Genomic DNA, 72,089 nt, shown 5'->3' on the forward strand with positions numbered 1-72,089 from the left:
CGTGGCTTCTGCGTCCGCAGTCCAGGCCGTCTAGACCTGTAATGATCGCTTCTTGACTGACGTTATCAAATGCCCCCTTGATATCATATGGCCATCATAGCATTTTCATTATTTCAGTGTACGTTGCGAAGCACATAGTTTTTATTTAGAGGAGCACGTCCAACATGGAGAGTTCCTCTCTGAAGCCGGACATGGTATAGGGAAAGCGGTCGTTATCGCTCTTGTAATTTAGCAGCCTAAGCGTCACCACCCGCACAAGAAGCTGGTCAAGGCACGACGTGAGCGACATGGGCTTGAGAGTTTCAATTTGGGGCTTTCTGCAAGGTTTAGGTATCATAATATCTTCTTCGTATTTCCGGTCTTCGATAACCGTCTCTACCTCCCAGTGCTTGTTCAGAAAGGTTACGAGATCTTGTATGAGGTCGTCGCTCAGGTTGGGGATCAGAGCGTTGTCAACTCTGCCTACTCCTACTGACGTGTTTCTGATCGTAATCCTTAAGGCCGCGTAAACTTCTACGATTATTGGGCGGTCGGGTTTATCGTTTCGGCTGTGCCACACGTTCCTTGGTATCATGAGGGGTCGTGATTACTGAAAAATGTTTCTCGGGCCTTCTCTATAGACAATGCCCGGACCCTCAAAAGAGTGGAGGAACCTGTGAATACCTTTGTTTGTTTTCAGATTTGATTTTGGTATAATCGATTAGAGCTGTTAGGAGATCCAGGCTCACGCCGTGCCTAAGGTCCCCTTAAGCGAGTCACTGAATTGTTCTCAAAAGGATGTTGACTTCCTAAGCTCTCACCACGACAATGTTCTAAAGGCATTTTACAATAGATATTAAGGATTTGTACTTATCTCTTCCACACAAAGAACTGATGCCACTATCGACACTTTCGGTGCCGTTAATTTTCAGAATGATAACGAGCTATCTGTAAGCGATGTTTTCTTATTTTGAACTTTTATCTTAAGTCATCATTTTTCACTCTGAACCAGCATACCTACGTCCAAAAGCAAGATACTTGCATTGGCTCCTGGGTCGCATCTATCCCAAGTGAGGTTTTACTTGCCCAGCATGACCGAATTTTTAATGAAAGGACTCTTGAGATGAGCTTGTTAGCAAATATTCCAGTACATCGACGATTAGCTCGTGGTTTTAGGATGTAACAGTAGTTTTTTACCACTCAGCGGTATCCCACGTTCTTTCCGTATTTAAACAATCCGTGCCCTTCACTTTGACGCATACAACCCTGAATGACCTATCAATTCGATTTTTTGACCTTCGCCTTCTATTTTCGGATGCGCACACCTGCTGGGCTTATCCTCTTCGAGGCAAAAAATCAATCCTTCCCTTCGCGTCTGCATATACAAAACTTGTTAAACGAGCATAGTAGAAATGTGCTTTAAAAAGCACTTCAAAAGTCATGTGAACACATATTTCAGCAATAATTTAGCCAACAGAGTGAGCGCCTTTTAAGAACAGGCTAACATTTTCAAATTTCCGTCACTGGCTCCATTATCAAGAAGCACAAAAAACAAGACGTCCAGCAGCGTCCAGCAGCGGGCGTAAAAATGTTGCAATGCCCTGTATCGAAGATATCAGCCATCGTTTTAAGAAGGTCACACACCGCGCAGGCGATGACGTAATCTTCTCTGCTCGCACTAGATAATCCGCGCTCTATCCAAAAGCGAACAATCATACGGTCCCGCGTGGGTGTGGGAAGACACATTCTTTTCAATACGTACCCTGTGAAACTGAAGTTGTCTACTATGTGCCAGTATTAGGCGGGAATAGATATGTTGGGCAAAACAGAAGGTGTATTACCATAATGCTTAAATAACATGAAAACAGTATGGGCAATGTGGGAATCACCGGCAACTTCACAAAGCTTTGCGAGAATAATGACCATATATGGATAGCCCTCGTTAAAGCTGCACTCCTGAACTCAACCGGTGTGTCAAAGGCAGATGACGAAACAGGCTGTCTAGATAAATTACAGAAGCACTCCTGATTCAACACATAAAAGATGAATGCGTAATAACGCCCATCTCCTTGTCAAAAAAAGAACTTGATTTCCTGGACGGCGCGGCAGTTTTATAATCACTTCCAAATGTCCAATCAAGGCTTTTCAATCACTGACCAATGTGTTTTGATCATCTTTTAACCCCCTTATTTCTGGTTTTATTTTCTCTATTGTTATGATGATTGTATCATCCTTTTACGGTCATGTTTGCTCGTTTTTAATGTTTTATCCTTCTTACATGCCTTTCCATAACCTCGACCCTTTACAAATTTCGCTCTTCTCGCTTTGAGCCTAATATCGTGTCCTGTTTCCTAATCTACTTTTGTATTCTTGACTTGAATACACTGGCCACCGGCGTTCGCGCACCGTTCCACGTTATTCCTCTTTCCACGTTTTCTATTTAAACGTACTACTTCGAGATGAAATTTTTATTTTGCGCCCCTGTGTGTCTCTTTCTTAATGAGTTGTGTTAATTGGGCTTCTCGTACAGTCATACCACAGTATATGACAAACGTTTGCTTTTTGCTAAGAGTTGCGTGCTTTCAATTTTGTGTGCTGCTGAAATATAAAATCAATAACACTTGTGAGACTGGCTACATAGATTATCACATACTTTAGGTTGCAGTAAATGATCTTTATTAAACTTAACAAATCTTGCTTGCACGTGAAGCCTTCTGCATTAGTATCCCAGAAGCTTTTTAAGGTATCGGAGTCAAACAATGAAGATTACGGACTCTCTTAGCGCTCGGGACACCGGAGGCAGTACGCATATTGCATTTCGCTCCGAAAAAGAGGATGCAGTCTTGGAAGTCTCCGTCACTCAGGGACAAACCATAGGCCTCCAGGAGAGCACAGTATGGTTTGGCTGCAAAATGAAATTAGCACACAGTTTTGGTTACAATATTGGGGCATATCCTCGCTGCCGCCGTTTTTTCACCGCGCATACACAGGTACGCACATGTTCAAAACATAAATGAATCGTATGACCCATAGATTGTGTTTCTTTTAGTTTTGCTTTATTATAGGAAATAGACACATTAGGAGCGACACCAGGCGAGGAATAAAGGGCCATTGAGTTTTTCCCCTCTTTTAATAGGTTACACAGTGCACATGTGATGACGTGTGCTTCTCTGATTTTTATGCAGGGAAATAATCAGCTCTCCTTATTCACTGTCGTGGTTTTCAAGAGCGACAATGATCGTATAATGCCTACTTGTAGCATGACAGCGCTGCACGACCTACGCTGGTTTAAATGAAGCAAGTAAAGTGAAGTTAGTGGCCTTTTTTTTTTGAATATCTGCTGCATTCCAAAAAAGCGGCCTAAAGAAAGGCCCATTGACTGAAATTAAGATTTTGGGTCCCTGGCCACTGCGATTGTCTGCGGTGAAGGCCTCCCAGGTACAGCTCCGCTTTATGAAAAGCACAGGCTTAATCGAAACACCATGAGTTCGCTGTTATGTTCTGTGATATGACTGTGACGTTATGCGATGTGGCATGTCTGTGATATGACTGAACTAACTTCACCCATCCCTCTCTCACAACGTTTATATCCACTCACCCCCATCCCCCAGTGCAGGATAGCAAACCGGTTTCTTTTACGGGTAAACCTCCCTGCCCTTTCCTCCTCTTGTTTCTCCTTTCTCTTTGCTTACCTCAACATACATATACCTCACATTCACAATCATCATACAAACCTCTTTTCTCTGCTTGGTTTCATTGGTTGTTGCCTCCCTTTGTATATATCTCATATCAAGCTCCAGATTGCTCCTACGTTTATTTCCTAACTAGCTTAACGACATCCAATATGGGAGGTTTATGTAATCAGTACCGTAATAGCTTTATCACTCAACTCCAAACCACCTCCTTAAATCGGCAAAAGAGATGTGAAGGCATTAAGAAAACGATAAACTTAGGAATAAAACGGATTTTCATTTTATCTTCAACTGAGAAAAAATTAAAACAAAAAGCTGAAAAATTTTCAAATACAATTTGAAGGCTTTATGAATGCTTTCGATCAGTATAGCTTAGTTTTCTGCTTCGGAAACCCTATACATCCTTCCTCGCCGAGAAGGCATATTGAGAGAGAGAGCGATTTCCTTCTCCCGTTGTGTTATCCGGTTTAACGCTCCAAATCTACATCGGGATGAGGGAATCCATAGTTGAGGGCAACTAACTTTGCCTAGAGGCTACTCTTTAACGTACACCGAGTACCTAAGCATGCCAGAGACTTTTTCTCCTTTACAATGAAATGCGGCCGCCGCCGCCGGGATTCAGTCTAAGGAACCCGCTTTAGTAGTCGACCATCTATGTCACCGTCTCCTAAAATAGCGTCTTTCAGGCTATGATTAGGCTCACTTCAGCTCACACGAATGTGCAAGGTTGAACACAGGTTTAATTTATTCCTTACCTGACAAGTTTGGTCGAGCGAAATGACTTAACGCTGCCTACACTCGATGAATGTGGCACAAAATCTAAAAGACATTTGCCCCCATAAGCTGCTTGATCTGCATGCAAGCCTTCACCGGGCAATATTGCTAGTTATATGGGTTTTCAGGAAGGCTATGATTTAATTATATCAGAGAGATATTCGCTGTTCTTTGTAATGAACCTTGCGGGAAAAAATTCAAAATCTTAAACATAGTGAAGGCGTTTTACCCCGTGTTACTTTGACAAAGAGAGAAGTTATTTTTGAACGATTAGAGCGGTACGGTGTAGCAAACAATGTGGCAGGATATTCTGTGTGTGAAACGGCCACTAGTGAATGAAGCAAGTAGCATAGAAGTACTGTAAATTTGAGCATGGGTTTCTCAATGTGACTCGTTTGACATGGTATCTACTGTCGTGTGTTATTCAGGCGACATCAAGAAAATGAGGCAAATGCGAAGCAGTCATGAACTCAAACAATTGCTCGATATTTTGCAGATAGAACAGCATGCACTCATACCTAAGTGGATTACGGTGTTCTGTCTTTTCTCCACAATCTGGAGCTACAAAGCCAACATTGAAGCTGCCTCTGCTCAAGCTTTTCGATATCTTCAAAGAGGAGCTTTGCTCATTTCGACTTGCTCGCTAATGGGGATAACGTAGAAGAGACGCTGACAACTGAGTCGTTTTGGATGTTTTGTAAAATATAGTTCGACTAGCAATATCCGTGATGAGATTCTTATGAATTCATTACACCTTCGCCAAATTCGTAATACTGACCCCTAAAAACAGGCAAGAATTGAACAATGTGTTGCAGGTTGCTGATGAAAAGCGTAAACTGACTGAAACGTGCTGAAGCGACAAGATAATGGACTTATAGTACCTAAAAACACCAGCAATATTGGAACCTTGGGGTAACAATGCCGATGACAAAAAATGACGAGTCTCGGAGTACACTGAAGACAATCCTTATTGGGCTCACTTGTGCCCGCAAAAGAACTAAGCACTCCGCTGGGGCGGTCGTCGAAACAAAAACGTCAGTTTCTCTTTTCTGCGCTCAATTTAAACGCGGCGAAGAATCATCTAGATAAAAATGCGAACGGCATAACCTGGAACATTGTGGAAATACAAGCGCGTGGCTGAAATCTTTCGAGATACATCTCGAATCAGCTGCCGCAACAAAGGAACTGATGAACCGGGTCTCGCGACAACGATTATGGACAAGCAAAGAATACAGAACTGATTCTTACGCATGAATTATAGTGACAAGGCCACATGCCGGCGGCTGCCGAAAAAAAAAATATTTGAATGGTTCGTGGCATTACTCCCCACTTAAAAAACATCGTCTCGATCTTTCAGAATAAACACACATGAGTTAACATAAACATCACGAATTAAGCATGAAAAGCCTTTAGCGCGCGAAAAATGACTTAAGGCGTACAACAGGCATAATTTCCCGGTGCGCGCGTCGCCGCTGAGATGCTGTCGCGCCGTCGGGAATGACATCATAGTCCAGTTGTCCTACTCGGCGAAGCACCTTGTACGGGCCGAAGTATCGGCGTAAAAACTTTGCACGAGCCCGCGCCGGTGAATCGGGGTCCAAACACAGACTTGATTTCCCGGCTTGTAATCTGCGTGGCGCCGACGTAAGTTGTATCGCCTGGTGTCGGCTCGCTGCTGGTATGTAATCCGTAACCATGCGAGTAGTCGGGCTTCTGCACGCTGCAGGTAGGCGGCGATGTCGAGGTTGCGTTCTTCTGCGACGTTCGTCAGCGGCGCGTCAAGCGCTGTCGTGGGCTCCTTGCCGTACGCATTAAAGGTCCACGGAAACGGCCCCCAAGAAACCACTGATAAACGTGTTCAGTGTGTAGAACACATCCTTTTGAGCATTAACGCAAAGTATAACTCCTTGGAACAAAGCCAGCGATTTATTATTAATTTTTAAAAACAGCGTTTTTTGAAATTCGCGGGCACAGGGAATGTCGCTTGGCGGTGTCGCATGGAACTATTTCCTAATCCCGTGACGTCACGGGTCGGTTGACTGGCAAGGCTTGCTAGAAGCTGCCATTCGCTGCGGTCACTGCAACCATGACGTCACGAACACACTTCCGGTAGCTGCAAAAGTCGTCTGCTCGTGCGCTGCTCGAACTCTGTGCGGGCTGTTACAGCTCGCCGCCATTATCGGTTAGGTGGCCATTGCCCATAAGTGCAACAACCGAAGCGACGCATGGATCGGCAGAACGAAGCTGCATTTACAAATATCTTATTTATATAACGTGGTTTCAGGAGTATCGGAGTGTCGTCCGACGAGGCGTCAACAGCACGGTCAAGCACCGCACGATGGCAGCACCTCCTTGACCGCCGTAAACATCGCCACTGTGGCCCCTCCTCCCGCATACCGCTCGCGAACCACACGGCGGATCGTTAGCACCGATGTCCGAAATAAAGTGTGCTAAAATTTGTTGGCGTCTGGAATATTGAGCCGAATATCAAGTATGAAGCCCTCGTGAGGATCGCTGACCAGCAGCATATTGCTGGTAAGAGCGATAGCCGTGATACAAGCTAGTTTCTGCTCAAGCCAGCTGCCGCTGGTGCATTTCGGCTGATCCGATCTGCTCGTACTAGCTCTGCGATTAATGCGTCGGCAGAGTTAATCCTATAATTATTTTACTATGGCAGGATAGGAATCACTATAAGGCAGTTTCATAAGTAGACGATTTACGACAGCGTTGATCATGTTCCAAAGCGTCGACCGCCGCGGCTTCGAAGCGAAACAATAGGCCTAGCGACGACTAGGGACGGTCACGCACGGCGCCGGCGTTCGCCGCGCTCGCACGTTCCACCCCCGCGGTAATTGTGTAACGTACCTCAGCCTGCTCGCGGCATCCCGTGCTGCAAGCGTTGCAAACTCGTGTACTTTCATAGCTAAGGCCGCGAATTATTTGGCGTTCTGCTCAGCAACAAGCCGTTCAAACGATACTGTAGGCACGACAAGGCTTCAGTACGCAGTCGCTGCGCTGTCGACCGTAATCTATACATCGATCTTTAAACGTGATACAGTGGGCAAATGAATAACTTTGTGAAGCAGACCCGCTCGTACGTTTCGCGCACTCGGGCGCCGACGAGTAGCTTCCGTCAACAGACGCCGTTATAACCTCGGTTAACGACGCAAACCGAGGTCGTCAAGCTCGGTTTGCGGTAACCGCGGTTAGTGGTGCAACCATGGTTTGGTCCGCCGTGTAACATAGGATAACCACGGGTTCGTTGTTACACTAACCGTCGCTGCGCGAACTGACGAACTCCTCAGGCGTGTGCAAGCGAGGACGGGTTGGCAGAGTACGCCAGCGAGCGAGCGCGAGGCAACCGGAAGTTCGTCGAAGTGACGTATGTCTAGGCGGAGCTTTGAACTTGCTTGTATTCTTTGTTTTTTTATGGCTCCCTTCGGCGTACGAGTTGAGAAGAAAAATTGGAAGGGTCATTTTTAATCGCCGATATCTCTGATGTTGCAGAAGCTAGATCGAAAATTTTTGCGGGAGAATGATGGGTGGTTCAATAACTATCAGTGTTATGGCGTTGTTTACCCTTCTCGGTGACCCCTTTCTGGGGACCTTTAAGTGAAAACGCGCTGGGAGTGCCAGCGCCGCAAGACGCCCCCGATCAGACCAGCTCAGCTACTGATCCTGCACCCGACCAAACCTTTTCAACATTTTCTGATTGATCTGCTCCGCTTCGTTCCAAATTCATCAATCGGTAACAAGTGGATAATTGTTGCCACTGACTACCTTAACCCCTACGCCAAGATGAAAGCCCTGCCTAATGGCATCATGCCAGAAGTCGCCAAATTGCTTTTAGAATACACTATCTTGCGACTCGCCGCCCCAGCAGTGCCCATCACAAACAGGGAAGGGCATTTACGGCAGAGTTGGCGCATGCCATCCTTGAATACAGTCATGCAAGCCATTGACAAAGAACTGCGTACCGATCCTAGACAAATGGCCTTGCGGAACACCTGGAATATTTGTCTGGGATCGGTACGTAGTTCTTCGTCGATGGCTTGCATGACTGTATTCAAGGATGGCATGCGCCAGCTCTGCCGTAAATGCCCTTCCTCTGTTTGTGATGGGCACTGCTGGGGCGGCGAGTCGCAAGATAATGTATTCTAAAAGCAATTTGGCGACTTCTGGCATGATGCCATTAGGCAGGGCTTTCATCTTGGCGTAGCGGTTAAGGTAGTCAGTGGTAACAATTATCCACCTGTTACCCATTGATCAATTTGGAAAGAAGCGGAGCAGGTCAATCAGAAAATGTTGAAAAGGTTTGGTCGGGTGCGGGACCAGTAGCTGAGCTGGTCTGATCGGCGGCGCCTTGCGTCGCTCGCACTCCCAGCGCCTTTTCACTTAATGTCAGACGTCGGCAGGCAATCGCGACCAATAATACTTCTGCTGGATTAGCTGCAACCTGCGCGTAAAGCCATGATGCTCTGCAGTCGGCTCAATGTGCACATATGAAGAATTTCCTACTGAGGCTTTTAGGCACAAGAAGAAGCTTCGCGGTCTTGTTAGGAGCGATGTTTTTCACGAAGTCATTGCTTAAGGCGAATGACGATAACTGACTCCTAACACAGGAGGGGAAGCTGTTTTTTCTTCCAAGTAATCGGCTAGTTCTTTCAACTCTGAGTCTGATCGCTGGTGTTCTGCGATACTGATGGCTCTTACCGGTCCCGGAGAAGCGTCGTGGCCATCTTCTATCCGGGGAGCGTCGACACGAGCTCGGGATAAGCAGTCTGCGTCAAAATGCGTTCGGCCAGACTCCCAAACTACCGCCACATCAAATTCTTGAAGAAGTAGGCTCCTCCTTGCAATGCGGCCAGAGGGGGATCGCGTACCACTTTGAACGGTGACTTATAGGTACGGGTGAAACTTTGACGTAGCCCAGATGATCGCGAGGAACTCCTTATCGGTCGTTGAGTAATTGGCTTCGGCATTTCAGAGCGACCTGCGAGCCTGGGCAATAACGTTTCCTGCCCGGCGCTCTTCTGTCCGAGAACGGCTCCTATAGGCTAACGCTGCTTGCGTCGGTGTTAATTTTGGTCTCGGCGCATTCTGACGAACAAGTTTCTGACGAATCAGCGATTGTCAGCGCAGAGCCCAAGGAATCTGCGCACAGCTTTCTTGCCGGGAGGCGGTGAAAACTGGGCAATCGAAGCGTTTTTCTCTGTGCCCGGACAAACACCATCGTCGATAATGTTGTGACCTAGAAACTGCGATTTCGCGCCGGCAAAATGGCATCTCTCTGGCATCGATGCTAGCATTGACAATAGCATCCAGCACATAGGAAGACTTTTCATGTGGTCGTGAAAACTAGAATAAAAGACAACAACGTCGTCTACGTATACCAAAAAAGTCTGCAACTTCAAGCCAGCCAGTACGGTGACCATTACCCGTTGGAATGTGGCTGCTGCAGAGCAAAGGTTGAACGGCATTACAGGTCGTCTGGTGTGATGAATGCTGTCTTCTCGCGGTCTCTTTCCTTGACCTCAATTTGTCAATACCCTACCTTAAAGTCCACGAGGAGACATAGTTAGCATTGCAAAGATGGCTCAATGTGCCATCGAGGCGAGGGAACCGATAGACATCCTTTGTTGTAACGTTGTTGGACCGGTGATAATCGACACGGAGGCGAAGTGTGCCGTCTTCTTTGCCAAAACAACTTGCGCCGCCCAGGGGCTCTTTTAGGCTGGATCACGTCATCAAGAAGCATTTAATCAACTTGATTGCGCGTGCGCTGACGTTCTCGTGGCGATAGACGGCAAGTGGTTTGACGAAGCTGTCGCGCGTGTTCGTCCGTAATGATGCGGTGCTTTGCCAATGGAGTTTACCGCACCTTCAACGATGAAGTAAACCTGTTGCTTTAGCTTTTAAGAATAGTGCGAATATGGTCTTGTTCGTTTCGGGGTAGTGCTGCGTCGATGTCGAAAGTGGGCTTCTTTAGGCGGTTGTGTGCATCCTCTTACATTGGCTGAGGAGGGCGAAGACATTCAGAATATCTACTAGCTCGTAGAGGAAAGCGATCGTCGTGCCCTTATTGAAAGGCCGTTATTATTTCGCGAAATTTGTTACCAGTACCTGACGTTGTCCTCTGCGAAAGTTGGCGATGTGTATTGCGATGGCAAGACAGCGTTCCAAGAGCAACTGGGTGTTTCCTTCAAAGACGCCTTCGGCGATTTCAATGTTTGGACTACCTAATGAGACTGCGACGCCTGATCGGAACGGTACTGCCAATTCTCGGTCGAGGATCTTAAGAGCTACGTGTTGCATCCGAAGCCTTCATGGAAGGTATGTATTTTTCCGTGGAGAGCTTAATGATATTGGAGCGGAGGTAGATGATTTCCCTAGGTTCATCTAGAAAGTCTGTGCCCAAAATCATTTCGAGCGAACAGGGCTGTAACAACACGAACCTCGTGGGGTAAGTACGCCCACTTACTGCCACTCTTGCGGTGTATCGCCCGGATGGCGTAGTAAAGTTACCACCAGCGGTGCGAATCAGATGGCCATCCTAAGCGGTCGTTACTTTCCTGAGCTGGAAGGCAAATGGTCTACTTATGACTGAATAGTCAGCTGCTGTGTCTGCTAGCGTGATTACTTAGCGACTCTCGACAGCAACCTAAAAGTCGCTTGTTCGCCTCCTCGCATTGCACTTCGGCCTTGGTGTACGATCTGAGCTCCATTGTTTACTAAGGCCACGATCGGGTCACACCATTCTCACTTCGCTGTGCGGCGGCGTAGGCTTGCGCTCCGATTGTGCTGTCATCGATGTTGTCGTCATACGTAGAGGCAGTGTTCCTTTAGAGCCTGGTCGCATGATCGTCGGATAGTCTTTGTAGGTTGCGTCGTCTTAAAAGCGTTGTCGTCGTCTCTCGTCGGCGTCGGTGGAGGATCTTTGGATTTTAGCCGTTGAGCAACCGCACCGCCTTTAGTTCCCCTACGGGAGCTAGGGACCATCCTCAAACGTAACTGCGGCCCAGCGACGCAAATCGGGCTCTGCATGGCGGTGGGGTGTGGTACCGACGGTTTGGTTACTCTGCCGTGCTCAAGTAGCCGTTGATTTCCTCGGTTGTTCACCAGGACGGAACCGTGGAGCGTCGATGGCAAAGACACGCAAGCCGAGACGTCTGTACGGGCAGTAGCGAAAAATGTGGCCGGCCCTACCGCAATGAAACATAGTGCATGGATGTTTTAACTGCTAAACGCGTCGCATTTGTTGGGGCCTTGGCATTGGTTGCAGGCTTGGCGGGCGGGCGGGGGAGAAGGGCCGTCATTCGGAAACAGGATGAAAGCGACAAGGGCTTGCGTCGCATGTCGTAGAGACGAGCTACGCAGCGCGTCGGCGTAGCTCACGGCCGGTAGTTACTCAGGAGCGGCCGCCTGGGTTGAAGTACCAAGGACCTGCTGTACCTCCTCGCTGATGATGTCCGTAAGATTGCTACTTGAGGCTGTTTAGTTGGTGATAGCCGGCAATGCTCGTCACAGACGGCTTCGCGTATAAGGTCTCTGAAGCTGTCTCCGCTCGCGGATGTGTTTGTGCATTGGCTTGCGCAGGCCGGTTGGGATAGTCAGTCATACTGGTATATCCGAGTGTCCATTGTCGTCAATATGATTGAGACTTCACATGCAAATTATGCACGGGTTTTGGCGGATTTCTGACAAGGCTTTCGAAAATTGACTCTAGCGTCTCTCATCAAAAATTTCACCTCCTCTCCTTCGGCCATGTTAGTGTCGGCACGGCGAAAGAGGCGCTTCATCTCAAACTCAGTCTTGAATGTGTAGATTGCTTCAAAGAAGCCACAAATTTTTTTGAACCAAATTCTGGCAGATCGCGTTCAAGAACAAAGTGGACTTGCCTTCGCTTCGCTTCGTCGTTCCAGCCATTGAACGTTGCCACATGTTCAAACAGGTCAAGTCAGTCTTCCGCATTCTGGGTAGGTAGTCTTTAAATGATCGGCGACTCCTGGAACCGCACGAAGACAACCGATTCTGTTGACTGGGCCATTGTCTTTATTGGGGCCTTCTTGCGTGGTCGTACAAGGTCCGGCAGCAGACTTGCGCTTGGGTTGGAGCCCATGAAGTCGTCGCCTTGCTCAGGGACCCGCACGTTGGTCCCCTAGGGTCACGGGAACCATGCTGAGGTCTTCGCTTGAAGAGGTAGGCGGCAGCTAGAAGGGCAGCACTTCCACCAGATGTAACGTGGTGGTGACAAGGCCGATGCTAAGAAATGAAGAGTCTGGGAGTAGACTGAAGAAACTTATGGGCTGACTTGCGCCCCAAAAAACTAAGCAATAGGTGGCGACATACCAACAATCGTGCCCCACCATCGTCACACAAAACATGTTCGTTTCACTCGTCAGAGCTAAATTTAAAAACGATGCAGAAACATCTAGACAAAACCGCGAACGAAAAATAACATATAACCTGAAACATTGCAGAAATACAAGCAGATGGCTGGAATCCTTCGAGATACATCTGGAATCATCTGCGCCACAAATGAAATTATAAAGCTGCGACTCGCGACAACTATCATTAACAAGCAAAGAATACAGAACTGATTCGTTCACTAGAATATCAGAATGATAAGGATGCATGCTGGCGGTTGTCTTTCGCCGTAATATACAAGCAGCTACTGTGCTGCTCCAACCAAATTGCAAATGTCACATCCTTTGGATCTCCACAGATGACCTAACCTTGCGTGTGAATGAGCTCACAAATCTGAAATCATTATAATAATTTTACATTTACTGAGTAAATTCACAGAAATATAAATTTCAAAATTTCCCATTTTTAATGGAAAACTTGAAACAAACTGTTTTTCAAGGCAATCAAAATTCCTGGTAAACTTAATGAAAGAATGATCTTGCAAGCTTCCGTGATCGTATGCTTAGCAGACGATACCAACCATCAGTCATTATGACGCAGTTCTTTCTCAGTGATACCACGACCACGTTTATTTCGTACGTGTAATTCGGTAGATAACAGAATCGCGAATCACTCGAAGCTTTTTATGAGCAGAGCGTGACATGCTTGAATGCGTAGCTTTAGACAGATCTTGATTGGGCAGGGTTTGCTTCCTTTTATTCGCTCTTTGCGAAGTTCTTCCAGTTCATTGCTTCGAAAGCAGACGAAAACATTATAAAACGTATTAACAAGCTTTATCTTCTTTAGCATGCGGCGGTAGTTTTCGTGGCTTGCAGGCTTTCGTGCTGAAAATACCGCGAACAGATGAAGAAGTCCTTGCGCTGGACATTGGAGAAACTTTGAACCCGTCCGTGTGGCTGTTTAGAGGAGTTCAAGACAAGAAAGCGATGACCGAAATTTCAAAAATCTTTCAGCTGCTTAGAAACGAGGAATTGAGCTCATGCCACAGTGTTGCGGGAGATACAGGTTTTAAGAATACGAAAAGTACTTCGGATGCACACGGAATCTATGTCAGTATGGCCGCCAGCGCGGCGCTACTTTCACGAGATGGGCGAAGCTTCGGGCGAAGCTTCGCCCGGAGCGGTGGGCGAACTTCTGGGCTGTCCGAGAGAAATATCACGCCACACTCTTATGAAAAGCAGTAAGGGACTACCCTCAACTGACAATTGCACATGCCAAGTGAAGACTACATTCCCAACGACGGAACACACTTACAGCTACTGTGCCTTCGACTACCGACGTGCGACAGCGCTCTAGTTTCGACAAACACCTCATATGCTGAGAGCAAAGATCGGCGCAATCCAGTCTCCCAGACTCATTTTAAAGCCTGGAAATGTCTTTTGCCAACCAAAACCTGCTGTTTCTTGGCCGTCTCTTTTGTTAAACTTTTTGTTGAGTCCGTTGGACCATTCTGACATGAACATAATTCAGCACAAAAGAAGGGGCGCAAAGGCGAAAAGAAGTGACAGGAAAGAGCGCTCTTTCCTGCCACTTCTTTTTCGCCTTTAAGCTACTTCGTTTACGCCAATTATTTTCATCTCATTTGAAAATAGGTGCACGTCCCGACTGGGAGAAGAAAGCCGCTATCATCTAGTTCACGCAAACAAACAAGCACGCTTTTCGAAGATTACTAGGATTGTATACCAATTATAGCCAGATTGTCTCAATTGTCCCGCATCTCCGAATCCACAGACCCAGAGGAGGTGTCAAGCGCGCTATTTTATTAGGCGAGGCCGCAGCCTGAAGCTTTCAATGAAATTCAGTGTTGCATATGATGCCCCTACCTTTGGTCACTTCGAAGAAGACGATAGATATTGATCTAGAATCAAGCTGGAATGATCCTTGGCATTTGCTCATTCGTAAAAATGGTCCGATTGAAGTAATTGGTCATGCTAGTAAAAAGCCGAAGCTCATTTCTGGACGAACAAAATCGAGTCCCTCATATATACTTTGGCCCGCTTTGGTCGGCCACTCACAATAGCAACTGATCATGCGTTGTGGGGCTTTTACAGTTTTAGAGATCCCTCGAACTGCTTTGCTTGATGAAGCCTGCGTTTGCAAGAACTGGGCATCCTGGGCAACAGGTGTGCGCAGAGGTTCCGACTCATTTTGATTATCATACTGCCCCGTTAACTCACCTATAAAAAAAGAAGGCGACAACGAATTCTCAGGGCCGGTAAAAGCAGATGCTTCGTACAACAGCAGCGCACGGGCCCTGATTTGCAACATTTAGTCTGTTACCTGGAAGGGGAGAAGCGTTCACGTCCTATCGTGTTAGAGCGTCATTTGCATATTTTGCCCTACATGATATGTCCTCGTGTAAAAACGCATCGCACAAGACATGTCTACACATCTTCATGCAACGAAAATGCTCACACAATAAATTCTGCAGGTTTTTGACTATGAGCCGAGAGCTGTGCAATTCAGCTTTGAAGTCCGTTGCGGAGAATCCAGGAGTACGATTGGTTGTCTTATAGTGCGGCATTGCTCTTAACGTGACAACGTGCCTTGTCAGAGAATATTTCTCAGCCTGTTGTGCTAGTATATTCTTCTGTGAATGAACAGATGATGGCCTCTCAAAAGCTGTGCGTGCTAGTGCTCTTCATATGCGTAAATTTTTTGTTAAGCAGAATTATTACTTTAGTTTGTGTCGCCATTAGCCCGTTTGGCAAAAATTAATTGAATTCTGCTCTTTAACCCAAAGCTTTTCTTGGGAGTCATCAGGCGAGAATTCAAAGACGTTTACGTGCTTACTACTGTCAACTGCTGGCAAAGACCACTTTACCCTTAGAAAGAGAGCCCTAAAGGTTTTATGCATACCTTCCTCCCCAGCCGGTTCCTTTATTTTTCTAGTAAAAGCTGGAACTTTGTTTTGTGGAATCTGCACAACAAGACATTTATGCTTGGACGAAAAGAGTAATATATAAGGGTCACCTGTTTGGAAAGAAGTGCGAAAGAAAAAAATAACAATTTATTTACGTACCGCTAATTTATTTCAGTATCGAAATGCAACATGTGAATTTTAGATCATTATCCTCGCGAGCATATAGGTCAGTGCAATTACTATTCTGACAATGCTGCCACTCCATCACGACATATTTTCAATGACAATCAGTGCGTGCACTAGGAATTCATGGCAAATCGTGTTTTCCTTAAGATACGCCATGCGCTAATCAGAAAATTATGCTGTAGCCATTTATTTAAATACATGTGAGAGGTCTTTGGAAGACCTTTAAGAAAGGTATTCATGCGACGTGCTGCACAATTATGCAGAGTAAATGATAAAAATTCAGTTTTTTAGGGTGACACCTTCTATAATAAAACGAAAGATTCAATTTTAATATCGAGTGAACGTTTTTTGTCCAGCTAAACCAGAATGAGACGTTTCTTGGCACTAGTGATCCTTCATGAATGCAAAAACAAGCGGCACGGTTTACTTTATTAATTCTCTAGACGTCAAGATAACAATGAATAAATTAGAGGAACTATGACGAACACCTAATCATAGAAAGCCTAGTTTCGCATTCATGATAGACATACTCACAGTATTAATTAGCACTCATAGCTAAGCATTTGTACTAATTTCTTATCATTTGTAGTCATTGAATCGTCGTTTGACATATTGGTGGTTTCGTAGTTCTTAGCAATTATGATGAGTCATGCCTAGTCATTGTAGTTATTACCACGCATCACAAAGCATTTTTACTCATTTCGAACCAGCTGCGTTCATTACAAGTCGTAGTTTGACATGGTTGACATTAGAAGTGATTTTCAGTCATTGTTGCTCATCATTACTAATCACTAGCAATGGTTAATAACTATATCGATGTCTGTTTATAACTTTTATTCTTACCTATCGCCATCAATAGTTTTGATTTTTGAACTACCTCCTCACATGTCCCGCTATTTGCGAGTGTCGCCTTGATGCGACGCACAGATTTTTCTCCACGAGCTGAGAGAGGATTTCTCCGTACAAAATTGAGAATCAATAGATGGGCTTCACCTTCTCCTATCCTGGGGGCCGCGGTGCGCATGCGTGCTTTTTCGATGTTTTTTTATAGACCTTAGTATCAGCACAATCCTTGTTTCTGTAATTAATCGCAGTGATCGAATTTTAATTTTCAGTTTTAGAGAACTCACTGGACAAGCATTGACAAAGCGCTCACCTTGTGCATCATTACGAACATACAGAGTAGTCGCCAGTTGAATAAACATGACGTATTGTAACTAAGTTAGGGCTTAACATTCCGAGGCAGCACACGAGCTATGAGGGCTGTGGTAGTGGAGGGTTTTGAATAGTTAGGGCAACCTCTGCAGAATTCAAGAACAACTTCATTTCGGAACCAACTTGTTTTCCTGTAACGTATTTTTACTTCAGCCTTTATTGGGGCGAACATTGTGGGAAGACGATGACGACACTAACAGGGTAAATGCGCGTTTGGAATACATCCTTGTTTCTTCCGCGTTTAGCTCTTTTTTCTCTGCGGCGTGTAAGTTCAGATCCAAATAAATATGTAAGTTTGTTGCTTAAATCTCCAAGCGTGAAAAGATGATGGAAGCGCTTAGAAACCTGGAATGATCAGGAAGCAGTAAATACAAAAAACTGTCACTGAACCGTTCTTGTCTGAAACAATTTTCTTTTACATAATACGAAACGTATAATAAAGATCGGAACAAATATTAAGTATCACGTGTACAACATGGCGGATAGTGACATGCCACCTTTTAGTTGAAGCTGATGTTCGGTTGATACAGGTTTGGACGGCACGTATCCGAACAGAATCATAACACGTAATGGTTCTACAATTGGCAGAACATAAATATATCTCAGTCATTTTAGGATTCACCCTTATTCGCACTGGAAGTCTAATAGGAAGTTATAAAAAGCACCCATGCACTTTGAAATGTCCTGTCATATCATTAGGAGCGGTAGCTTTTATGACAGACGCAAGGTGCTAATTGATACTGTTAGGTACACAGCCATTTTGACACCGAAAGGTTTGTTGCAACCAATAACCAGAATTTCGTAATATACCTCAGCAGTACTGCTGAAAAAGAGCACCATGCTGTGTTTCGTGTCTAGTCCAGTTTGCTTCTGCATTTGTCAGCAATCAATATAAATGTCTTTTTGACAGTATTTACCGGGCCGTGAGCGTGACAATCAAAGGATATGTTCCAATTATTTTATTCAGTGTACCACCTCATTACCATAAAACACGCTTTTTTCTGCTAAGTTTAAACTGTGGGGGGTAATGCTTATTAAATCTGTATTCCAAAACCCTGTTTCTTTTTCATACTGCACTAAGTATAACGGCTAAGGGTATAGGCTGAACTGTCATGAAATCGGGCGGAGCTGATTCCGGAATTTCTTCTATCCCCAGTGGCCCTCGTGTCTGGGTAAACAAAGCCGATCAGCGCTGACAACACATGCCATTATAATATACCAAGACAGCATGTGGTTTGTGATATTAAAAGTCCCTCGGGAGAAAACAAGGCTCAAACAAAGAGAAATTCAGAAACTTGATCAGCTCTTTCTGGTATTTATGCAAACCCGTGCAAGCTTTCGCAGAAATAGATTCTGGTTGTCCTTCAGCTCGGTTCACAATAGCACCCAGGAATTCTCGAACGCCAAATACTGTGGAGGCCAATAAGCAATACTGTATCATAAGGCACTGTACCGTGGTTTCTACAGAGAGAAATCGCACTCCATACGGTTCCAGTCGAAGGTCTTATTTGTTCTTTGCAAAACGCCTTCAAGTACGTTCCTTCGCAACAATACAAGTATGATTCATCAATTGTCTCAACTGCTTGAAAATCAGACAAACTGCACCTCAAGGCTGGGGCAGTGCTTTTCTTTCTGAGAAATGCTTTCCCGGTCAAAGTTTCATCGTGTAACTTAATAAAAAAGCTTTTTCCCAGCTGGTACCTGCATTTGTTTTACCCGTTTTAAAATGTTACTGTCCCGACCTCCACTGTACATGACCCTGTACATGGGATAAGGAAGAACGTCCCATAAATCATAACAGAGTTTTTACATTTCCTATCAATATGTTCTGCTGTTAAAAACGTGTAGATATAAACCGAACACTTATTACCATCTTCCTGAAATCTGCAAAAATTTGCCTTACTGTGCTATTTCTAAAAAGCCATTCCGGTAACGCTTAATCCAGCCTTCAGTCACATATTGTATGCGCGAATGGGTCAATTAGGTCGCGAAACAAAGAAACCTGTTAACGATTCACCCCAGAGAAAGTGGCCGAGCCCAATCTGTCAATCATTTACCCTTTAAAATAGGTTTCTCCTGTTGCATCGTTCCCAGCCAGAAGACCAGAAAAAGACAGCTAAAATCCAGTGCAATATCTGCACATTAAATAGTTAACAGTACTTGCATTATGTACCACAGTGTATTTACAAATATCAAGTTTCAGACTATAGCCCTGGCAAGAGAGAAAATGGTTCCCTCTCGCTATAACATTTAGAGGGGAACACCTTGGTATTTGACTGAGGCTGACACCTAAGACAGGTTCGCAAATTTACCCGTAGTCGCTGAATATCCTTAATGTCAGGAATCAATGCATTTTGCCCAGTTTACTCGAATTCCTCTCGATTATCATAATACCGTAACACAGTCGATAGCCATGCATTCATAGTTAACAGTAAACTCTGCTTCTTCCTCCGCATAAACCCGCAACTCAATTGCTTTCTGTTGTTTGTAACCTATATCCTCGAACACGTTGTTTTGTGCTACGTTTAATAGTGTAATTCAGTGCATCTACAAAACAAAAAAGGCCTAGGGTGCAGCCCTGGCGTACTGAACGCTGGATGTCTATGGGGGCCCTAAACACTTGTTTACAATTATTCTTATTGTGCAGTTGTGTTGCGTCATGGACGTTCCCTCCCTGATACTTGAATTAATATTCACATGACCCAGAGTTAAAATCGACTTAAGGCGTGACGCGATCAAATGCTTTTTCCATGTTTAACAGAAGGATGAAAATCGAACTGTCTGTGGCATCACAACATTCATGCAAACATTTTGCTCCCTGTATATTGCATGTATTGAAGTGAGCTTTGTTGCCAGATGTTATATGGGAACTTAGGTTTGAAGTATTGCCAATTGCAACATGCCTGATAGTACATTCATAATAATTTTGTATTCGACATTTTTAAGAAATAGAGGTATCTATGTTGTCACTTGTCTTAAAATTTTCCCTGTCTTCAGTTTTCAAAATAGGGGAGTGTGTGATAAAACAAAAAAGGAGCCGATGATTTAAAATAATGCGCCTCCATAAAGAATGCTGTTATCAAAGCGAAATGCCTTTTCTTTAATCCTTTATAGAAGGCCGTATTTTACCAGTCTGGCCTAGCTACATTCCAAAATTAAAATTGGCTAAAATTGGCCCCTCTAATCTCTGTTTCAGTTCCATATATATTCTTCGCATTGCTCTAAGAAATGTATTCCTAAATGTGTCCTTGCAGATATCGTGTAATGCCAAAAGCTCGCTGTAGTAATCTAATAATGCCTGTATTATGTGCTCTTCGTCATTTTAATTTGTCAATGCGATTTTACTCTGCCCCTCTATTTTATTCCTCATGCTCGTTTCCTTGTTCCACCGATAACTGCTCCTCACAACTCGCGCGCACCAGAGCCCGCGATAAAGTTCTTGTTTATAATATCGAGCATTTAGCTAACTGTCATTTGTCGTCCCTCCACTTGCTATGTGCTTTACTTTCCTTGTCCGTTAGTTTCTTCAGTAGTTTAATTTAGTTCCATTCGTAATTTCTTCTCCTTGTCTCATGCAGCTAAGATTTTCGATTGCTTTCATTTTGATTTGCTGCTTGAGATACCTTCAACTGCTCCAATTATTTTCTACAGCGTTTCCCGTTATCTTGACCACATTTTCTTTATAGCAGCAGCAAATCTGTAACATTTCAGCATCTTATCGGTAAATTTCCACAAATATTAGTTGAATGGATTTGCGCCCTTTTCGCTGTTTCCGACCTACACTGCACTAAAATGTCGCCAAGGTGGTCGTAAATAAAAAGAAATATAGCCAGCCTGAGCAGCTGCTGTCCAGGCGTAGTAGGTGCTCGCAGACTACTTACCGACTGCTGCTGATCGGACTGTTTAGATTTCTCATCTAGCATACTTTGGTGTTTCGCCCTTAGCACATTCTTCTCGGGAAGGTGTGGCCATAGTTTACCGATAACCCTGAAAACATCTTGAATATTTTTTCTGCCTATCATGAGATGTCACCAATGTACCGCTTCTTAATAATGCCTCGCTTTCTTGCAGCCAAATCTAATATCATTCTAACTTACTAGTGCTAAGAGTTTTGTCATCGTGTTCCAACGCATGTACTTTTGCTTACATACAAATATATTCTAAGTAATAATGCTTGTCATTACACATGCTTTTATCTCCACAAGCTGCCAGCGGAGCAGAGAAGCAAAGAATACATTTCCGACTAAGCGTTGCGTACAATTAAACACTCAAGGAAACCATTCAATATGCACATATTGAAATATGTGATATTTCGATCAAAGGGGTGTGTTTGGATTTTGCTGGAGCATATTTTTGTTGACACTAGCGAAATGCTAAGATGCATAGCAGATCGTTATGTCCGGCTTGAGCTACATATCGGAAATTACCTGTCCGGTATAAGCTCCATACTGGACTGGGCCATCCGAATTTACATGCAGAAAGAATATATTGTTCAGTAGACCTGCATACCTGACATGGCCTGTCCGGTACAAGCTCCATATCGAACTGGTCTTTCTGGTTCGAGCGTTATATTGGGTCAGTAAACACGTATCTAAACTTCATACAAAACTGGTTACATCGTTAAGAGATTGATACTGTTTAATACAGGAGCAGTAAAAACCGGTTAGGTGTGATACGGGAGTTTCAGTAGATGTACCTTGTATTTTCAGGCGGACATCATTGCCTGTCAGTTACTTTAGGCGACTGGCCATACACGTGTGCGCATCATGTTACGCGAAATTTATTATGAAAACAAGACCTAATATTGAGTTTGCCCTTGAATAAGGGGATTTTTAATGGCTACGATTGCCCCTAAAGCAAATTTGATGATTTATCAGCTTTGATGTGTATTTATTACTAGCAATCAAAGCTATAATAATTTACCCGCGGTTGTAGGAGTTTTAATGAGCGCACTTTAGAGCTACAATTGAACAACACGAAAAAAAACGCATAAAAGTGCAATATTCTCGCGTTCCTCGCAGAAAGTGAGTGGTGCAGATCGTAAATCTTATACACTTGGAAAAATAAACGCACAGTTGAAAAACACTGAAACAGCAAGCTACACACAGGGCGACGCAGGACACTGCTATACGTATCATAGAAAATTAAGGGCAAAAGAGGCGCTAGGTTCACTTTTTTATTTTGTTGCTGTTGGAATTTATTCATTATTCAGACTAGGAGAGTGTAGAAGAAGGAGGGCAGATACCAGGACGTCTCTACAGTGCGTTTAATACCCGGCTGTCCACACGATTCTCAACATGCCAACATGGCACTCAGTCTCTACTTCGCGCGCTCCCGCTTCCAATCCTCGTCTTTCTTCTACTTGCTGATTCCAGCTCGAATCTGCAACACGCTCTGCGCCCTGAGGTGAGAGGTAGCTCAAATACAACCTGCAGAACAAGATGGATTCGTACGGGTGGCCAGACACGACCTCCAATCACATACCGTAGCCTGCATTCGTTTCAGCTAAACGCCCAACAACAGACTACATTGATTCTTCGGGAGAGTGCATGACCAGAGTACACAATGAAAATCAATATTTTGGTTCGTGTAGGAGTAAGTATGCACTGTGCCAACTCCCCTCCTGGTATCAGCTATAACCTAACTTGATCTGCGTCCAGGTGACGTCCTACTTTGTCAGAAATGGCAACTCAGCCCTCAGTCGCTGGAAGTTAATAGCTCAGCGCTAAGTTTCATACGCACTTCCTTGACGTCAGCGCTGGCACAACTCACACACAAAGACACACACTCTACCACAACACAGCACAACACTGACACATAGTTTCCACCGTATTCTTTTCCTGCGCAGGAGCCTTTCTTTCTTCCTGTCTTTGTAAACAAGGGCCGCCAAGTTTCCTGGCTCTTTCGCACTGTACAAGCGCTTGCTGCATTGCACGACTAAATTATCGCGATTGTGTGAAAGCATCGCAGACGACCTGATCGGTTCTAGCTTTCGCAGCTTTCTTTAAGTCAACAGGGGTCGGCATGCCACCTGAAATCACTGTTGTGGCATCTTCCTTTCGCTTATACTTTCCAAAAGCCGCACTATAAAGTTCTTTGCGGGAGACTGAGCACTTTCATCTTCCTCTGTTGACGGTTTCTGTAGGCCATGATTGAGGTCATTCTCGTTACATCCTATGAGCTCCTTGAAATTCTTGTACCTCTCCAAGCCGATAAAGTCAATTACATTCAATGATCGCTCCATAGGTATATCTTGAGGCACCAGTTCGCAGTATTCTTTCTTTGGCGGCCCAAAAACAATCTTGCTTGTAAACTGACCAAAATCCTCTGTCCGCCTTTGTATGCGTGTAATTGACTCGATGTTTTCATTACTCCTGGAGAACTCTACTTGGATTGGCCCTTTATTGTAATGCGCTTCTACCAAAGGTGTGTTCCACAGTACTGCAGCCGCTCTTAGGTCCCTCACGGTATCCCTATGGGCACACTTAAAGTTATTATTCTGATCCATGACTGAACGATGTCTTGATGTAATCAGGTTCCCCCAATAATGCCTTTGGAGCTGACTCGGCAAAGTGGATGTCAGGCATCGATGTGGCCGCGGTGGTAAATTGGATTTGTTTTTCTTTAAGCTCAGTCACAGAATCAACGGTTCAGTCCAAATGTGATTCAGCTAAATTCTCCTGTAAAACGGCTCTCTTTGTAGACCGATGGCTGTCGGCATCATGAGCAGGCGCCTGAAGGGTCTCGATGTGGTGACAGAGAAGCGTCATTGTCTGCGCGGCAGTTTTCTGAGACTAGATAGGTTTTATGCGCACAAAAAAGACGACACAAAAAGACAAGGGAGACAGGACGGAGCGCAACATTCAACTGTTTTAGTCCGGAAATGTGCACGACATTTATACCAAAGAAATTATCATTGCATAATCATCAGTGCCATGTGCGAGCCCAGGAAAAGCACAAAGGAGGGTACAGGTTACTCACCTCTTATCTAATTTATCTAAAAAGACAAATTCTTTATCATACATTGTCACAGATGGTGCGCTTATACGTGAACTTCCGCTTTTGCTAATATGGTAGGCCTCAGCCAATTCTCGCGCAAGCGTGTCAGTGCTCCTGCACAAGATGCCGGTGCCTTGTAGCATTGCATCACACAGTTTTTCTGCTTTCTGTTTTTGGTCATTATCTTTTCCACACTCACTGATGTGCGCCGGCAGGTGCGACCCGGTACCGTTCCTCAAAGACAAATTGTGCTCCCTTAACCGGTCATTAACACATCGGCCCGACTGCCCAATGTACACCTTCCCACACTTCAACGGAATCCTGTACACCACCCCTTTTTCACACATCACAAACTTATTAACATGTTTGATTTTGCAGTCTGAGTTACGGCTACCATCTTGCAAAACCAGACGACACAAAGAAGAGAGTTTCCTTGGGGCCGAAAAAACCACGGGTACTTTAAACTTGTTAGCCACGCGTTTGAGGTTATGAGCCACTTTATGCTGATACGGAATGACTACCGGTTTCACTTTCCTCTGTGCAACTGCAATCGTTGTCTGGTCCTTATTCCTTTCTTGTTTAACCTTCTTGAGAAGAGCTTCAGCTACTGAACTCACTATTATCTGAGGAAAGCCTGCCTGTTTCAGCTTCGCTATCTGATCGTGAAAGCTTTCCTGTGCCATGTGACAACAGGACTTCATTAGGGATGACTGAAGGCACAACAAAGCGATAGCACGTTTAACCGTTTTTGATTGCTTGGAATCAAAAGGCAACAGTTTCTTTTGTGCATGCGGTTGATACTTCCAGCAAAAGCATCCGTCCTTAAGGATTATATTCAAGTCTAAAAATTGCAAATGTGTACATTTCCGGAATAAAACAGTTGAAAGTTGCGCTCCGTCCTGTCTCCCTTGTCTTTTTGTGCGCATAAAACCTATCTGAGTATGAACCAACTAGCCCCACAACGTATATTTCTGAGACTAGTGCAGCGGCGGCATCTTCTGCACAAGCGTCACCTTTAAAAGCGTGCAGCTTCTCGTTCTGTACGCGCAAGTCGCCACTGAATACTTCTAGCCTGACTTGAATGAGCTTTAGCGCAAGAACATTTACTGCTTTTGAATTCAAAAGTTCTCTTGCCTGATGTAAAAGCCGGTTCAGAAAAACTCGTTGGATATCGCGTTTCCTTCTGATGCTGTCCATGGTGTCTCGATCTCTCAGTGTCGCCCTCTTCTCTCTGACCGGTGGTATTCGATGGCGGAGCTCCTGGTATCTTCCTGGAGTATCGTTAGCGGAGCTCCTGGTATCTTCGTGGAGGGTCATTAGCGTTCCTTTCGCAATCTCCAGGAAGGGTCATTGGAGGAGCTCACATTACCCTCCCGGGTTTCGGCACCATAAATTGTAAAAGAAGGAGGGCAGACACCAGGACGCCTCTACACTGCGTTTAATACCTGGCTGTCCTCACGATTCACAATATGCCAACATGGCGCTCAGTCTCTATTTTACGCATTCCCGCTTCCAGTCCTTGTCTCCCTTCTGCTTGCTGATTCCAGCGCGAATCTCCAACAGATAGCGATATCGGTAATGCACAAAGAAAGAACGAGCGAGTTTTTTATTTTCTTGATTTCATGACGCTGTGGGGAGTTTATATTGCAAACTGTCACTGATGGTTGAGGTGGCAATGACCATTGAGCATAAGGCTTAAAAGCGACTGAGGACAGTGAGGAAGATTGAGTAAACTGGCATATGATTCCAGCAAAAACAATGTGCTGTAAGCTCGACTGAAAACAGAGCAGACGCAGTGCGGCGCTCGAGCACGCCTGTAGCTGTATTTTTGTCTGTGTGTGTGTGTGATTGTACGTGTCTGTGTGCGTGTATACTATTTTAAGCCTGGGGTTAAGCCTGCAGTGTGCTTTAGAAAGTTGCTTGCAACGCTATCTCAATGATTGTGACAGTCTACTTTGACTTCAAGGTGCTGAGGTGGTCCCTGTAGCCACGGCTTCGATTTTATGAAGAAAAATTTGAATGTCCATTCAATTCCTTGGAATAAAAGGTGCTCCAGCTAAGAGGAAAAAGAAGATTCGAATTCTTGTGCAAAAACGTCTGTGATATAGGGAACAATTTCAATATGACAGGCAAAAACCTGTGATCCAACCGCTATATAAAAATTATTTACCTGCTTTTTAAAGCTTACCAATTTTTGTTTCCAGCCACGAAAGCGAGCTGTCTTGCACTCCTACTATATAGAACTTGTCGAGCAACAATAAATTTGCAGATACCCCCATTTGAGCAGTGGTGCACAGTCTGTTAGAAAGGTTTGAAGAGATATTTATCAGTGATGGCTTTTTGAGATAAAGTTTCTCAACTTGCATAAGAGGCAAAATGCAAATAGATTAATGTCTTATGATAGCTAAACGTCTTATGATGAGCAACATTTTGTAAAAACAATATATCGGGAGGAGGTACCTTGAAACATTTTTCTAGCTCAGTCGCCTATTTTCTGTCAATACCCAGCAAACTCCGAGATGATTCCCGCTACAAAAATTTGCAAATAAATGTCCCAGTTTCTGGGCAGTATAGATATTGCCAATCTTTTCTCCACCGTGTCTGGGGTCTATTCATTATCCTATTTTTGCTACCGTTACGTTTCGGCACCGTATTGCGGAATTGGCGACGCGGCTGGAACGGACCTAAGGTCGTTCTCCAAGCGGCGGACAATTTGATGCTCTTAAAGACTGTGCAGACCGACTTCCATGATAGCTGCGGCTGGCCTGCATAGACCTGCAAGGAGATGTTGGTTAGAGATGCGTCTTCACATCTGTGCTTATGTGCGTCTGTGCGTCAGTGAAAGCCCGGACTGCATGCAACTAGGGCACTTTCTCAGCTGAATGCACATTTTGCGGCCGGAAAGCAGACCTTTACGGTGTGATATGCGTGGGCTAGTCAAAAAAAGAAACCGAGCCATACGTCGTAAAGAAAAGCCAAAATCTGCGGATTGGGAGGTGTTCCCGTCCACTTCTTACCTTGCGCACAAAGGACATTGCTTGCGAGAACTCTGGCAGCGGCATTCAACAGAGGAATATCGGTATGCACATCCTATTATTCTCGCCTTTAACCCATAACCGATTTTTACAAGCAAATGTGTTATAACACTTTTTGGTCTAACGAAAATTCAGAAGTAGCGTACATTGCGGCCTAACGTAGAATGTATGCGTTCGTATACAGTTTCTGCCTGGTAAGACTGTCAGGTTCGAAAAAGAACAGATGCCAAATGTCAGTACACGTGTTTTCCCGAGTCGCGATCATTTCACTCGTGGCCTCACTCACGTGTTTCTGAAGCAAACTCACGCTCTAAAGCATCTTTGCACACCACACGGAGTGCACTTTGCACTTCCTTGTATGTGGCGTACCCCTTTTGCACTCCTTTGTATTGCTTAACTTACACCAACCATGCAGCTGCGATTACTTCTCCTGTTTCGTTTTATAAGTGGCCAAGCTATCTCGCGAATAAAAATTTTCGCATGTTGTTGAAAGCTGATGAAGAAGTAGATGGTCTTCCCCACTAAATACGAACACAATCAGTCTGGAACATTTAGCACGATCCGCAGGAGATGATCGCCACATAGATATTTCAAAAAGGGAGTAATTACTCATTGCATCCACCCAAGCGAAGCCATACGGCTATAAAGGAAAGCTATACAGCTTCCTCAGAAATTTCGTAGTTAAATAAAAATTCTTCCTGATCCGGGAATCGAACCCGGCACCGCCGCCTTTCCGGGGCAGTCGCTCTACCGACTGAGCTAACCAGGACGGTCAGCAGATCAGATGGTAGTGCGAGAACGAATTGATCTATAACTCGAAGTGGGAATGGTGTTGGTCAAATATTTAGGGGAATCCCCCAAGGTGGAGTTGAATTGTAATAAGGGAGTAATTACTCATTGCATCCACCCAAGCGCAGCCATACGGCTACAAAGAAAAGCTATACAGCTTTCTCAGAACCTTCGTAGTTAAAGAAAAATTCGTCCTGATCCGGGAATCGAACCCGGCACCACCTCCGTAAAGACTGACCAACACCATTCCCACTTCGAGTTATAGAACAATTCGCTCTCGCCCTACCATCTGATCTGCTGACCGTCCTGGTTAGCTCAGTCGGTAGAGCGACTGCCCCGGAAAGGCGGTGGTGCCGGGTTCGATTTTCGGATCAGGACGAATTTTTCTTTAACTACGAAGTTTCTGAGAAAGCTTTATAGCTTTTCTTTGTAGCCGTATGACTGTGCTTGGGTGGATGCAATGAGTAATTACTCCCTTATTACAATTCAACTCCATCTTTGGGGATTCCCCTAAATATTTGACCAATAGATATTTCAATAAAAATTGCTAAATGTCTGCTTTACTTGTCTTACACGTATAGTAATATATATTCTGAATGTCAATTAATTTAGTAGCTCCAGAATAGAATAGAAAGCGAAATTTTTGATCAAGCGAAGGAGCGTAGAAAGTGTATGAACTTGCCAAAATGTTTCACACAGATTGTAAAATACAATCAGTATAAATATATGAGCGCTTTCTATTCACAAAACTTCAAATTTTTTACGGGCATTATATCTGCTCAGCACTTAGGCTAGCTATAGTCCTGCAAGAGGCTCTTAGACATAACATCTCTCTCCCAGATGTTGCATAATGCTCGCAAGCCCGAAAAATAGTTTTGATCTTGCCAAGAAGGGACCATCGGAAAGCACCTAAAGGTCGTAGCAAAGACGAGGCGACGTCTCACATGACCCGAAAGGCGTGTAATCATGCATCACACGAAAACGGCCAGAGCAGCAGGCGGAAGACAGGTGAAACGCGTGCTCTCAGCAGTTGTCTCGACGGAGAATTTCTTCGGCCGTAGCGAGCGCTGCGGCTATGCTCTCGGAATCACATAGGTAAACGGACCCGAAGAAGCACATTTTTGACATAGGGATCTTGTCTAACCAAACTCGGAGCACTAGGAAGAGAGTCGTCGCCCTCAGCCATTACGAGCAGGTTTTCGGGGGCTGTGTACCCGGCTCAGCGCGTAAGTTAAGAACAGCGGTGAGCTGATAGACATTTACCGCTTAAATGTGTGAAGTGACAGAAAACACAGCACCTAGGCCTGAATGCTCAGTCGACAGGCTTTCCATTGTATTGTTGTTCTATCCCATCGCAATGACATAAATTAGACTGAAAACCTGTTCTCACTTGCAACGCAGAGCCACTGTACTGGGCGAGAAAGTGTGCGCTCATATTTTGGTTTATATACGAGCAACTGCGTACGTCACCTTATTGCAGGAATAACTTGCGTACGACACGTAGCTTACGAAGCTGGCAGTGGACAGCGCGATAAAATAGCTGTTTAACGCATATGCTGTGAGGCAGCGGTGGCAGTTTTGGGAAGCCGAATGCAGTTGCTGTCATGTCCAGCGCGCTTTATTGTGGGCTCATTCATGTTCCCGAATATAAGTAGTCGTTCTGGTATTCATAGAAGATCGTACGTGAGTACGTAACGTGGCAGGGCGACGATGGCAATGTGTCTTATTTGCTTCGGGAGTTATGAAACATATATTTTCTGTCTCCGAATCTGACATTTTGCGCTCGCGCGAAATGTATTTCTCCCAATTTGTAAGAATGCGCCTAACGCATAGTTCCTATTGCTCCGCATTCTTTAGTATTTGCTTATAGCCAGAACTGCAGATGGGCTTGACGGCAACCACCGGAAATTCTTGAACTAAACCATCCCGCTTGGCAGGAACGCAATATCGCAAGCTGACGAACCTTATCGGGACCTCCGTAGCCCAGACCGTATCTGGTTTGCTGTGGAAATCCTCCTTAAACCTTAAGATGTGCAGCGCACGCGGCAAAATCGCTTTGTGCTTCCTCTTTTCAATCTTTCAATCCTCTCTTCAGCTCTTAACACTCGTAATGATTTGAATGAAATAAAATTATTTCATTTAAGCCGCATGATAAGGTGACGATAAAGATTACGCCATTAGGTCACGTGGCAAAATGTTCGCAGAAGTGATATGATTCAAATTCTCGTGCTTGTCACGATGACTTGGAGCAGTGTAGTAACTATAATTATTGTAACGTTGAAAAATTCCGCAAACATGCGTCCAGTCGTACAAAGAAGCCTCTAGTCCTGCAACAGCGGCAGCAGCAACACTAATTCTTTCGCGCGTCTCAAATGCAGGTTGCGCAGTGCTCTCTAAGTTTTTCTCCTTCACCTAGTTGTTGAACGCAATCTTCTTGCCTTCACTGTTATCAGTGCAATTGCATTTTTTACCGTTTCATGTAGGTGATGGTAAATGACTTTTTCAAAGAGAAGTTTACCAGAGGATTGAGCATCTCGCTATCGCCTACAGTATCGTCACTTTAGCTTTCCACTATATTTGCTCGATAAATCATCTATGCTAAAAATTTATTTTGTAAACGCTAACCTTCCATTTTAGTTAATTATTGAAAGAAATAAAGTAGGCCATAGTTCTCAGCCTTTTTTGAGCTGAGCATAAAATTCTTTTCCGAATTCGGTCAGAGGCGTGGCGCTGGGAAATATTGACACATGCCATTCATAGACGACGAAGATTTGAACCGGCGATTCGGAGAAGACGACGAAGCGAAACGGTGCTCCGCTTTCGTGCTGCCCTGACTGGCTGTTGGTGTCCTTCGGTGTCAGAGTGCCAGAGCGCCTTCTGTGTAACGTTACGTTACAAATCTGGTGGAGGAATTGCCAGGTATCGATCCAGTTCTGCAGAATCAACCTGCCAATACGGAGCTTACCCCCGTACATCAACGCCTCGGCCGCCGCCTACGTGGAGAGCCCCCTGAATTCGGACCCCTTCCGGCTGCTACCAGGACGACGCATCCTCAGACGGCCGTCGAACCTGCTGCAATGACATCTGAGAGCAGGCTTCCCACCCACATCCTGTGCCATCAGCCGCGAACACCCCCCTCCTTTCATGGCGACGTGTTCGAGGACGCCGAGGACTGGCTTGAGAACTACGAGCGAGTTGCTCGTTACAACGGGTGGACTGATGAGCGCAAGCTCCACAACTTGTACTTCGCCCTTGAAGAGTCTGCACGGACATGGTTTGAAAACCATGAGGCTGCCTTCCCATCCTGGGCAGCCTTCTGTCGTGATTTCAAAGCCACCTTTCCTAGCGCCGACCGCCGGGAGCGAGCAGAAGCTGCGCTACACTCGCGCAATCAGCGCCCGAACGAGAGCGTGAGTATGTTCTTTGAGGACATGACACGCCTTTTTAAGCGTGCAGACCCACAAATGCCTGAAGATAAGAAACTGCGTCACCTGATGCGGGGCGTTAAACAAGAACTCTTCGCCGGACTGGTGCGCAGTCCACCGCGCACTGTGGCGGAGTTTCTCAGCGAGGCAGCGACCATGGAGACAACGCTGCAACACCGAGCCCGTCAGTACAACCGTGACGTGAACATCATTGGGTCCGACGCACCTCCTGTGCATATCGGCAGCGACATGGACGCACTACGAAATCTCATCCGTTCTGTCGTGCGGGAGGAACTGCAAGCGCTCCGGATGCCTTGCAACACAACAGCTTTTCCTTCACTGGCTGAAGTCGTCCGGGACGAGGTGCGTATGGCAGCTCAGCAAGTTGCTGACGTTCCCCAGCAGCACGTTCCCCACCAGACGATCGACGCGAGGCCCACCTATGCGTCCGTCTTACGTAGGGCTCCCCCGCCGGATCATAGTATCAACGCCGCAGCTCCAGCAATGGAGCCGTAGGGTCCTCGCATGGAGGGACTCGCATGGAGCCGCATGGGGCCTCACTACTCCCCTCCGCCAATATACCAGCGACCCCGTCAAGTATGGCGGCCCCGGGACCGTCGCCCCCTGTGCTATCATTGCGGGGAAGCCAGTCACCTTTACCAGGCGTGCCCGTACCGCCGCGTCAACATGCGGGGTTTCGCCTCGGAGGAACTCCACCCTCGGAATGACGAACGGCCTACTGAGATTGCAAGCGACCTTGCAGCGCGACAGTATCCCGTAACGTCCGGTTACCAAGAGCGTCGGTCTACGTCCCCGACGAGCTACCGCTCAACAAGTCCCCACTCTTCCCGACGCCGCTCCTCTCCCAGCCCTAGCCGGGAAAACTAATACCAGCGGCCTTCGGAGGCAGGGTCGCTGATGTCGGGAAATGTGAAGATCCTCCGTCATCGTCAGGCCGACCCGACGAGATTTCGCTTGTGTCAGGTAGCGACAGCATTCGGCATACTACCTCCGATTTATGTGTAACGATTGATGGAGTGGATGTCACCGCGTTACTCGACACTGGTGCCGATTATTCAGTAATGAGCCGTGGTCTCGCCCGAGAATTGAAGAAAGTTTTGACACATTGGTCCGGCCCGAAAATTCGCACGGCGGGAAGCCACTTGATCGAACCTGCAGGCAAGTGCACAGCGCGGATCGGCATCCGTGGTTTTGTGTATGTCGGAGAATTTATCGTGCTTCCTGAGTGTTCGAAAGACTTGATCCTCGGTCTAGACTTCCTGCAGACCAACGGCGCTGTCATTGACCTGAAAGAAGCGCGTGTTTCCTTTTCGACGAAACGAGCCGTGGCGCGCACTGAAAACGAAGATCCGGGTCTGAACGTTTTGCGTATAGTCGACGATGACGTGAGGGTTCCGGCACGTTCTAGTGTGTTGGTTCTTGTAAAGCATGACTTATTCCACGATTACGAGGGCATCGCGGATGGGCACCTTCCGCTACTACTCGAGAAGGAATTAGCCGTTGCTCGAGGACCCGTACAACTCCAGAACAGTTGTGCTACTGTCCTCCTGACAAATTTTGCTAAGGAGATGCGGCATCTCGCCAAGGACACGGCTGTTGCCGTCCTTCACGATGTTACTGCCTTGCCTCATTTATGCATCACCGGAGCGAACCCTAAAGAGGAGGCCGCACCTTGTCATGCTCTGCAGACCGTTAAAATTAACCCCGACTTGAGGCCCGATCAGAGGAATCTTCTTTCGGCTCTTCTGAGCGATTTCGCAGACTGCTTCGCCACAGGCTCTAAGGTTGGTCGTACTCCTGTCGCCAAGCACCGAATCATCACCGATGAGACCACGTTACCAATATGCCAGCGCCCGTACCGGGTTTCTCCTAAAGAACGTGACGCCATTAAAATGCAAGTGGATGAAATGCTTGCGAACGACGTGATCCAGCCTTCGACGAGCCCATGGGCATCGCCAGTGGTCCTTGTCAAAAAGAAAGATGGCACCTTGAGATTCTGTGTCGATTACCGAAAGTTAAATAACGTGACTAAAAAGGACGTCTATCCGCTGCCCAGGATTGATGATGCCCTCGACCGACTACGCGACGCCAGGTACTTCTCCTCATTAGACCTCAAAAGCGGATACTGGCAAATTGAGGTGGATCAGAGAGACCGAGAGAAGACTGCATTTGTGACGCCCGACGGCCTATACGAGTTTAAGGTGCTTCCGTTTGGTCTTTGCTCTGCACCGGCCACGTTCCAACGTATGATGGACACGGTTTTATCAGGTCTAAAGTGGCAGTCGTGCTTGGTGTACTTAGATGATGTCGTTATTTTCTCGCCTACTTTCGAGCAACACTTGGACCGGTTGCGCATCGTGCTTCAAGCACTCAAAGGCGCGCAACTAACGATCAAGCCTGAGAAATGCCACTTTGCTTTCAAGGAACTACGCTTTCTCGGCCATGTTGTCAGTGCACAGGGCGTTCTCCCTGATCCCGAAAAGACTACCGCAGTGTCAAATTTTCCACGCCCCACCGACAAAAAGGCACTTCGACGATTTCTAGGTCTTTGTTCTTACTACCGACGCTTCGTCCAAGATTTTTCTAAGATAGCTGAACCACTGATAGCACTAACCAGAGAAGACATACCCTTCCTGTGGGGAGACGATCAAGAACAAGCCTTCCAGGAGCTTAGAAGCCGCCTACACAGACCCCCAATACTCGCCCATTTCGATGAAGACGCCGCAACCGACGTACATACTGATGCCAGCAACGTTGGCCTCGGCGCGATACTCATTCAGTGGCAAGGCGGAATCGAACGGGTTATCGCCTACGCGAGCCGAACACTCTCACGATCAGAGGCGAACTATTCGACAACAGAGAAGGAGTGCCTTGCGGTAATCTGGGCCATCAGCAAGTTTCGACCATATTTGTATGGACGACCCTTCCGTATTGTCAGCGACCATCATTCCTTGTGCTGGCTGGCAAGCCTTAAAGACCCATCTGGACGCTTAGCTCGTTGGAGCCTCCGTCTTCAAGAGTATGACGTCACTGTTGTATATAAGTCGGGACATAAACACCAAGATGCGGATTGTTTGTCACGCGCGCCATTGGACTCCACTGCAGTGGAAAACGCCGACGATTTTCCCTTTATTGGGGCCATTACCCAATCACATATGGCTGACCTTCAACGCAAGGACCCGGAGCTGGCGCCGCTCATCGATTATCTGGAAGGACACGGTGGTAGAGTACCGCTTGTTTTTCGTCGTGGCTTGCAGTCATACGCTTTACGAAGTGGAGTTCTCTACAAGCGCAATTTTGAAAGATCCAAAGAGACATTTCTACTCGTAGTGCCTACGCACCTACGACCTGACATCTTAAGCGCTTGTCACGACGAACCGTCTTCCGGCCACTTGGGAGTTAGTCGTACGCTTGCAAGAATTCGGGAGAAATACTATTGGCCGAAATTATTACCTTCAGTACGATCTTACGTAAAAACCTGCCGTGATTGTCAACGGCGAAAGACTCCACCCGTGAAACCAGCTGGATTTCTTCAGCCGATCGCTCCACCGAAAACTCCTTTCCAACAAGTGGGGATGGATCTTCTTGGTCCTTTCCCGAAGTCAAGTAATGGAAAGCGTTGGATTGTTGTCGCGACAGACTACTTGACCCGATATGCTGAGACCGCGTCGCTCACAAATGGAACTGCCACCGAAGTCGCAGAGTTTTTTGTCCACGACATAGTGTTGCGTCATGGCGCTCCGGCTGTTATCATTACCGATCGCGGGGCAGCTTTTACGGCCCGCCTGACTAAGGCTGTACTGAACCTTACACACACTAGCCATAGACGGGCCACGGCATACCACCCACAAACTAATGGCTTGGTGTAAAGGCTAAACAAAACTCTGGCTGACATGCTGTCTATGTACGTGGATATAGAGCATAAGACCTGGGATCAAATCCTCCCATATGCCACGTTCGCATATAATACGGCACTTCAGGAGACGACGCGGCTCACACCCTTCGAGCTTGTCTTCGGCCGTCGAGTGACCACTCCACTGGATACAATGCTGCCCGTATACACCGACGACGAAGATGAGCTTGACATGGACATCGCTGGTTTTACCCAGCGTGCGGAAGAAGCACGGCAGCTGGCAAGGCAGCGCATATACCTACAACAGCAACTAGACGCTGACCGTTACAACAAGGGACGGCGCTTCGCTGCCTACGAGCCTGGAGACTATGTCTGGATTTGGACGCCCGTTCGTCATCGTGGGCTGTCTGAAAAATTGCTGCGCCGGTACTTCGGCCCATATCGTATCCTCCGCCGCCTCAGCGACATTACTTACGAAGTTGAATCCGCGACCCAAGATCCCTCAAGCCGCAGACGACGCAAGTTCACTGATGTTGTACACGTCGTCCGGATGAAACCCTACCACGATCGCCCCGCTGACTATTCTTGAGACTGATGGTGCCCCGTTTTGTGTTGTGGTATCCCACACCAACCTAGCATAAATCAAGCAGCATTTGCAGCATCGAGGCGATGCTGCCAAGAAGGGGGGCAATGACACATGCCATTCATAGACGACGAAGATTTGAACCGGCGATTCGGAGAAGACGACGAAGCGAAACGGTGCTCCGCTTTCGTGCTGCCCTGACTGGCTGTTGGTGTCCTTCGGTGTCAGAGTGCCAGAGCGCCTTCTGTGTAACGTTACGTTACAATATTAAGCTAGGATAAGTGCTAGGATAAGCGGCGCTTGAAGTTGTGGCAAAGCGCGCCGGTTAGAATGTGGGGACGCGATGTCCATTGTGGCTTTTTTAGCTGTTAGCTACTCAACTTGTAAGCTTACTGGCTCTTACATACGTCTATAAATCGGCCATATAAAGTTCTTATGGTGTTCGCAAATTTCTCCGCCTACAAATAACTTCATTAACTATACCTACAAGCAGCATATCTACCTCCTGGAAGACTCCCGATCTAACACCACGATTGATTCTATTAAGGATGCCAATCTCGAATTCTTATTCCAAAGAGAATCTGATGCAATGACATTTCTTTTCAAGTATCGATCGCCACCTGCCCATCTAGTAAGATCAGAGAGTGTATATTTTATATGTAACGCTGCTCTTTCTATATTAACCATGAAATAAAATTATTTAATAAGCTAAATGGAATAGAACATGACAATTGGTGAGGCCCTATGTTTGGAAGACTAGACACGCCGATGAAAAGCACTCGCACGACAGTATGATGCCTTGTATTTGCTTCATAATCGGGGACGTGGAGTTCATCATTTTCCGTTTCAAAACAGAGTTCCCTACAAACTTCATTCCCGCTGGTGATAATTTGAAACCTTTAAAAACAAACGGCTTTACAACTTGAGGTGCCGTTCTCAATCTTTAAGCGGGCTCTCGTGGGGAAACCAGTGAGGTACCGAGGCTACGCTGGCTCCATAACACCCAGAAATGTGGCGTAACAAACACAATCACATGCGCCACATTTCTGGGTACTATGCAGCACCAACTTGCCCCTCAAGCTGTTAATTTGGCTCCATAACCTTTGTCGGCACACGATTTTCCGTTCTGTGTATCCCGAAAGGAGGTAAACATTTATTTAATGAAATATAATTTAGGTACTCGCAGGAGGACCCCTTAGTACTGAGCCCTCTGGCTGTTCCTTCTAGCTTAGCCTGCTCGACCAGCTGTAACTGATGTGCGGGTTGTGTGGCTAGAAGAGCGGCCTCCCTGGAGGAGGGGGTTGGGTGTTTTATGGGAGGAACGCGGATGGGATGTTAGCATTCCCATTAAGGCCCGTTTACACTAGGCCGACGCGACGCCGATGCCGATGCGCCGCCGACGTCGGTGGTCGGCGGGTCGGTCGGCAGATCCTGTCGTTGATGCACCGGTCAGTCCCACTAGGCCGACAACGACGCCAGCACGACCAACGACCGCCTGTCGTCGTAGTGTGACAAGTTCCCAGACCAGCGACGCCGACGAAACGCATCAGCCGACGGTCGCCCGATCAGTCCTCGGCAGATCGTCGAGCAAGCGAAAATGAAAGGCCGACGAACGACGTACTGTGCGTGGCTGCGCTTCCCTGTGTCATATACATGCTAAAATATAGGCAAGGAAGGATGGCGGTTCATATTATCACACTTCGACACTCGCGGGTGTGCTTTTTTCGTTGAACATGAGTCGACGCCGGCCCCGTCGAAGGCGAGTAGGCCTAGCGAGCCCGCAGGAATCGTGTGTGTGATTTCGACGATCGTGGGGAGCAAATTATTATGTTTTAACTAGTGCAAACGGTCATTGAGGGTAAGTTGGGTTATAGTGACCTAAGACCGACGTTTGTTTTTATCACGGGACGCCGGTACAGAAAGCGGTAAGCGCCGGCGTAACCCGGTCTGCCGAGCAATGTTGAGGGCGGCTGGTAGTAGTCAGCGGCACTCGCGGGACACAAATAACACCATTTTAATTCATGCAAATGGTTGAAGAACATACTTCCGGTTAAAAGGAACCAGAATCGAGCACTGATGGCATCGAAGAAAGCAAATAAAATTAACAGGAAGCGCCGCTCTCGTGCAATGTCAACAACCAAGTTCCAAACATTTCGCATGCGGTATATCGCCTCATCGACGGTTCTTGCGGAGTTATCGCATTGCGGAAACGCGTAATGTGCAGCCGTAGCGCGAGAAGAGAAAAAGCCCGAGTAAAGTACAGCCCGGCAGGCGGTTGTTTTGCCATGAAAACTAGCCGCCTGTGTGTATGCAAAGAGATGTAAACTGCAGCAGCGATAGCATACACTCGTCGTCATCGGCGCATTCCCGATAAACTTTCTCGCTCACACGGAAAATAGCAAAGCGTTACTATTATCATGAAGTATTCATTTAGCGAATGCGGGCGCTATTTGGTGAACAAGTGGTAAAAGCGAGAAGCAGGTATCGAAATCAGTAGCCCCGGGGTCTGCAGCAGACGAGAGACGCGGCTGTGGGCGGGGCGAGGTGAAGGCAGCGACTGCTATTGGTCGGCGCGGGCAGTGAGGCTTCGCGTCGTCCTAGTGTGACTACGAAATCGGCCGACGGCCGCCCGATCGCTTCGCTCTCGGCGTCGGCCGACCAACATCCCCGTCGGTCGGCCATCGGTGCGTTGTCGGCGTCGGTGCCGTGTGACAAGCACGACGACCACGCAAAAAACGCGGCTGGCGATGGTCGGCCGACGTAGATCGGCCTAGTGTAAACGGGCCTTAAGTAATAGTAGAGAGTGGGTGGGGTGGCTTTGCGTGTGGTGCAGTATGATGGGAAGTCTGTGGGGTGATAGATGTGAGCAAATTGATGAGAAGGGAACGAATGTGTCTGGAGTTGTCGCCAGTACGTGCGGTCGATGTGAGAGATCGTGTGATGTGTTGGCGGGTACATGACACAGCAACGACGATAGTGGTAAACAATTGCAGTGTAGTCAAGAGGTTCGATGAGGTATATAATGAAGGTTTGGGGAAGCCATCCACCGGAGCCGGGAACCTCAGTTCTAGGGCAAACGCATGACCATGCTCATTTCCGAAGATGTCCTTGTGCCCAGATACCCATGTGATAGTGATAGACAGAGAGTAGATAATATTTTAGCGGAGGAGTGTGAGAGGGTTTCTCGCAGCAGATATCGTAGGCTGCTTGGGAGCCTGTGCATATTAGGGTGTGCTTAGTCTGCAACTGACTGATGTGTGCAATAGCGAGTGTAATGTCAAGGCATTCGGCCTCGGCGATGCTAGTATGTTGGATGGAGGCGGCACTGAACATTGAGCTGCAAATGTCCGTCAACACGGCGATGGGGATTGTCCGAATTACCTGAAGCATTCATAGAGCTGATGCCCTGGAGTTCAGAGTACTGCTTGGAAAAGATTGAGGCATGGGCTGCGTGACGGCCTTTGTGGTGTTTGGGATACATATTTCGAGGGAAGGGTATCAGCTCGTGGAAGCTCCGCAGACACAGGGGGGTGGCTATATAAGTGTGAGGTGAGGGATCATGGGTATTGTAGCCTATTGAGGACAGGAGCTGAGCGTCTGTAGGTGTTGTGCAGAGTAAATGGTAAATGAGGTAAATGGAGGGCAGCTTTAACAGCTGGGCGGTGTAGGACGTTAAATTTATTGACTTGGAATTGGTTAGGTGGTGGTATGGGAGGTGGTAGGCTAGTCGACTAACGATGATGGCGTGTAAGAGTCATAAAATGTCGTTTACCTGGAGGCCATGAATGCTGCTTGAAATGCGACGAATTAGATGTGTGATCTGGTTGATTTGGCTCTTAAGGAGATGTAAGGTATAAGGGGCTCTAGTGTCCTGATGAATGTGGAAACCCCGCAGTCCGAGTTGTGGTACTTTGGGAATTAGAGCGTTAATTGTCAAAGCGTACGGTGATGATTGGGGCGCGTGGAGAAGGCTGGTTAAGTGCCATCCTTCCAGTTTTGGTTGTAGTAAGCTGTGAGGTGAGAGAGAGAGATGTAGCAACAAGGTTTCGAATAAGTTTGTATGTATTTGGTCAGCTCCGGGTGCGGTGCTACGAGGGATGTGGGCGAGGGTGACCCGTACCTCCACCGTGGTTATGTCTTCATCCAGCCTTGGGTTAGGTGGGGGAGGGGATGGGGGTGTGGAGGAAGGTGGAAGGGGGGCGAAATATATCGCTGTGTGATGTATTGAAGTATGTCTGTTCCTTGTTGTGCTGCAATGTGAATGAGGTGGTGCGCTTTGATGGCTGGCTGTTTGGCGGTGGTAGGGTCGAGCAGAGCATGGAGAATATTCCAGGTTTTTCGTGTGCGTAAAGTACCCTGAAGGCTTTTGCAGAGGTTTCGCCAGTTGGAGTTGGAAAGACTGACTGCATACACTATGGGCTCAGTGGTAATGTGTGCGATTCGGAGGCGGAGTTTTCGGTTGTGTTATTGCCTTTTCCATCTCTTAACGAGGCTTCGTCTTGCCTCCCAGATATTCAGATGAGGATCAATTTGGGCTGGTGTGTTTATTGGTGAGTTTGAGTGCAGACTGGAGCTAATCTACCGAGGCGTCCAGTCGGAGATCGCTGTCCTTGGGAGTGACTACGGCTAAGTGCTCACGAAAGTTTTTCCAATAAGTCAGAAGCTAGGTCTTGGATGTGAACTGTTTGGTGTCACATTGCAGTTCAGTTTGGATAATGTAATGGTCGCAGCCCAGTGTGTCTGGTAGTAGGTTGTAGACATTGGGGAGCGGATGTTGGCCAGTGTAATGTCTGGGGTTTGTCTCTGGTGGTGCTAATGCCTATTAGGGTAGGGGCGTTGAGGTCCGTGATGAGGGGGAGGGAGTGTTGCATGAAAGCGTTGTACAGACATGTGCCCTTGGAAGTGTTTTTAGGTATCACAAGGCTGTGTATCCGGTGTTGAAATCACCTGCTATCAGTGTATGTGACCAAGATATGCTTTGATGTCGGTCAGAAATGTAAGGAAGCCATGACCTGTGGCTCGAGGTGGGTCGTAAACGTTCGTTATAAAGAGGCTGGGGGCGTCTGGTGGAGGTGAGAGGATTGATCATATGCTCAATTACGCGGTTGCTGAGCATATGGTCTATGGCTGTGAGAGTGTTTAGGCGAGAATCGCAGTGCGTGTAGACAGGGAGATTGCATTGTATCCGATCAAAGTAGGCGAGCAACCTGTTTCTTGAAGGGCTATGACATCCGGAGTAGAATCCAGAATTGTAGTGATACCCTTTTTCGTCTGACGCTAGGGTAGTTTTATTGCTAGACTTTGATGCCAGAGGCTGCACGCTGGCGCGTCTTTTTATTGTGTGCCGTTTTCGCTGTGCGTATGTTCCTTTCGTGGCCCATACCTAATTCGGGCGCGAACCTTGTCCGACAGTTCATTCAAAATAGAGGACGACACGTGTCCTGCATGATGATTTGATGGGCGACCGGAGGCAGCACAAGGGGCACACTTAACCTTAGTATCCCGGATGAAGCTCGGGCCAGCTGCTAAGGATTGTGACCCCGCACAACGGATGCAACGCGTCTTGGAAGGATCATTCCTCAGCTTACACTTCTCAAAGCATGCCCATGTTGTGCACAAAATGGGCAGAGAGGGATATGCAGGTCCTCGCGCACCTCAACGGACGTCCACTCTACGGTTACTAGACGCGCCGTGCAGAGACGGGCAAAAGCAGGGAAGGGGGGGGGGGGGGTTCTATTTCAATGACGTGAACGAACCTTCCGGAGCGTCATAGAAAAGATAGCCAAACCTTACAGGAAGAGGGGTCCAGATGAAGGGCCGGGTTGCAAAGGTTGTGTGCAGACATGAGCTCCTCAGGCCTGATATCGGAGTCAACGCTAGTCAGTCCAACGTGCGGGTTCCGCTGCTTGGAGATTCAGACATTGACGGAGGTCTATGTAACCGAGATGACGGATATAAGAAGATCTATGTCCTCAGGGTCCCTGGAGCTAACCGTCAGGGCGTGACGGGAGGCCCAGAGTAACAGCCCCAATATCCTCGGATTCTGGATCAGCATTTGCCTTGAGGACAGCCACCACTTCTCTGCCGATGTGGTTCTTGGGCACAATAAAAGTTAGGACTATCTGATGCGGCCGGTGATTAGGGCAGGAGTTTCCGGACAGAGAATATTCACATGCGTCAGATGTCACAGCAGGGACTGCAATGGCTGCGTGTGCCTGTACAGAAGATATTGAAGATACACTCATTGCAGTAGCATATGCCCGAAGGACCTGGGATTGTCGCCTCACTCACAAAGGTGCACCGCACCTATGTTGTTGGTAGCCACCCCAGCAAGCCGCGTTCAGAGGGCACTTATTTCATGATCTCGCGGAGCCAAAGAGGTTCGAAGTGTTCGGGGATGATTCAACTCGGCGACAGCACACGCGAAGAAGTGCACAGAGGAACAATCTTATTATCCTTGTCCAGAGTAGTCGAAACGATCTGCTCTTGGACCGTCATGGCACCAGCGTCCGTTCTAAGCTCGAGCGGTTGTATTGCGACGACCCAGAGTCCACAGTTGACCACGGCGGAAGGTGCAGAGTTCCCCGCCGCTGAGAAACTTCGGATTTCAAATTAGAACTGCCAGATAGAGAGGAGAGGCAGGGTTGGACTTCGGAAGCTCACCAGGAGGTGCAACGTCGGCGATGTAGGAAGTCAGGTCCGTGATGTTATAAGTCGACCGACAGGAGGACACGAGGACACGGAGCAGCCTGGTCAGTCATGGCCACAAGCAGACGGTAGGCCCAACCCACCAGCAGCAGGGACCAGAAGGGGGAAAATTGATCCATAGGCATTGACCGCCGGGAAGGAGGCCACTCGGAGTGTCCCTTAGGTCTTACTGGCCCCCCTAGTAACATTGATGCCAAGACACCCGGCAGTCAATATAAAATTCAAGTAGCAAGAGAAGCGGAAAGGATTTTCTGCCAGCCAGCCATCTTCGTCTTCAAATTATTTCAAATTAAACTATAGTGCATAATCTTCTGGATTTGACCTACATGTTGTCTGGTATTATGCCGCCGAACAGACTCTGAAAGAAACCTAAATAAAACAAACGAAACAACAGTTTCATAGTCATTTTATTCATTATCCTAGATATTCTTTTTCAATCATGCACACAAGTGTCTAGCTCCAGCGAATGTCTAGTATCGATCCCAACTACTGAAGCCACTATAATGAGCGCAGAAATAAACACATACGAAAATATTAAAAGGCCACAAACATCATCCCAACATGCCGCGAAATGCGCAGGCCAGCTTCAATGGCCACTGAATTAAGCTTCGAATCTCTCATCCTGACCCTACATAGTACAATTATATAGCACATTTCACGCACAGTGCTTCGTCGTCTCCTGAAGCTATAATTCATACGTGACTCGATTCCGAAGCTGGACCTCGTAGATATATTTGCTCATGAAAACTAAGCCTCGGCGACATACTCTTGGGCAGCGAATATGCACCGCAGTTTGTCACTATTCGGACTACTCTTTGATGTTCCTGCGTGAAAGGCAAGGGATTAAGAACAAAGCTTGCCGCATGAGGAACCCGGCATAAATCCGAGGACTTCTACCACCCCACAAATTCGCTCGTAATTACTAATCAGCTCAATGTGAGGGGCGAGCTAATCCCCTATGCTTAGCTGTACCAATGTTTGTAGCTGTTATATTGAGTATGCTAGAACTGCGTACTTACGTTGTCGTGCCGCTGTTGTACTCGATATGTAACCTAGGTTTTTGAGATTCGTCATCTTCACGCCAAAAACAAAGACACGGATATTTTGAGTTAACCAGCTGAAGATAGACATTCTGATGACCTACGCAGTATTTTTGCCAAGGAGGAAATTCCTGCGTGTAAAATGGTAATTGACTGTTACACAAATATATGCTGAAATGTACTTGCAATAATGAAATCTTTCCTGTTTCGTTTTATGAGAGTACAAGCAATATTCGATCTGACCTAAAGTGTTGAGTACGCAACATTACGGCTTGAATATATAAATCTCTTCTGGGAATAAACACCGTGACATCATTGCTGTTTTTGCGCTGGAGCTTAATTTCTAATTAACCATAATAAAACGAAGTATTCAGTTATTTTGAAATGAAGAGCAGGTTTTTACAGCTCATGTTTTATCCCGTACAAATCCCCTACCGGTGTTAAGAGTCCTGTATGAAATTGAAATGTTTATACCAGACAGGTCATGTCCGGTATGAACATCGATCCGGACGGACAGGTCCGGTATGGAGCTTATACCGGGCAGCCCATTTCCGCTTTGCATTTCTAATCGGACATTCTAGTCCGGTACGGATCTAAAACAGGACGAAAAGTACCGGTATGGAGCTCATATTCCGGACACACCATGTCTGGATTAACTGAAACTATACAAATCTGACATGCTTCAAACTGATATCGGAAAATATATTTCCTCTTCTCAACTCGAGCCGGGCCAATCGATGACGCTTAACCAGAAGCACCATGACGGAGCATGCCAGCGCGCTAAATAAGCATGAAACCATATATATAATATACGTTACAACTTTTCTCTACATGTGGAGTATGCGTTGTTTTATGAATACCTCGAGGATATGAAGCCATGGAATTGTGTGCTAGCAAGTACATACGCGCGTGCAACATTCGCTGTAGCTGGTCCGATCTCGCGGTTCATCTTCATATCTGCGACTGAAACATTTAACCTTCAATGTGAAAGTGCAAGGAAAGATGTAGCATTTTTTTAATCGACTGCAAAATGCACTCGAAAATAAACGAAACACATCGCGTGCAACGCAACTATGCATCTTTAGCCGAATATTAAGTGACGCTGCTCGAGCACTTACAGATGCAGAACACTTAGTCGAAATTGTAATCAATGACAGCGCTGCTCCACTGGAAGTCCGTGAAGCTATGATATGCTGTACTACAAGTTTAATTCTCTGTATGCAGCAGAAATTACGCGCGCTCGAAGACGATGACCAGCACAGCAGCACTAGTAAACTACAATATGTGAGGCTTGCCTGCAAGAAAACGATGCGCTATAATATTGCGGGACATTAGTGGCCCCTCGTGATAGCGAGGGGAAACATTGAGGATATTTAAGGGATGATTGGTGTTTTACGACCACAGATTCTACACTCGAGAAAATATACAACGTACGAAAAAGCTAACTTCGCTACATAAGAAAAATACAGCCAACTGAAATATATCGCTTCTGAAATCGTGACTGGAGAAGTAATCAGAACCTGCGAGAAGTGGCGCTTACAAGATGTTGCACGTCCGGTTCTCCATTGACTACTTGAGTAATTTGGCAAGGAAAAAAATTGTATACAGACAGTGAATATAATGCTTCCAGCGCCAATGTACCGTTTGCCGCACTGCGGAGGCCCAGGAGGAGACATTCTCAAGATATTGAAAAAAACTCCAATCTTACCATTAGTAAAACATTTTACTTTGAACTCTAGACTGATATACTATCAGTCAGATCATGGATGCGTGATAAAGGCCTTTTCATCGCATTGTCGACTAACTGTTTCATCTGGGAAAAGCCTAAAACAGTAGGACATGTTTTTGAATTCTTGGGAGGTAATTCCTGGAATACCCTTAGCAAACATTAAAGAATCGGTTTCATCCCTATGGCATTAGGTTATTACACGTACAAAGAGATGACATTCCTTCTGATACGATTATCCCCTGGATTCCACAGTTTGTGAAAAACAACGGCGCAGTACAATAAGGCAGATATCGAAGTGCGATTTGTACATGACCACTTCATTAAATGTCTCATACGGTTCAGGGAAGCGCATCGAGTACTCCTGACAAGACAACATGAATAGGTGTACTTGATGAACTGGGTCTGTTGAAAACATTTTGAACCTTTCAAGTCAGTAATTGGGTTGCAGATGTGTTTTGTCATTACGATCTGTAACTGCCTTCATGCCAAAGTCGATAATAAAGGAACGGTGGTGAGAGAAACACGAAGTCTGTGTTCTAATCAGTCGCCTTTTTGATGTTCTCCACCAAAATGGATAAATCGGACCTCGGTTGACGTGCTGTTGCTGCGTCTGTTGCCAGTAGTACTTTCCGTACATTGCTTCCCCGACTGCGTGCTGGTAAGCTCGTTTTCAAGTGCGTCGTTTTTTGCATGCCGACCTCGCCGGCCTTCCCTATCATGCCCCGGACTTTCGAGGCACCTTACGTGGCGTCATAGACCTCTGTGACATTAGTTCAACCGGACAGTTCCAGATATCGCATGTGTGGATAGGCACATGCAAAACAGCGCTGGCCAAAGCTAAGCTCGTGAGCTCCGGAGGGTTGTAGGTGAACTGCCGTCGATGTCTTGTTATTGAACATGAACCAAAGGTTATGAAACTCAAGCTTTTTTGGCTCCTTGAACATTTGGAAGACATTTGCATTCCATCTTTGTGGTAAAGTTACCTCCATCACAGTGGAGCACTGGAGACTATCGGAAATGGAGAGAATGCAGACTTTGAATTAGGACATTGCCCTGACTCTTGCTGATGGTGTCACTGTGATAAGTGCCTTATCTTTTGACAGTTTGGGATCTGCAGTGTCGGGTTTTAGTGCCAGAGAGGCTTCTTTTGTCTTCGTTGCCACAACGTTGGTCACACACGACGGCACTGCGTTGCCGTTCCCTTCGTTGTGATGAATGGCGGCAATTCGGCCATACTACAGAGGCGTGCGTAGTATCATACGCAGATACACACCGCAGTAGTGGCCTTGTTGTAGATGACACTCACTCTGCAAGAGTATTTAATTGATGCAACAGAGGTTTTGAATGCTGCTGGTGGTATGGCAGTAGGTATGTCGGTTGAATCAGTGACTAGCGGCTCACTGCCGCGTGAGGAATTACTGCTGTGTAGCGTGAGCCTACCCAGCCTTCATACTCGGATCAGCGGTCAGCACATGTGTGCCACAGCCTGGCGGACCAGTCGCCTGCAATTCGCTTCGTCACTGAGGCACGCTGGGCGCGCGTGCACATGCTGAGCGCGAGTCAGAAGAAAACAAAGGTGCTGATTTGGCTGCGGTGCCGAGTGTCCGCGCTGCTGAAATTCTAAATGCCACTGTCGGATTCACCCTCGACGAAGCAAGCTACCTGCCTCGTAGTCTTCTTAGAAAAGAAGTCTTCGTAGTAAAGAAGACGAAGAAGTCAGGGAGCTGTCAGGCTGCCTGCTCGTCTCTGCGAAATCTGTTTGATTTTCCATTTAATACTCGATATATATATCCCAAATAGCCTATATTGCAAGATCCTGACATGTTATCAGCGGCGGGTGCGGCTCCACCGGTGCCGCACCCTGGATCATCACCTGAGTGTTCTTCTGGCATCGCGTCAGGCCTACCTCAGCAGACTGTGCCAGCTCTGCAATCACCACCCGTCATCCCAACCTGTGTATCATGCGGTCACCTGTCATCACCAGGTACTTCAGGACTCTCACCCTCTGATGCTCATCTACAACACGCATCTGGTCCTTCCACCGCAAGCTGGGATCGGCTGATGCCTACAGGTCAGGATGATTTTCCCGATAGCTCAGATACTTCGTCTGCCATTACCTGTATAGATGCTGCGGCGAAGTCTGCTCAAGAGCCAGACAAATTTATTCAAGTGCCATCGAAGCGTCGCCGCAGCTCGAGGCGGTCGAATTTCAGTGTCGACGCAACTAACGCTTCTAAAGCGCCCAAGTGCAACCTCACAGTAATCATAAAACCAGTAGATATCGGATATCGTATTACTCGCTTTAATCCGCTGGCAATGAGGCAAGCATTTGAATCTCTGGGTCCAGATGCCGTCCTTCAAGTTCGCCCCAACGAGCGGCTTAATCTTCTGGCAGTTGACACCCGAACCGCGGTCGCTACTGAACGCCTTTTACAAATACGATCAATAGCAGGAATTGCAGTGCAAGCATACGAGCCCCGACCAAACAACTGTGGCGTAGGAGTAATCAAGGGTGTGCCCCTGGATCTTTCTCAAGAAGATATCTACTCGGCACTATTACAGAGAGTTCCAATAAAATCGGTGCGCCGTCTGGGAAATTCCGAAAATATCCGCATTGTGTTTGTGACAGAATCTGCGCCAGAATACGTTATTCTTGGGTATACAAGATACCGTGCGCATGAATACATCCAAAAACCACGACAATGTGGTAGATGTCAGCGCTTCGGTCATGTGACTACAGCTTGCCGACTAGCCTTGCGCTGCCCACGCTGTGGGGGAAATCATGACCGTACCACCTGCCCAAGTGACCTCCCCATTTGTCCCAACTGCGGAAGGCAGCATGAGGCAACGTTTTCTAGCTGCACTGCCTACCAAAAGGAGAAACTAATCTATAAGTACAAGATATCCAACAATACCGACTACAAGTCAGCAAAAGCTGCTTTAATTGACCAAAATCAAATCAGGAGTAGTCATCACAGAAAAAAACCATTGACGGGAAAGAAATCACAAGGACAGTCACAGAAAGATGATGCTGGTCATCCGAGAATTGATGACGTGGTTGAATTTCCTCCTCTTCCACAACAATCAGAGGTTCAACAACCATCTGTACCAAGCCCACAAAAAATTACTGTACAGCAGCCTCATTCGAGGAGTGCATCCCGGAACCGCTCATGCGAAACCTCTATTCGCAGAAACTCTGACATTTCTAGTTCCCAACTGTGCTCACTTGTTGAGGCTGTTCGTGCTTTTCTTATACCACTCTCCTCGCCGGTGGCGAAAGCCATCCTTACAATTCTTCATTTCATATCTCCCCTCCTGGCACAATGGCGGTAGCAGACAAACAGTCGTCTGCTCCACCCAGCGTGCAAGCCATCCGAAATAACGCCACCATCTTTCAATGGAATGCCTGCAGCCTCCGCCCCCGTCTCTCTGACTTTTGACACTTCGTCTTCAAGCATCGTTTCCCTATAATTGCTATATCAGAATCTCGGCTTAATACTACAATCCGTCTCTCAGGCTACACAGTACTGCAATCAACAACTGGTACAGACCTCAGTAAAGTTCTTCTGGCTATCCGGAAAGACGTCAACTTCATCCAGCATCCCATACCAACTGATCCACATAATGAGTACGTTGCAGCCACTTTAAAGTGCATGAACATGCAGTTTACAGTAATTGCTGCCTACATACCACCTCGTGCTAATTTCAGTATTGAACGCCTACAAGATATCATGCGAAGTACCCCTGTGCCACACATTATAACGGGAGATTTCAACGCACATCATCCTGCTTGGGGAGGCGTCAGATCGACAGCCAGAGGCCGGCAGCTATTCGACTTCGCACTTTCCAACAATTTATTATTTCTCAACGACGGCCAAGCAACTTACTATCAAGGAGCACGGTCCAGTGCTCTTGATATCTCCATGATCTCTGCTGATCTGTCAGCTTCAACAACCTGGTCAGTGGACATTGAGACTCATGGCAGCGATCACCTACCTACATATATTGAGGTTTGTGGCTTTTCTCTCGCCTCTCAGCGGCATAAAGTTCGCTACACGAACTGGGACGCTTTCGCTGATGCCGTAGAAAAGCAGGATCTGTCGAACTTAAGTTATGACTCCTTCATTGCTGCAGTAGCACATGCTCAAACATTGCACACGAGAGTCCTCCACCTGCCAAAGGTGTACTCAGCTGTTGACGCCGAATATGAAAAACTTCGAGCAATACGTCGCAGAGCAGAAAGACGAGCGCGCAAGACACTTTCTAGAGACGATATCCGGACTTCCAGGCGAGCACAAAAACACGTTCAACGCCATTTGGACAAGCTAGAAAGAAGGAAATGGACATCTTTTTGTGCAAAATTAGATCCTAGAAAGCCACTATCTAAAGTGTGGAGTATTGTACGAAGCTTAAGAAGTCAGCCTTCACAACTACATCATTTCGAGTGCGTGGCTCTAAATGCCAATACTACTTGTCTTCATGTAGCAGAGACTTTCTGTTCAAAGATGATTGCTCCATTAGCAGCTCCTTCACTGCAAAATGTGCTCCCCACCTTTGTCCCGTCGCCCAACACTTCTTTCCTAGACGAACTGTTCACTATGGAAGAACTTCAAGCTGCGCTAGCAGTTACCAACAAAAGATCTTGCCCAGGGCCTGACCATGTTAGCTACACTTCGCTGTCGCGTCTTGGAAGAAAAGCCAAAACTCAGCTGCTTACCATCTATAACAACTCTTGGATAGCTGGCAGCCTTGTAGAGAGCTGGAAGACTGCGCGCGTAATACCCGTTCTTAAACCTGGTAAGCCATCAATTGATCTAAACGCTTATCGTCCTATTGCACTGCTAAGCTGTGTTGGGAAATTGATGGAAAAAATGGTTCATTCACGCCTTACCTGGGACTTGACGAATAGGGGAATTTACCCTCCATCAATGTCTGGCTTCCGAAAAGGCCGAAGCAGTATTGATAATGTTATTGCTCTTGCCAACTGTGTCAGGCGCAGCAAAGCTGAGCGGTCTCTAATTATTGCTGTTTTTCTTGACGTTAAAGGAGCATTTGATAATGTCACGCACGAGGCGATTCATTCAGCCTTGCGTTCAATTGGCATTGCTGGACGAATGTATAACTGGCTTTCTGACTATCTTCAGGATAGGACCATTTACATGTCAACGGATCAAGGTGACACGTCCTTACATCATGGGCCTCGTGGCGTTCCTCAGGGAGGGATTTTAAGTCCAACCCTCTTCAATATATCTCTTCTTGGTTTGGACAGGTCCTTGCCACCTACTGTTCAAATCTCCCTCTACGCAGATGACATCTGCATATGGTGCTCCGGAAGAAACAGGCGCATTGTGCATGCTCGGCTACAAAAAGCAATAGTTGGCACTGCATTATTTTTAAACAAGCGAGGTCTTGTTATATCTCCAGAAAAGTGCGCAGCAATTTCATTTTCACGACGTGATCTCTCCCGTTATGTACTGAAAGTTGCTGGCAGTCCTATACCGTATGTCAACCATCAAAAATTTCTAGGTGTGACCTTTGATAGGTCTCTTTCATGGTCACCACACGTTCAACAACTTAAGACCAAACTCTCTTCATACGTATCGATATTCCGTATGCTCTCAACGACCAGAAGAGGCTGCTCTACCGATTCCTTATTACGGTTTTATGGAGCACTTTGTGAAGGTCTTCTGCGTTATAGCCTCCCTGTTCTTCAAGGCCTCTCGCAGTCAAGCATTAAACTACTTGAAGCCATGCAGGCCAAAGCTTTGAGAGTGTGCCTTGGTCTTCCAAAAAACACTTCCACAGTGGGCACTCTGGCGGAGAGCAGACGTCTATCTGTAACCGTGCTGATACCGCAGGAGCTGCTTCGCGCCCAGCTGCGCTTTGCACGTGAACCTACCCACCCGTTTTCAGAGCAAAGCTTGACATCACTCTCCAATCTACTGCCTGCGCAATATCAACGTGCAGTACTGTCATCTTTCCCACCATGGAGGTTTGCTTCATGGCAAATTTCGACAACTATACCTGGCATCAAAAGAAAAGCCCACACCCCAGGACCCGCACTTAAATACTTCGCCCTTGAGCACATCTGTGCACGCTACAGTCATCATTGCCACATCTATACTGATGGCTCTGTCACAGCTATTTCTTCATCCATCGGCGTGTGGATACCATCAATGCACACCACAATCTCGGCAACACTCAGTCATCGCACTTCAGCTGTGGCTACTGAGTTAGCAGCTCTGAGAGAAGCAATTATATATATTCTACAACAACGCCCTGCAGCATGGGTTATCTTCAGCGATTGTCGCGCTGCACTACAATTGCTTAAATCATCAAGAATTCAGGAAGAGCTCGTCATTGACATAAATGAGCTACACACAGAGGCCTATGACCTGAGTCACAGCATTGTGCTACAGTGGTTACCTGCTCACTGCGGCATCGCGGGCAACGACCTCGCAGACGCAGCTGCAAAAGAACTAAAAGATTCCACAAGGACAATTTAAATACCATTCTCACGAAGAGATGCAGCAAGACTTGTAGCAACTGAATCGTGGCGATTGCAACGCTCTCTGTGGTGTGACCCAAACCATCAATATCGACCTCTACACCGAATAGATCCCACTTGCGTCTTTCGAATTCCTCACAATTTGAACAGGTGGCATCGAAACTGTCTACACAGAATCCGCCTAAATGTGTCATACACAAACTACTTCCTACATAAAATAGGCATAGCGAACAGGCCTCTGTGCTCTACATGTGATGTGTGTGAAAATTTTGAACATTTGGTAACATCCTGTCAACGGTTTACTGCACATCGCAGGACGCTGCGCAATAATTTAAGCTTACCTAAAGAAACAGCCTTGCGCCTTGAACATGTCCTGGGTCCTTGGTGCGACGGATCGTCTGCTGCGCGAGCTACCAAGGCCTTACTAACTTTTCTGAAGGACACAGGGTTGATTAATACCCTTTAAAACTCATCTGTGTGTGATTATGTGCGTGTGAAAATTAACTTTTCTTAAGGACACAGGGTTGATCAATACCCTTTAAAACTCATCTGTGTGTGCTTATGTGCGTGTGAAAGTGTGCGACACCGATTCTCTTTTTTTCTCATTTATTTCCCCTTCCCCTCCCACAATCTGTCACCCTCATCCCTCAACCCTCATCAGGAGTAGCATGCTAGGCTTACCACCAGGCAGACATCTCCTGTTGCCATTAAAATATACATCTATCTATCTGCCTCGTAGTGACGGCAACTGTGGTTTGGATGTGTCATATCTAAGTGTGGCCTCCAATCGTGGCGTGTCAGTGGATTCTGCCTCCTCTGAAGGAGACGCTTTTCTGGCAAAACACAAAGCCCGCCATCGGAAGCCGAACGCAAGAAATCTCCTCGCTGCTCCAGATCGAGGAGAAAGGGTTATCGATTGAGGGAGGTATAACCTTCAAGGTTGTCGCCACACATTGCGGATGCTTGACCTACTTGCACTGTGGTCAACATGGCGAGCGCCCAGCAGCTAATAGTTGCAACCCTCATCGTGTGTTGTCTCCGGTCTAGGAAGAAACAGGCCCAGCTGTATCGGCTGTTTTCGGGTAATCTGCTAGGTATCATCGCTGTTCAGGAGACTAAGATAGAAAGTGAATTGGATACAGAGATAGCCCTGCGATCTTTTTTAACAAATTACAACGTCTGCGTGTCTCAATCGGTAGGCATTTTGGCGGGTTGCTTTCATTTCGTTAAAAAAGTATTTCTGTTTCGGACTTTATGCGCAAAGTTGGTGCAGAAGGGCGCTTTATATGTTGTGACTTCCCGCTTAGTGGTGACCCTTAGAGGTTTATCAAATAACCGTGTATTTCAAATATTCATGCGCAAAGAGCAGCTCTTTTCAGTGATATTGCACATTTAAAATGCGATCGGTATTTGACATGGTAGGTGACTTCAACTGTGTATGCGAGCCACATGGCAATAGCGGGCCTAGTCAAAATGCCAATAATATCCCTAGTATTTTATCATGTATCACTGAAAGCGCATGTTTTAATGATACTGGGCTGCCATCTACATTCTCATATATTAGAGGAGCTTCATATTCACGTCTTGATCGCATTTACGTCTCCGTTGAACTTCTTAAAGGGCACCAGGACGATTTCTTTCTCTGACCATTGCATGTTCGCCGTGCGGATTTAGCAAAGTTCCCATCCACAGTTTCAGCCATAGTTGGCCCTGTCCAAGCTTAATGCTTCGCTGTTAAACGAGGAAGACTGCACAACGTGTGAGGACAGCTTTGAGTTCTTGTTTCATCTTCAGTCTACCGTCATTTGCAGCTTGGGAGTTGTTTAAGCTACAAGTTCAGGACATAGCGGTAGAGATTGTATCTGTCTGGTCCTATTTCAAATACAGTGAATAAAAATGGCTATTGCAGAGCCTTCGTAATTTGCACGAGCTTGAATGTGAGGCTACAGGCTAATACACAGAGAAAATCGCTATTGTAAAATGCCATCTTCAAAAGTTCGATGCAGAGCGCTTTCAGACGGCCAGTGTGTAGTCCCATAGCAAACGTGCTTAGCAGACTGAGAAGCCTAACAGACATTAGTGCCGCCATGCGGCTACCAAACGAGTCTGAAATCTACTGTAGTGGTGCCTTGCTCACTAATTCTGACGAAATAGTAACCGAATTGGCTAATCACTACACCTGTCTCTTTTCTGCCACTCAAGCAATGGTGCTGGCGTTCATGTAGAGCGCCTTGTTTCTATGATTAAGCCGCTTTCTGGAGATGAAATTAAGGACAATTAACCTTAACTGAAGTGGAAAACGCAATTGATCGCTTGCCGCTTCCCAAAACTCCTAGCCCTGATGGTCTTAATGTGAATTTTAGAAAACATTCAGATCTCCTCTCTCCCCTGTCCTACGGAATATTTTTGAGACTAGTGTTGATGTCGGGTTTCTGCCACAGTTTTTTACTAAAGATAATATTGTGTTAGTACCAAAAACTAATGAGAAAGGAAAACTGCGCTTTGTGAACGGAAACAGGTCTAACACGCTTTCAAATCTTGATTGTAAGATATTCGCTAAAATCCTCTCATAACGACATGAGATTTTAATATCTACTTTTATTGGGCCTCATAAAACATGTGGCTTGAGAAACTATTAAATACAGTCTAATCTACTTGTGGGAAATACGATTTTGCATATTGCAAGGACGTTAAAGAGTGGTTGTCACTGCTGCAAATTGACCTGCCAAAGGCGTTTGGTCGTTTGTCTCATTCATTCCTTTTTTTTTCTCCCATAGATCCCGCCAATAATGACTCAACTGTTTCTACTTGGATGCGCCTTTGTTGCAAAGAATGTTCCGCATTACTGATTCTAAATGGTTGTCTATCACAGCCTGTCCCAGTTGAGTCCTCTCTTAAACAAGGATGCCCACTGTCCCTGCTCCTGTTCGCTTGATACTTGGAGCCACTTTGCACAAATATCATAAAGAGCAGAGCAGTTACTGGTTTTCGTATAATGGGTCACGAAATGGAGATTTTAGCTTATGCAGACGGCCTCGCATTTTTCTGCACTGAAAAAACTAAGCATTGAGGAGGCTATTTGTTTAACGGAGGACTATGAATCAGCGTCAGGTTCTCGAATCAACCGATCTAAGAGTTGCGGACTATATTTTTGAATGTGGGGATCAATGCTTGCTGAACTAATGTGGCATGGACATCTAGGCCACCCTAGTAGCGTATAATTCATTTGAGTGCTTATAAAAGTACTGCGCCTTACTGAGACTCTTTAACGCTCCGTTTACACTTCTATCTCTCATGGAATATTTTTGGCTGGCCCACCACATGTTTCTAGCCACTAAAAATTATTATATACTGCAAATGGTTCACTACGCAAGAATTTATATCCAGCTTTTCTAGAGAGTGTTTGCTGCCTTTGTGGGGGATTCGTCTTTTGAATCAATGAGATGTAATAACCGTTTTCGGCCTGTAAGTGCCGGACCCCATTGTCAAGTCCATCTGTCTGTCCTGGAAGATAGTTTCGCGTTTCATGCTTTTTCCGTGACGCTTTTGATCTGATACTACGTGCATTTTTGCAAGTTAATCTAGTTCACGTTTTACCAAGTTCTATTCTGTCTTCTAATGTTTCTGATCGTCCCTGCTTATGGGGTGTAATGCATGAGGTGTATTTATCTCTTCGATTCCTACTTCTTCGTTTCTCCCCAGAGTTCCTGTTTTTTGCATCGCGGAAGCGTTTGCGCAGATTAATTTATATACTCTTTCCTCCACCCATATACTGTTTTGTGTATTTTGGTTTACCGGGACATGATGTACTCAAAAGAGTACAAAAAATGCCACTCTCGCCATGTATGAGGACTTTCGTTTATAAGTTACACACTAAAATCCTGCCTGTTAAAATGTGGCTAGAGAAAAATGGCATTTTTGTATCTACTGTAAATTGCCGCTTTTGTGATTTTCCGGAAACTATTCAGCGCTGCTTCATCGATTTCAAAGATGCAATATTGTTCGGGAATATTTTGCAACGGACATTGAAAAAAAAAAAAAAACGATTTGACCCCGCATTCTCTACGGTATCACACTGCGTTGCCATTTTGATAAGCCTTTAGCCATGTACTTTCTAATAGGGTTACGCAGCCTCTGGAAAGCGCGCATAATAGACAGAAATTGTTAATATGCTTTTTTTACAAAAGCTACTACTGGGGGATGATTGTCGATATAAGGTAATTGTATAAGGGACTTTGAACGGAAGTGGCACTCACTCTTAGTGATGTGCTCTACATTGCCTCTTGTTTAGAGGTTTGCCGACTTGGTGTATCCTATCAATATATGCTCTTTTCTAAATCATTTGTACATAGTCCATGCACTTAGAACATTCTTTGAATGTCATAAATACCAAGTTTAAAGGAAAGAAGGCCGTGGAGTAATGGTTAACTGCCGGTCTATGAGCGTCAGGGCCAAAGCTCGAACTCCGACTTTGTATTTATTTCTTTATTTCCTGAGATGGTTTTCTTTTACTTTTCAGATGTAGTGGTGTTATTTTGCACTGCTGCATCGCGTTTCCAGCCTGGTGTCGCCTTTTATTCCGCCGTTCATAAGGAAATTCTGGAATAAGAGCTACGCGCGGTTCATGCCGGTTCAAAACTGTACAATACACCGGTATATCGAAACCCGTATAAAATAAATACAGGATATTGCAGTAGGGTAGGGAGAAAGAAAATTTCACTCTCACACCTTTAACCTTCAAATGCGTTCTAAAGGCTACGAAACGTCAGGTGAGAATAAACAACGTTTGATGACGGATGCGGATTAGCTTCGAAATAATATATAGAACAAATTCTAGCCGACACAAGCATTTTTGCGGAGCATAGAGTAGTTAAATCATGCATAATTTCAGCACTGAACAGGGCACTGCTTAATACATACTACTGCATTTTCACTTACATGACTGATGGATGTGGTGCAGTAAGAGTTTTTCAAAACAATCCCATCTCGCTACTCGTTTATCACGCACCATGTGTATCTAAACCATTGGGCGACACTTGCATTGGACACTTATTTAATTTGCGCTGTGAACTTCTGTATAAATAGTGTGTTGATCTATTTAAAAAAAGAGAAATACCTAATTCATTACTACGTGTTGAATTGAGCTATTGTAAATTATAAAAGCTCAGAAAAAAACGTTTTTTCGCTTCTTTCGGATATGATTGCAAGTAAATGTTTCCTCCACACTGAGTGTCTGAAATAATTCAATATACTATAAATAACCGAAAAACACTAAAAAAACGAAAAAAAAAACGAACAATTTACGTCATCTTCCCGATACAGTCTAATTCACGTCCCGCTGCACGAATCAAATTCGCGTTTGAATATTTTAGCGAGAAACTAATTAGACTATTTTTCTAATAAGTAAGTTTCTTGCTGGTGATTCCATATAAATATTGACAAGAACACCCACACAGTGTATCTTTATTACAATTTTGTGGCTGTATGCAAAGACCCCTAATAAATTTTGATAATGTATGTTTTAACTATTTTATTCTAGAATGCTTGCAATTTGATAAATTTACACCTTGAAAGAAATATTTGAACTTGGCCATGATCCAAATGAGGGTTTATGCATTGAGCTCTGTAAATGGCCGTGTATAACCATAGAAACGTGCAACGAAATATTAAATTCAAGGAGGGTTTTTAGATTCGCATTCTTTTTAAAACTCACAAGCAAGCAAATGCCGTAAGAGAGCTGATTAAAATTAAAATTCACAAATGGCACGTTTTGCGCAGTGTTGAAGATGATACTAGCAATATTCAGTCTCAATTTACCAAAATTATGGCTATTTGAATCGGCAGCAAGTTTACTTTGCTCAATTCTCTAATCCTTGACAAAAAAGAGATCAGTGAAGGAGTCAATCGAATCTTAGATCTTGAAATTGCACAAGCATTTTTTCAAGCTTTTCTAACGGATTCTACATGTACATTGCATAACACTGCCAATACGTTTTAAGCTTCGATTCAACTTTAAGAACAAATAGCAAGGTACTTCTCGGAAAAAAATTGTAGTATACGGTAAATAAGTATAATTCTCCTTGTAACTGTGACTGACATATCATTTTGCTTAACGGTTGAGTATTGTGGATTGAAAATTTTGCCTTACCTCTAAAATACTCAAATGCGTAGAACGCTCTGCATCCTGGGAATTACCGCCTTCTTCGATGCAGGCAGCGAGCAATATCAGAGAAACAGCGGCCAACTTCATAGTGCTTACAAAGACGCAATGCATGATTGGCATCTGAAACTTAAGCGTTGTTTGTTATTGCACACAGACAAATTCTGCAATATTAGCGCTATGTACGGATAAGCAGATATGTGCGAAAGAGCATTTTATACACTTATATTTTAAGTGAAGAAACATACTGTAATACGCCATTGACACCAAAGCTGTCACTAACGCATACGTAATGATCAAGGAAAGCATAGATATTGGACTGCGTGGCGTGTAACGTTCTATACGACTTTATTGGAGAAGACTCGTAACGGTGGCTGTGTGATCCTCCCGGAGGAAGTCGGCTTAGAGGGCACTTTTTACCCTCCGGATGATTACGTGAACTTACATCTGACATATTCCAGTGTGGCACACAAGTTGGAAAGCGCGCTTTTAATTCTCGCTGTGTGATGAATTTGTAGAAACATTAGTGGATGCTAATATCACGTTTATTTCCTTTTCATATATAAATCTGCGACTGTGCTTGTTTAAGCTTATTTAAATTGTTAGGACCAACCTACCAGAAAACATTTGACAGAGTCAGACAGGTGTCAAAGATTAGCCCGGCGAGCTCGAACTTTATACTTCGATGACTGTTCGCAGCAGCCGAGCTTTTTCTTTGCTATTAGGGAAACAATAAAGCTGGCACACAACCACTCGAAGGTCAATGAGCAATTGGTTTTGGCAATAGTATTTTTCTTCAAGAAAAGCAAGTGCCTGACAGATGTAGATCGTCTTCGGACAGCACCGGCGGAACCGGCGTCTTTCGGCTTCTCTCTCGAACATAATAAAGTAGACAAGCTGAACAGTGAGGAACACTACAAGCAATCATTTATTGCAATGGTGGAAAGATGTAATAAATGAAGCCCTTTATTGCACACCGACTTCCATCACTGCTACTAGAGTTTCGTTCGGATGTTTGGTTTTCTTATCCGAAACGTCTTTCTGGACCTAAGCTCACTTTGCTAAGGTGCAGCTTTCCTGGCCCTATCTCAGCCCACTTATTACGCATACGTCTACGTGTGGCGGCCTAATATGTTCCCACGTTGCACTGAAACATTCGCTGCCCAGAGACTAGGCTCTTACTGTGAAGAAATTGAATCTTGTCGACTCTCGGACGAACCTTTCTTTGCATTAAAAATGCCCTGCTTCATAGGGCATCAAGCATTGTTATTATACGCTACCAACAATTAGCATTCGTTGATTTCATTGGTTATATAACTACCGTAACTTAAACGCACCGATATTTCAGCCGCTAGTCATCGAACCGTATAGCTGCAAAGCCATAAGTAAAAACTAGATCCGTGAAATAATATTTTCGCACAGGCGGGTGACTACTCGCTTTTTTTGGCGACAACAGCTTGATTTCTCGCAGCTTTTACATTGAATAGATCGGGAGAGAAAGTCTGGTTAGGTTGCCTACGGCCGACATTGAAGTAAACAGCAGTCACCCAGCCACACACCTAAGTAGAACATCAACCCTAACCAAACGCATTGACAAATTGTCCAAAGTTCGCACTGTCTGTCAAGGAAACCTGCAGAGAAAATGTGACTTGTGGTTTTTAAGAAACTATATTCAATCAAGTTTCCGGATCAAAAGCACTAAGGTGAGTCGCGTGACTGCATCACACTCAGTGGTTAAGACGGACAGATATTGAATCAGAGTACCCGTGTTCGAATCTGCCTGTCGGCGGCTGAGTTTCCACGGAGGCGAAACGGAGAAACGTCTCTGTACTTTGAGGCTGTTGGACATTACCTTAGCGTTCTGCATATTGATTTTCAAGCCTACCTTTCTACTTTTCCTGTCTAGGTCACCAATCATTATTTGCAGTTCATTCCCCGAGTTGCTTAGCAAGGCAACGTCATCAGCAAATCGCAGATTACTGAGGTATTCTCCATCTACACTTACCCCTAACTGCTCCCATTCCAAATCTCTGAATACTTCCTCTAAGCAAGCTGTGAATAGTACTGGGGAGATTGTGTCTCCTTGCCTAACACCTTTCTTTATGGGAATTTTGTTACTTTCTTTATGCAGAACTATGGCTACTGTACAGCCACTATATATATATCTTCCAGCACTTTCACGTACGGCCCGTCTGCCCCCTGATTTCGCAATGCCTGCATCGCCGCCGAGGTTTCAACTGAGTCAAATGCTTTTTCGTAATCAATGAATGCTATGTATAAGGGCTGGTTTAATTCCGAGCACTTTTCTATCACCTGATTGATGGTATGGATATGATCGATGGTTGAGTACCGTTTCCGAAAACCTGCTTGATCCTTTGCTTGATTGCAGTCTAAGGTTGTCCTGATTCTATTTACGATCACCTTAATAAATACCTTATACCTTATACCTTAGAGTCCCCTTTCTTATGAATGAGGATAATGTTTGCATTCTTCCATGGCTCCGGTACCGTCGATGACACCAGGCACTGCGTATACAGGGTGGCCAGTTTTTCTAACACGATATCCCCACCCCGTCCTTCAGCAAATCTGTAGTTATCTGATCCTCTCCAGCTGATTTCCCCCTTTTCATAGTTTCTAATGCTTTCTTGACCTCGTCCTTCGTCACTGATGGAACGTCTGACTGTTTTTCTCTACCTCCAATCTCGTTAGGGTCCTGACTTCTTTGGCTACTGTAGAGATCCGTAAGGAACTGCTCGGCTACTTCGACTATCTTGTCCATATTCGTGATGACGTTGCCCGCCTTGTCCATTATCGCATACATCTGGTTTTTGCCATTGCCCAATTTCTTCTTTACCGCTTTAAGGCTTCCCCCGTTCTTTACAGCATGATAACATAACATGGAGATGTTATGTATAACATGGAGTATAACATGGAGATGTTATACTTCCTTATATCGGCCACCTTGTGCTTATTGATTAGCTTTGATATCTCGACCAATTCAATCTGGTCTGTTGGATTGGAAGCTTTCATACTCTGGCGTTTCCTGATCAAATCTTTCGTCTCCTTAGACAGCTTACCGGTATCCTCTCTAACTATCCTACCGCCTACTTCTACCGCACATTCAGTAATGATATCTCTGAAATTATTGTTCATTGCTACTAGGGTAATGTCGCCATCCTCGTTTAGAGCTGAATATTGCCGCAATGTTATCTTACTGGCGCCGCCATGTGGCGAGCTCGGGAGACTGGTACGCGCTCGTCTTCTTCGCTCTCGGTGCTCGCCCGCCAGTCGGTTCCGTGCCTGATCTTGCCGGTACTTTTACTTTTTTTTAATAATAATAATACTTTATTCACTTCAATGAAACAATACAGGACGCGGACGCACCAAAGCCGCAATTGGGCTTGTAGGGCGCCGTCCGGCAGCAGGAACAACCTCTGTTACCAAATCACAGAATTATTATTATTTTTTTTTGTGGACGAAAACAGCATGAACTAGAGCTGCTCAAGCTCGGCAATAGCACCCCGTAACTGCCTGCGAGTGTTCAAGTTGAAAACATCATCAGGCAGCTCATTGAATATGCATGGGATATAATATGACCTCACAGACATACCAAAATGAGTTCGCACTGTAGGCACGAAATATCTAGGAATGTTCCGTAGTGGAATAGGTTCAACATTAGGCAACCTAAATTCGGAGTTCCAGAAATATCTAAGTACAGTGATTTGTTTGAACACAGTGTCAAAGGATGGCAGACCTGAAGAAAGGAATACACTTTGCAGTTTATGGGGTGTTAAATAGATTACACTCTTAGCCATATTCTTGAGAATACGGTTTATCCTATTTTTCCATGTTTCAGAACAGTTAAAGAAACAGCACATGCCATATCTCAGCAAAGAATATCCTAACGACTGTGCAATTAAACGTCTTATGGCAAACGGCAGGTAGGCCCTTAGAGCATAGAGCAAGCATGCGACGCCTCTAAGCTTCCTACTGAGGTGCGCCATGTGTGTGTTCCACGATAAATCTCTGTCCATGTAAATGCCAAGATATTTCACGGTCGGAACACATGTAATGGGGCAGCAAGAACAGGCAGTGCACCTGGAGCTGTGCAAAACAACCGCTGCGTTTTTCGGGATTGGTTTATGTTTATTGCGAAAGCACACCAGTTGAGTTTTTTGGGGATTTATTTCAATCAAGTTACATTGAAACCAATCATATAGCTTGGTGGCATCCTCTTAAAGTTGTCGGAGTGTGCACGAAAAATCTGCATTAGCTGAAATGAGGAGGGTGTCATCAGCATATTGATAAATCTGTGATGAAGTTATAACACTGGGAAGGTCATTAACATAGAGATTAAATAAGAGAGGTGATAAGATGGATCCCTGAGGAACAGCACTATGTAAGTCTGTAATACTGCTTTGCACCGGTCCAAGTTCCACCATTTGGGATCGCTGAGACAAATAATTTCTTAGTAACATTTGAAAAGGACCACGAAACCCATAGCAATACAACTTTTCACATAGAATGTCGTGGTGTACAGAGTTAAACGTCTTCTTAACATAAAGAAAAAGACCGAATGCCACTTCATTTCTATCAAAATTAGAATGAATAGAATCCGACATGTTTTCTAACAATGTTTGGGTACCTTATTTGTAAGTAAACCTGCTGAACTAGTTTCACTGGCTTCTGTGACATTTTAGGTGGAGCTTCTGGGTAGATCCCATGTACGTAGAGCCTCTGGCTGCCCCTACGTCCATCTACACACCGTGGACACGACACCTCTGCACAAGCGTGCCGTCGCTTGAGAGGCTTAGCACCCGAGTGTGGTCCTCTTGTTGCCCCACCGCGACCCACGACGACTACAGCGACGTGTTGCGTACCCCTGCGCCTGAACAATAGGCACCCTGCAACCCTGCTCCTCCCGCACGTCCTCCACCCCAATATCCACTTTGGACTGGTGTGCCTGAAGCTCGACCACCCGTTCGCAAAGCACACGCGTGGCGCACGCCGAACAATCTGCCTTCGTGCTTCCACTGCGGCGAAGCCGGTCACGTTCTGCGCAACTGCCCGTACCGTCGGATGGGCTTGCGCGGATTTTCCCCCGATGCCCCTCGGCCGCGCTATGGCGAACGAACTATACCTCAGCGACCACGTCCCACCTCATGCCTCCAGCGACGCCAGTCCAGGTCACCACCGCCGAGACAGTTTTCAACTAGCCGCCGTTCTCTCCTCAGGCAGTCCCCAAGTCCGCACCGGGAAAACTGAAGACGGCGACCCTCGGGGGTAGGGCCGCCGTCGATGGACACTACGACCAACATCCTCCGCTCACCGATTCGATCACACATACCGACCTCCGACCCTTCGCTGCGATCAACAATCCGGCCACTTTTCGACGATCGCCGAAGCTTTCCTCCGACGCCCCCAATCGACGTACCGCACGACCAACGAGTCCGACGACCTCCCTACGATCACAGAAGCTTACCTTCAACGCCGTAACTCGACGCAACGAACGACCCGTCAGCCCGACGATCCCTGACACGCGACACTTTGTCGACGGTGAGCTACATTCCGCCGAGATACCGATCGTCGTTGATAACCACAACACGACTGCCCTTGTATATACCGGCGCTGATTTTTGCGTTATGAGTCATGGCCTTGCTACCATTCTTCGAAACGTCCTGACTCCTTGGCACGGAGACCCGATAAGGACAGCTGGAGGGCACGTGGTAACGCCGCTCGGAGTGTGCACCGCTCGCGTCGAGATTCACCACGTAACTTTCTCGTGCTGCTTTGCTGTGCTAGCAAAGTGCTCCAAGGACCTGATTCTCGGCCTTGATTTTCTTAGAGAAAACGACGCAATCATCGACCTCAGTGACTTCATGGTGACGTTTTCCACTCACCGCGCAATTTCCGACGAGTACAGGCAGCACAGCGACGACTACACAGACAGGCCAGTTTTCCGAGTGTGCGACGACCATGTCACTCTACCTCCACGCACCAGCTTGTTTGTTACAGTGCAGTGCGACAACCCCCCCCCCCCCCCCGCCTTTCAAGGCCTCACGGAAACGAACGTGAATTTATTGTTGAGCCTACAAGTCTGCGTCGCTGGGGTGGTCTTCGCCTTAAAAAGTAAACGAACTGAACTGCTTTTAACGAACTTTAGTGCCGAATACCGCCATTTACCGCAAGGTACAGCTATCGCTTATTTTGACGAAGTCAGTGCGCCATCCGCCCATTGCGCCATTTCGCTGGCCAACGAGAACCCTCCCGAGAGCACTGGACATACTGTTCAAACTGACGTGAATCCAGCTTTGTCTCGTAGCCAGAAACGCCGCCTTCAGGCAATTCTGGACACTTACCGTGACTGCTTTGCCGTCACTTCCAAAGTGAAACAGACGTCAGTAATCAAACATCGAATTATACACCCCTACCGAGTATCGCCGAAAGAACGAGAGGCTATTCGGGCGCAAGTTGATGAAATGCTCCACGATGATGTGATCCAGCCGTCCACAAGCCCATGGGCGTCACCAGTTGTGCTGGTCACTAAAAAGGACGGAGCACTCAGATTCTGCGTCGACTATAGGAGGCTTAACAAAATTACGAAAAAGGACGTCTACCCATTGCCTCGAATTGATGACTCGTTCTACCGACTTCGCCACGCCCGATACTTTTCATCGCTCGATCTACGCAGCGGGTACTGGCAGATCGAAGTTGACGAACGTGATCGAGAGAAGACCGCATTCATTACTCCTCACGGACTGTACGAATTTAAGGTGCTTCCATTCGGTTTGTGTTCCGCTCCCGCAACCTTTCAAAGAATGATGGACACTGTCCTTAGCCGGCCTGAACTGGCAGACGTGCCTCGTCTACATTGACGACGTTGTCATTTTCTCTGCGACCTACGAAGAGCACCTCAAGCGATTGACGGCCGTGCTAAATGCCATCCGCGGGGCCGGACTCTCATTAAAACCAGAAAAATGCCACTTTGCATTCCAACAGCTCAAGTTCCTGGGTCACGTCGTGAGTGCTGAGGGAATTAGCCCTGATCCAGAGAAGACGGCTGTCGTAGCTGATTTCCCGACCCCCACTGATAAAAGTTCCGTACGTCGGTTTTCGGGCCTCTGTGCATAATACAGGAGATTTGTGCACGACTTCTCCCGAATAGCGAAACCATTGACTCGTCTAACAAAGCACGACCAGCCTTTCATCTGGGCCGACGAGCAGCAAAGGGCCTTCGAGGAGCCTCGCAAGCGCCTTCAAACAACGCCCGTACTTGGCCACTTCGACGAGGAGGGCGACACAGAATTGCATACCGACGCCAGTAACGTTGGCCTCGGTGCAGTTCTCGTTCAGTGGCAAGAAGGCGTTGAGCGGGTGATTGCTTACGCCAGCCGCACCCTGTCTCGTTCCGAAGCGAATTATTCTACTACCGAAAAGGAGCGCCTTGCAGTTGTGTTGGCGGTAACAAAATTTCGGCCATATTTGTATGGTCGGCCGTTTAAGGGGTCAGCGACCACACTCACTCTGTTGGTTAGCGAACCTTAATGATCCTTCAGGCAGGTTAGCCCGCTGGAGTCTCCGCTTGCAGGAGTTCGATGTCACTATTGTGTACAAGTCCGGCAAGAAACACAGTGACGCTGACTGCCTATCCCGATACCATATCCCGTGTTCTTCAAGTGAAACAGATGACTCCGTCTTTCTCGGCGCTCTCTCGACGCCAGATCTCGCTCAACAGCAGCGAGACAACACCGAACTGCGGCCCCTCATCGATTACCTCGAAGGATCCGCCTCATTGCCGCCTCGCCTTTTCACGCGTGGCCTGTCGTCGTTCTGCTTGCGTGACGGCGTCCTCTACAAGAAAAACTACGCTTCCACAGACATTCAGTATCTGCTGGTTGTCCCAACGCCGCTCCCTACCGACGTTTTGCAGGCATGCCACGACTAGCTTTCTGCCGGACATCTCGGTTTTTCGCGCACCTTGGCACGAGTACGACAAAAGTACTACTGGCCCAAGCTTGCCGCTATGGTTCAGCGCTATGTTAGGACGTGCCGTGATGCCAACGTCGGAAGATACCACCTGTCAAGCCGGCCGACCTGCTGCAGCCTATTGTTCCTCCGCGAGTACCTTTTCACCAAGTCGGTATGGACTTGCTCGGGCCATTTCCTACGTCATCATTGGGCAACAGGTACATTATAGTCACCACAGATTATCTAACCCGCTATTGTGAGACGAAAGCTCTTCCCAGCAGCACGTCTACTGATATTGCGAACTTTTTCATCTTTAATCTAGCCCTTCGTCACGGTGCCCCTGCGATCGTTTTAACTGACAGAGGCACGGCATTTACTCCAGCTCTAACTCAGGAAGTGATGCGGCTCAGTGGCACTTCATTTGGCAGCAGCAGCGGCGGATCGCGGACGCCTTCACAGTGTGCTCTTGGATTTTTGCAGTTGCGCAAACTGGACCCGGCGCCCTCCTGCTGCGCAAGATACCACCGGTTTTCATCGCTTCAGAGGCCCGCCATCTAATCGCTGCTGCCGGCGATCATGACAGCTTCCACGTGTTGCGTCATCATCTCTCGGCTACCGGGGCGCCACCGACAAGCTTAAAAGAAGAAACGGCTGCTGATTCCTCCTTCATTTGGCAGCAGCAGCGGCGGATCGCGGACGCCTTCACAGTGTGCTCTTGGATTTTTGCAGGTTGGTGACTGCCGCCTTGCGCTTATCAAAATATTTTCCTTTGACATGTACCTCCCTGCTGCTGCCCCCCCCCCCCCTTTTTTGCAATTTTTTGTTTGTTGCGATTTGATGCCCTTTTTGTTACTTTTTAGCCCATGTTAGGTTGCTATTTTTGTGCATAATAACCCATAGGTCGCTTTAGTTGCTATTCAAATTGTTGAACATCTGTTACCATGGATTGCAAAAAGTGTGAAAAATCTATAGAAGCTGACTGCCGGTCAATAACATGTAGTGAATGTTCGGGAGAGTACCACCTGGGTTCTTGTTCTGGTGTGTCAGACTCTACATATAAATCTAAAGGAGATGACTATAGGAAGTCCTGGAAATGCGTAACATGCCGCAAAGGCAAGACAACTGCACCCAATTCTAATGACTCTGATAATGGTACTGTCACAGCGCTTCTGCTTGACATGAACAGAAAACTCAATGAGCTCCTTCCTTTGAAAACCACTGTTAATGATATGGAGGCTCTGATAAAGCACATGTCTGCCCAGTACGATACGGTACTCGCAACCATAGCGGAGCACACTGGCGAAATTAAGACTCTCAACAAAAGAATTTCAAAGCTCGAACAAGTTGGAAGTAACGCTGAACTGAAGAGACTGTCTGCTGCAGTAAATGACCTTGAATACAATAGTCGAAAGCTGAACATTGAAATTCACGGGATGGCGAAACAGGAGAAGGAATGCCTCATGACTAGAGTAAACGACGTAGCCAAAAAACTAGACCTTGAACCTCTTAACGAGAAGAATGTCTCTGCCGTTCACCGTCTTCCTTCACAAAAAGATAAGACTCCCGGTGTGATTGTTCGCTTCACGCAACAATCGACACGAGACAAATGGCTTGAGAAAAGGAAGGCTGTATCAGCGGTCGACAAGGACATGTTTATATCTGAGAACCTAACCACGCAAAATAGGTTGCTGCTCAAGACTACAAAAGAATGGGCACTTCAAAACAATTTCCGGTTTGTGTGGCATCGCCATGGACAAATTTTGGTCAGGAAAGAAGAACATGCAGATGTTCACGTGATCAAGGCTAAGACCGATCTCGAAAAATTGGTAGACTGAAACCCACGTGCTATGCGTAGGTTGTGCAGATTTAGGCATGGCTTCTGCAGACTCGTTATCGCCTTCTGACTTTTTTATTTTGTTGGGCCAGAACATAAAAAATCTACTTGATGCATTCATTTAAACTGCCAATCAGTACGAAACAAACATGACATGCTCGACCTTTTTTTCAGCAGCTTATCATTTCAGTTTGACTTTATCATGCTGTCTGAAACATGGTATGATCAGCACTCAGCTGTTTGGCAGCTCCCTGGTTATCAGTGTTTTACTAGAAGTCGAGAAACGTCGCGCGGAGGCGGCGTCAGTTTTCTTGTTCGTGAAAGCATAAATGTAGAGCCCATTAACGAATTTTGTTGCACTACTGCTGACTATGAAGTTCTATCAGTTGTGTGTGCTCGAACTATTTATTCTGTTTTTTACCGGCCACCAAGTGGAAACCTAGACACATTTTTTCGGTTTCTTGAACGGTTCTTTTTGTATAGGTGTGAATTCAGTTATGAAGTTGTGTTGGGTGGCGATTTCAATATCAATATGATGGTCGACAGCCCGTCAAAACGCAGTTTTGAGGCAGTTATAGAGACACATGGTTGTTTCAATGTCATAACAACACCTACCAGAACTACTAGTAATACGTCCACATGTATCGATCTGTTCATTACAAGTGCTGCATTAGGTAGGATTAAATCGGGAGTTTTTTCGTTTGGTCTTAGTGATCACATGCCCATATTTTTATGTCTAAACCGCAAAAGCTATCGATCAACCACTAATGACACTTTCAAACAAGTAATTACGCAGAACGGGCTGGACAGTTTCCGCGACGAAACGGAAAGCACAGACTGGACGGATGTCTATGCTGCACAAAATCCCGATATTGCTTATGAAATTTTCCTAAAAATCTTCTCCACTTGTTATCATAGATACTTCCCCTGTAGTATTAAGCGAAAGAGACCTTCCAGGATTCGCAAGCCATGGATTACAATGCAGCTATTTGAAAAAATAAAAACTAAACACAGGCTATACGATAAATTTATCAAATCACGTAATCCAGATGACTGGACTGAGTTCAAACGCTTTCGCAATCGCCTCACAAACGAACTGCGCAGCGCTAAAACCAACTATCATACCAACCTGTTCAAGTCATGTGAAGGCGACAGTCAGAAGACTTGGAAACAACTTAATGTCTTACGGAACCATACGCCGAGTTCCCAACTACCTGTGCAGATTGTTAAAAATGGTGTACAGATAAGCGATGAGTCACTGCCTGACTCCTTTAATGAATTTTTAACCAGCACTAATGACATTCCCGTATGTATGACCGCCTGCGATTTCATACCAACAAGCATTCCGGATACTATATTTATGCACCCAACTAATGAATCCGAATTAACCTGTCTCTTCTCTGAACTTAGCAATAGTCGTAGTCTGACGTAGACAACCTGCAGATAATGCCAATTAAGTATATCCTAGATATCATTACTCCAGTGTTGACATATGTTTACAACTTATGCCTAAATGCCGGAATCTTCCAGCAGAAAATGCAAGTCGCTAAAGTAATCCCGTTATTCAAGCGTGGTGACAGGACCCTAATAACAAATTATAGGCCCATATCAATTCTGCCAGTTTTTTCAAAAGGTCTCGAAAAGATAATATTTAAACGTCTCTCTGCATTTCTTGAGGATAATTGCCTCTTAACTCACTGCCAGTACGCGTTCCGCAAACACCTGTCTACTCAGCTTGCCCTCTTGGAACAAAAAGAATTTATCCTTAGGAACACTGAACATCGTCTACTTACACTCGGTGTACTAATAGATTTTACAAAAGCTTTTGACTGCATTAATCATGAACTTCTACTTATAAAGTTAACTTACTATGGTATACGTGGCGTTGCTCATGAAATAATTAGGTCATATCTGGGCTCTAGAGCTCAATATACACATGTCAATAACATATCCTCTCAAATAAAAAACATAAGAATAGGAGTGCCGCAGGGTAGTATACGTGGACCCCTCCTCTTCAATATTTATGTTAATCATATTGTTAATATTGATCATGACACCAAATACATCATCTATGCTGATGATACCACACTCCTGTTTTCTTCTCATGATACCTCAGACTTAATAAGAATTGCTAATAAAGCACTAGAAAAACTACATGTATGGTCGATCAAAAACGGTCTCATAATAAATGCAACTAAAACAAAAGCCATATTATTCCAAGCCAAGTACAGAAATGCTACACTACCTGCAGACATCACACTTAATATGGATAAAATTGAACTAGTGAATTCAGTAAAAAGCTTAGGAATTTTTTTCGACCATGACATGTCATGGAACAGCCATTCATCATCACTTGTAAGCAAACTATCCCAGGTAGTTGGACTAATTTTTTCCCTTAGGTATCTTCCCCGTAATGTAAAATTGCTTATATATAAATCTCTCTTTATGAGTCACCTTAATTACTGCTGTCTTGTCTGGGGTACCACGTCTGCCACAAATGTAGGTCGGTTATTTGTCCTTCAGAAAAAATTTCTGCGCGCGATATGCAATGTGAACTGGGATTTCCCAAGTGAACCTTTGTTCCAAGAGCTTAACATAATGAAAGTGCATAATTTATACAGCTACATGTTAGTACACGCATACATTAAAGAATGCAAATTGAATAAGTTTGCCATCCGTTCAACAGCCAATCTTAAACAAAATCTACTTCACTACCAAACGCGATGTCCGGAATACTGGTATGTAACACACACGCGAACTAATTACGGTAAGCAAATGATTGCTCACACCCTACCTGCCTTACTCAATGCACTAATCTCGGAAAATATTGATCTTTTACATGTTTCATTATCTACTCTACACAATTATTTTTGCCACTAATATTGAGTGTGTATTTATAATGTCAACCATTGGGTTAGTCATTGTAAATCAGCACTATATATGTCCCTTGCCAATTGTACTTCTTTTGTGACTGAGTGAGATTATTTTCATGCTGCTGTATTTTATTTTATTTTTTTTTTATTATTATTTTTTATTTTTTTTACTAACCTATGTAGCTTTGCAGATTCACCTTTTTTGTTTGTTATTTTTGTTTCTTTCTTCATGCTTGTGCTTTATTGTATTGAAAGCATTGCCATCCGCACGGCTGCTGCTGCCAACGAACGGGTTTTTGGACCTGTCAAGCTGTTTCCGCAGCTTTTTTCCTCGAACCTGTCCGTTTACAACTGTACTTTGCAAACGGAAAATAAAGCACTTGCTTACTTACTTGTCATCGCAGAACAACAGCTTACCACCCTCAGACGAATGGCCTTACTGAGCGGCTCAATAAGACCATCGCCGATATGCTTTCTATGTACGTCGACGAAGATCATAACTGGGACTAGATACTACCGTATGCAACATTTGCTTATAACACCGCAGTCCAGGATCAGGAAAGGACCCGCTTTACACCGTTTCGTTTGGTGTACGGTCGCGAAGCTGTCGCCATGCTGGACGCTATGCTACTGTCACATGTTGCCCACCCATCGATTGCCGGTGCCGACCAATTCGTGCAGCATGCCGAGGCCGCTCGCCAGCTGGCTAGACTGAGTCCAGACACAGCAAGATAAAGATGCTCGACGGTATAACCTTCGTCAGTTCAGTTCAGTTCAGTCGTTCAGTCGTGTCCGACTCTTCGTGACCCTATTGACCATGTCACGCCACGCTTTCCGGTCTCTCACTATCTTCCTAACATCACATAACTTCATCTGCAGTGCCTCGAGGATGCCATCTAACCATCGCGTTCGCTGCCTACCCCTTCTCCGGCAACCCTCAACCTTTCCCAACATCAAATCTTTCTCCAGCGACTCCTCTCTTCTCATCAGATGACCAAAGTAGCTGAGCTTTAACTTTAGAATTTGACCCTCCAATGAGCAGTCAGGGTTTATGGTCGACAATATTGACTGATTTGATCTTCTGGCAGTCCAAGGAACTCTCAAGAGTCTTCGCCAGCACCACAATTCAAACGCGTCAATTCTTCGGCGGTCAGCCTTTTTCACAGTCCAACTCTCGCATCCATACATCACAACTGGAAAGACCATAGCACGAGTTATACGGATCTTGGTTGGCAGACTAATGTCTCTGCTCTTTACTAGGCGGTCAAGGCTAACCATTGCTCTCTTTCCCAGAAGCAGGCGTCTCCTAATTTCATGGCTGCAGTCTCCTTCCGAGGTAATCTTGGAGCCCAAGAAGAGAAAATCTGTCACTGCTTCCACTTCTTGTCCCTTGATGCTCCAGGACTTGATAGGGCAAGACGCCATGAT

General features: G+C 46.0%; 1 long non-coding RNA gene and 1 other non-coding gene across 2 annotated transcripts; both read right to left on the reverse strand.

Annotated features, from left to right (window-relative positions):
* Nucleotides 1-26,349: 26,349 nt before the first annotated feature.
* Nucleotides 26,350-58,114, reverse strand: LOC146180523 (uncharacterized). Its single transcript, XR_014700383.1, has 3 exons — nt 57,975-58,114; nt 43,569-43,720; nt 26,350-26,433 (listed from the first exon to the last, which is right to left on the reverse strand). It is a non-coding gene; the product is annotated as an uncharacterized LOC146180523 (long non-coding RNA).
* TRNAS-GGA (transfer RNA serine (anticodon GGA)) lies at nt 27,866-27,939 on the reverse strand. Its single transcript has one exon. It is a non-coding gene; the product is annotated as a tRNA-Ser (tRNA).
* Nucleotides 58,115-72,089: the final 13,975 nt, after the last annotated feature.

Source organism: Amblyomma maculatum, chromosome 8 (assembly GCF_055883805.1).
Source record: "Amblyomma maculatum isolate TAMU_Amacu chromosome 8, ASM5588380v1, whole genome shotgun sequence".
In the NCBI taxonomy this organism is placed as follows: Eukaryota; Metazoa; Arthropoda; class Arachnida; order Ixodida; family Ixodidae; genus Amblyomma; species Amblyomma maculatum.